At 40.2% G+C, this 60948-nt stretch overlaps 2 protein-coding genes across 6 annotated transcripts; one reads left to right on the top strand and one right to left on the bottom strand.

The window, feature by feature from the left end:
* Positions 1-216: 216 nt before the first annotated feature.
* igsf5a (immunoglobulin superfamily, member 5a) lies at positions 217-44490 on the top strand. Of its 4 annotated transcripts, none has more exons than XM_079649122.1 (9): positions 217-317; positions 873-967; positions 16783-17097; positions 39939-40229; positions 41265-41384; positions 41540-41564; positions 41662-41759; positions 41884-41948; positions 43132-44490. In XM_079649122.1, exons 2-9 carry the CDS (start codon positions 901-903, stop codon positions 43225-43227), a joined length of 1077 nt encoding a protein of 358 aa, XP_079505248.1. In that variant the 5' UTR covers positions 217-317; positions 873-900; the 3' UTR covers positions 43228-44490. The 4 variants fall into 4 exon arrangements, with proteins under 4 accessions (XP_079505248.1, XP_079505249.1, XP_079505247.1 ...); XM_079649123.1 differs by lacking the exon at positions 217-317 and adding an exon at positions 320-361; XM_079649121.1 differs by lacking the exon at positions 217-317 and adding an exon at positions 352-462 and having other exon boundaries at positions 41665-41759.
* On the bottom strand, positions 23727-29275 carry LOC307018730 (zinc finger protein 862-like). Of its 2 annotated transcripts, XM_079649118.1 has the most exons (6): positions 26655-29275; positions 26284-26510; positions 25797-26161; positions 25262-25658; positions 24849-25157; positions 23727-24735 (listed from the first exon to the last, which is right to left on the bottom strand). In XM_079649118.1, exons 1-6 carry the CDS (start codon positions 26816-26818, stop codon positions 24395-24397), a joined length of 1803 nt encoding a protein of 600 aa, XP_079505244.1. In that variant the 5' UTR covers positions 26819-29275; the 3' UTR covers positions 23727-24394. The 2 variants fall into 2 exon arrangements, with proteins under 2 accessions (XP_079505244.1, XP_079505243.1); XM_079649117.1 differs by having other exon boundaries at positions 26284-29275.
* Positions 44491-60948: the final 16458 nt, after the last annotated feature.

Raw genomic sequence — 60948 nt, 5'->3', positions numbered from 1 at the left:
TCAGCCTCACACACACACACACACACACACACACACACACACACACACACACACACACACACACACACACACACACACACACACACACACACACACACACACACACACACACACACACACACACACACACACACACACACACACACACACACACACACACACACACACAGAGCACTGAACTACAGGTGTGGTGAGGTGATAAGGGCTGGACCTTACTCCCTGTGTGAGAGCTTTACAGTTGGGTGGAGTCCTGCTGCTCACCTGCAGTTTCAGGAAATGACGCTTTGATGCAAACACTCACCGGGAGCTCGTCGTCGGTAAGTTGTTTTAACTGAAGATGCTTTTACTTCTGAGAAGGCAGGTAATTCATCTACTGAGACGATTGTTTTAATACCAACACAAGCAAAGTATGGAAGGCTATAAAGGAGTGACGACAATGTTATATGCCGGGTTTTGTATTGAGTAAGTTACAACAACATAGGAAATAAAACTGGCTATTTCTTTATTTAGGGATTCTCATTTTTGCCTGAATGAGGATACTTGTAGATTTCGAACAGTTTTTCAAATAATGTTGAACTTTGAAAGTCATTTTCTCCAAGCTGGTCATTGAGTATATGATTGTAGTTTTCTTGGTGCCTCTGCTCTGATTTAGAGAAATGATGGCTGAGTTTAAGCCATTTATTTTAGGTTATCTTCCCAATATATATTTATTTTGCCACCTATTAATGTAGTTGTAAAATCATCATGTCCTCTGTCACTTTCTCTGGCATTCGCCGCTGAAGTTTTAATTGAATTGCCTTCCAGTTTTCAGTTTAGTTCATTCCAACCAAGATATGTGCATTATTATTTATAGCTTTTTCTCCATTTTATAGGACTCTGGAACTCAGGAACAACAACAACATGAGCGCTTCCTGGAGATCACAGCCCAACGTCCTCCTTGTCTGTTTATTGCTGTCTACAACCGGAGGTCAGAACTCATTTTTCAAGTCTATACAAATCTCCTGAGCTGGACAGAATTGATCACAAAAATAAAATATTCTACTGAAATAAAGCTTATTTTCCACATGGGATTTATGAAAATTCAGTCATTTAATAGCACAATTTACTGGCATTTTAATAGACATGTAAGGTAAACGGTCTTACAGAAGGGCTATATTAATCTGCATTGATCCCTGTGGGGAAATTCAATTGCTTGAATCTCTTGTATCAACTCCTGATGAGAATGAATTAAATGAGTCCGAAAATGTAACTGAACCGTTGATTTGAATTAAATGTATTATGTCAACATATTTCACCTCACTGTATTAGGTTAGTTGAAATCAATACAAATTAGTTGAACCTAATCTTTTTTATTTATAACTTAATATAATTGCTTTCAACTGACCTGGTACAGTTTTGTGAAATCTTTTGCCATAATACATTTTATTCAAGTTAATCTTTCATTTGTGTCAGTGTACTGGTTTTGGATTACATGGCAAACATCTTTATTACCAGAGTAGCACACTCTGAACACCACAGCAGGTCTAACATGTTTGCTGAAGATTTCTAATAGTGATTAATCATTACCCTTAATACTGCCTTGAACAAAGAAAGCTAAAGCAAACCAGACTGTTTGAAATCTAATCAGAAATTCAAAATGTCAACACAGAGAAAATGGCATTCTGCTTACTCACAAATGATTCAAGAAAACATCCGGACACATTATTAAACTCTATGTCAGCATGTGTAATCTGAGCCCACATTAATGATGTGTTTGAGTATCAGTCCACTTACAGAACTTTTCCTTTGTGATATTTATTTACTCTGAGCAAACTTAAGCACAGTTTTGAACAAAGAGTGTTATGTGCCATAGGCCTTTCTTTGTCCTGAAGGACGAGCTCAAACAGAGTTGCTGAACAGATTTAAATCACTTACACTATTACGACATATTTCTTTCTTTTGCTTCTCACATTGCATGAATAACCAATGAATGTGAGCACCTGCAATGTGCTGCACACAAAACCTAGCATACAGAAATTCAACTCGGGCAACTTTTTTTACTTTTTATGGGGAGGGCTCAATCAAATTATTAAATATTTAAGGATAGGGTTATGTAGTGTTCAAAATGTCAGAATACATTTTTGTTGAGAGCCTATTGAAACTGCATATTTTTGGTATAAACAAAAAAAAACAAAAAAAAGCAACTAAAATTAACAATAAGGCAATAATCCTGTCGTTTAAAGGTCCCCTATTATACTGTTTTTCATCAAAGTCTCAGATATATATATATTTAAGCAATAGCTCACGACAGGCCGTGGTATATGCTCATTATATCACAGCTAAGGGGCGTGGTTCAGCCCGACGCGACGCGAAACAAAAAAAGCGGTTTGCTTTTCAAACTGGGACAAGAAAACAGCGGAGAAGTAACGGGGCAGAAAACCTCATTTTTACGCAACGCTCCAGACATAGACATCAGACTGCAAAACATATTCAGTTGCCAGTTACTTTGGCATAGGGCAGGGTGTTAGCAGATTTAGACTTAAACCTTTTGTCTCCTGCAGCAGAAAGGTGAATGATCTCAGCAGTTCAAGCTTAGCCATTCATCACGGCGTTATTTATTATAGGCACACATCTCAAGAGGTTTGAGGACAGAGAGAGAAGGGGCGTGACTTCCAACGGTCTTGTCCCCCAGGTAGTGACATCACAATCATGTGGTACAACGCTAACCAATGAACACAGTTAGTAGTCGCAGCTACTTATATAGACAATAGAGAACCGCAGTGACGCGTCGTAAAACCCGGAAGTAAACTTCTTCCGGTTCCTTCTTGAAAAACCAATGCAAATTCTCCATAGGATTTTGGAAAATAACTCGAAATAAGGTCTGTGGTTGACACACATTTAAGAAAGGGATCACGTTTTGTTCAGCCGGATAATCTCCACATGTCAACCCTACTTTTATAATTTTTGAATCATAAATCTAGTCGCCAAAAGCGAAATGCTAATGTTATGCTATAAACCAGGGGTGGGGAACCTTTTTCCTCTCAAGGTCCATTTCAATTTTTTCAACATCCTCCGAGGGCCGTACAAATTATTGACCTCTGCTTAAAAGAACTAAAATCACAGCCCATTCATTTGGCCTTTCTTTCATGCTGTGCAAAGAAAAAGCAACCTCTTAATCCAGAGATCTTACCATGACTCGTGCATGCATGCACGTGCACGGCTGTGGTATGACCACCAAAACAGAACGATATGGACACAAGATGTGTGCAAATGTATTTAGTTTCCTATCCATGTGGACATGATTTAAGTGGGGGGGGGGGGGGGGGGGGGGACACACACACCTTACCTCCTCTAAGGGGGTCCGGGGGGCATGCTCCCCCGGGAAGATTTGTTTTTAATTTTTTAAGTTAAAAGCATCAATCTGGTGCACTTTGAGAGCAAAATGAAGAGATCTATGGATACATCGCAACATCCATATGAAACAGAACTGTATACAGATTTTCTTTTTCTTTATGGATATTTTACAAATCACTCCCCTTTCAAAGTGTATAACAACTTTGTTTTACTGTCATAGTATTTTATACCTGTTTACTTTATTCTCTTATTTTTTTATAACTATAATGATCATATCAATAATAATAATAATAATACATTACATTTATAAAGCACTTTTCCTGGTGCTCAAAGCGCTTACAAGCAAGTAAAACAAAATAACAACAGATAAATAAAGATACAATAAATAAAGATATCAATAAAGATGATGATAAAGATGTGCCTTTACCTCACTGGTTGGAGAAAAAGCTTCTTATATTCGTTAGCATAGCTAGCTAACCAGATGCTAATAACAACAAAGTTATTGACTGTATGATCAGTATGACAGATGAACAGATCGCCACTGTGTTTACAACTAAAGACACAGCCATGCAAAAACAGCGGCATGTGTACGGCTCCTTATGGGTACTGCAATTTCTGAAGTGCCGGAGCGGCGTTCTGGTGCTCTCCTCAGAACTGCACCCCTGTCAGACAATACATACCACGTGATGAAACGTTAGGCTCGTGTTGTGTTCAAGGACCCTGATCTTGGCCAGGTAAAACAGGCACTCGCTTTTCTTTTTTTTTTTGCGATCTAGATTTCTTCAATTTTTTTCTTTTTTGCGTGTGTTTATAAATTACCTCGAGGGCCGTACCAAATGGTCTCGCGGGCCGTATACGGCCCGGAGGCCGGAGGTTCCCCACCCCTGCTATAAACGAACTACAAGCCAGTACAGCAGCAGGGTCGCACGACTTCAACGTCACGCCAACTTAAGATCGTTTCAACTGACTTGCACTGAAACTGCACTTTGAACAATTTAAATATATTAACATTTTAAACTGTATACCCCGGTTATCTAGGCCCGTTTTGTTTTGTTTAATGTGTACCACGTTTATCTAGGCCCGTTTTGTTTTGTTTCATGTATACCACGTTTATCTAGGCCCTTTTTGTTTTATGTATACATATACACTATGGGAAACGATATTTCGATATTTCTGGATGTATAGCACATGTAGAATTTTTTACAATAAAGCTGAATTTGACTTTCGCGTGCTTGCATATTTTAACAAAGCTTTTCATTTTAGCCACACTGAATTGAACTAGAAGTCATGGCTGTGTCAATTACCAGTCTGATATCGTTTTACAAAGATGACAAGAAGAGTGTAGATAGGAGAGAACCACTACAAGTCAGGACACGTTACAGTGCAGCCTAGATGAAGGTGTGCTTACCGGTGTTGTCAGGGCTAGCATGAGGGACAAGGTTTATAGGTGAGTAGTGATAGCAAGAGTACCGTTAACCTAGAGTTAATTTATTCATATTAATTCCCATCAACAAATCAATTGTATGTGTCACATGAAATCTTTATTAGGCAAGGCAAGGCAAGTTTATTTATATAGCACTTTTCAACACAAGGCAATTCAAAGTGCTTTACAAAAAATGAAAGACATTAAGAAAATGGCATTTAAAATCAGTCATTAAAAAGAAAAGCTAATAAAATAAACATTAAAAGAAAAAATACATGGATAAAAGTTACAGTGCAGTCTAAGATATGAATAGTTCAATTAAAAGCAGCGACAAAAAGAAAAGTATTCAGTCTGGATTTAAAAGTAGTGAGAGTTGCAGCGGACCTGCAGGTTTCTGGGAGTTTGTTCCAGATATTTGGAGCATAATAACTGTACGCTGCTTTACCATGTTTAGTTCTGACTCTGGGGACAGAAAGCTGACCAGTCCCTGAAGACCTGAGAGATCAGGGGCCGTATTCACAAAGGATCTTGGGGCTAAAAGTAGCTCCTAACTGGCGAATTTAGGAGAAACTCCTAAACATAATGGGCGTGTCAGTCTTAAATTTAGGACTCCTAATTTTATTCACTAAGAGCAATTCACAAAGTATTTTAGGCCTAAAAGTAGCACCTAAGTTTAGGAGAGCTTAAAAGTCCTCGAGAGGACTCCTAACTCAGTAAGACCTATTCACAAAGAATCTGAAAATGGCTGCGAGACGAAATGTTTTGGAGACAATGGAAGACTGTGAATTGATCAAGAGATATAGGATAAATCGTGAGGGTATCAAACTTTTTGTGGAATTAGAGCGGGATGCAATAACATCCCCGACTAACAGGAATAACCCTATTAGTCCGGAAATAAAATGTTTGGCAACACTACGATATTTAGCAACAGGGAAAATGCAACTTTGCAATGCCGACGATTTGTGCCATAAACCAAACCATCAGCGCGCTCTCTAGACCACATATCATCCAAAAGTTTATCCGGTTTCCTTTGGACAATGAACAACTACACAGGATCAAAGCCAACTTCATGGCAATTGCAGGTATGCCCGGTGTGGTCGGTGCTATTGACGGGACGCACATAAAAATAATTGCGCCATCAAAACGTGTTCGTCAATAGAAAGAAAGTACATTCCATCAACACGCAGATTGTTTTCATTCATCATGATAGGGGGACTTGAACGGCGGTATGGGTTGTTATTGAAAGTGTTTAAGTGCTGGAAATATGCTCATTGGATAATAGTTTGCAGGGTGCGTTTAATTGCCTCCTTGATTTAATGCAATTTACGTATTTTTATTGTTTGCTCTCTCTCTTTAACGTGCATATACAACGTCATTATCGTGGTCTCCACAAACTTGTCATCATGCGTGTATTCTGCTAACTGCACTGTCCATAACTATTTGATAGGAATACATTTATAGCCTAGGCTATTTTCTTGTTTTTCGGTGATTTAGTGGGCTCGTTTGTGGGATGTTGCGGATGAGTTTCACCGAGACCGCCTGCTCTGAACAACCACTCACCGTACTGACCGCTTCCAAACTCATGCACGAGAATCGACGTAATCCATAGCAACGGCACGTCACTCTTAGTTCACTCTTAGTGATTTATCCTTAGTATGAGTAGGTCTCAGCGGCTTTGTGAATAACTTTTAAGAAAAAACTCCTACGAAAAATGTTTTAGCGCGAGTTAGGAGCACTCCTGGCGGTAAGATAAAATGCTTAGTGAATACGGCCCCTGGATGGTTCATCATTTAGCAGGAGGTCAGAAATGCATTTTGGTCCTAAACCATTCAGTGCTTTATAAACAGCAGCAGTATTTTGAAATCTATTCTTTGACACACAGGAAGCCAGTGTAAAGACTTCAGAACTGGAGCGATGTGATCCTCTTTCTTAGTGTTAGTGAGGACTCGAGCAGCGGTGTTCTGAATCAGCTGCAGCTTTCTAATAGATGTTTTAGTGAGACCTGTGAAGACACCATTGCAGTAGTCCAGTCTACTGAAGATAAAAGCATGGACACGTTTTTCCAAATCCTGCTGTGACTTTAGTCTTTTAATCCTAGATATGTTCTTTAGGTGATAGTAAGCTGATTTAGTAACTGTTTTAATGTGACTGTTGAAACCAATAACTAATTTAACCCGCTGACAAGAGAGCCTACCTCCGAAGATCGTGACTGGCTGAGGGACAGACTCGGGGGCATGTTCTCAGGAATTTCTTGGCTTCTCTCCCCCGAGCCAGAAGAGGAACACTACAGCTTGGAAACACTTACTGTTCCTGAAATTATCAAATCTGTTGGGCATCAGGGACCTGAGGCAATTGTGGCAAGCATGGCATTGTCTGAAGAGCAACAGAGGGCAATTCAGGTGGCTACCACTGGTCAGCAAACCAACCCAAACTGGCATTTGTTCAGGAAAGGAAGGTTGACTGCCAGCAACTTTGGAGCTGTCTTGAGGTCAAAGCCTGTGACTGCTTCCCTTATTGCCAGGGTGCTAGGGCAACAACAGGCCCTTGATGGTGTTTTGTCTGTACAGTGGGGGACTATGCATGAATGTGAGGGCGTCAGGGCATTCACGACAGATGCAGGTCCATGAGTCAGATTTGTGGCTCTCCCTATCAGGATTGTTGGGGGCATCTCCAGATGGTTTGGTAGGGTCTTCCGCTGTGCTGGAGGTAAAGTGTCCCTACAGAGCCAGGGAAATGACAATTAGTGAAGCATTGCAAATCAAGGGCTTCTGTGTCAGTAAGGAAGGAGAAACATTCAGCCTGCGTGAGGAACATCCTTACTGGCACCAATTGCAACGTCAGCTTCACCTCACTGCAAGGAAGAAGAAATAAAAAAATGGTGAATTGTTTTTAATTTACATTTACTCGCCTTTGCAATGTTGTGGTTGTTAGAGTGTTAGGTTTCCTGTCAGCTCGTCTGTTGGGAAGATATAAAATATTAGTTTCATGGAAGTCACACCGTCACATATACTGTAAGAGCATTAAGACATACAATACATAGGCTAAAACAAAACATCTAAAGATATAACCTTGCACTTTGATACGTTTCTTGAACATTTTCACTATTTTGACATTTTTATAGATGAAAATTGAACTAAATAAATAAATGGTAGATTAATCCATATTGAAAATAGGTGTCAGCTGCTACACTAATTATAATAGTTACATTTCTTAATTAATTAAGATAAGATATTACTGTATTGATCCCAATTTGGGAAATGTTTGTGTTGCAGCAGCATAACAAGAACAACTAAATATAAGTTATTATATATACAAAAGTATGTGAGGGATGGAATATTAAATTGAATACAAATGTAAAATGTACATGTGATTTTATGTCCAAGAGAAGCTATGGAGCAGAGAGTTCTCTGCCAGCCAGAGGTGATTTGTTATTAGTTCAATATGTCAAACTGATTTCCCTGACTACAACCTTACTTACATGGTGAAATGTTATGTTACTCAGTAATTCACTAAAAATATTTATATTTTAATGGAGCCTCGTCGGCAGATCAGGATCCCAAAGTGTAGCGGAGGGATCCTGATCTGCATGACGGGTGCTATTTTCCCCATAAGGAACAAGTCGCTGCAAATTATCCCGCTTATTACGTGGCCACATTCTCAACAAAGTAACGACATGACTCCCAGTATTAATTGAAATGCTTTTATGGATTTAGAAAATGTTTTTATTGATTTAAAAAATAGTTGTATTGATTTAAATTGACATGCATCCGCTAAGAAAAATAGTCCGTTGTTACCGTTTTTTAAACAGTCTGAATGAAACGGCAGCTCTCAGCTGTGTATTTACACAACTAATGGCCCATCAACCACAGCTCTCTCCCCCCATCCCCCCCTGATCTTTCTTCTCCAGCAGCTAAATTAACTGTAGGTTACTCTGAGTGACAAGCTTACAATTAGACACAACACTGTCATTGCAAGTGACCCTCAGTTAGTTGACTTTTATGTTCAACTGCTAAATTCGTTACTGATAAAAAATGGCTTCTACTGTACCTAATTACCTTAACACTAGAACCGCCAGAGGTGTTTGTATAGGCCTACCTAAACCCGTCAAATCCCGCGATTAGAATGCAATTTTTAACAACATAGGGTGCTACATAAAACACTTTCAGGAAAAGTCACGGACTGGGAGACTTTAATATTTTATTGAAAAAAAGTTACATTGCAGACACACAAAACACATCACGCAAATTGACCCGATTGGCGGTTCTAGTGTTAAATAAACTCACTCATTAATTAAACCAGTTCAATACGCATTATTCTTATTCTTATCATTCTTTATGAGCGCAGAAATAGTCTTAAAATCAGATCTGTTTTTTAAATGAAATCTGACGGCAGGCAGTTAGCTCTGATCACCTATGATAAATGCACCGCACCTAATCGCTGGCCATTCAGCCACAGACACTGTTCAAAATGGGGGGGAGCCAGGGGGAGCTTTGGAGCCCAAAACAATCGTGCATATTTGTGTCACACAGATTAGAAATGTTGAGTTTCTGTAAATAACAGTTCTTGAAATAAATAATAGTTATTGTTCATTACAGTTTCTGAATATTTGTTTTATATTTGTGAATATGTCTGGGTGTTGCCTCTGTACGTGGCGGCGCTGCATTCTTACTTACGTTGCTATGGTTACAGCGGTGATGCCGGCGCGGTATTTGAAATGTTCATATTGATATTTTGTTAACTCTGGCTTTGTAATAAAAAATATGGCAAAACGAAAACAGCCAAGCGTCACAGCTTTTGGATTCACAAGCAAAGAAGCGAAGGAGTCTAAAAATGAAAACGTGAACGGAAAACAACTTTTAGTTGGCCGGCTGTTAGCGGCGTTAGGGTCGAGCTTGACAGCTCCACACCGAGGGAGAGGCCTGCCGATGCGGAGCAACAACGGCCACAGACGCCGGCGTAGTGACACCGTCTGTAGTAGTAGCAGAGTGATTTTATAGCAATTGATCGAATCCGCGCTGCTGCGATTGAGTAAAGTTAGAACGATATTGGCAGATTCGGATTTCACGGATCAATAACTGATGAACAAAACGTTATTCAGACACAAATGACGTCTCCTAAGTACCGTGGTAAGGTTGACAACGACAATCACATGTTGATAAAAAAAAAGGCAATATGCGCCGTCCTCCGAGCTGGACACATTAAATTGGTCTCTTTCCGCAGCCGGAGAAGAAACGAGTGCTCAGGGACCGTCTGCAAAGTGCAACACCAAAAAAAGAGAATACAATAATATTCAATCACTTCGCTATTATAAAGTATTACTACCAAACTCTACAGCAGAGAGTTTGGAAGAATGTGCTTTTGAGTAATGTTGGGGAATATTTATAGTGTAACATCTTCAATAAATATGGCATCATCTTCAATCACTTCACTATTATACAGTATATTTCTACCAAACTCACTACACACATCAATAGTCTCCTGTTGGTCAGACTACAGCAGAGAGTTTGAAAGAATGTGCTTTTGAATAATTTTGGGGAAGATTTATAATGTAAAATCTTCAATAAACATGGCATCATCTTCAATAACGTTACTATTATACAGTATATTTCTACCTAACTCACTACACACATCAATAGTCTTCTGGTGGTCAGACTACAGCAGAGAGTTTGGAAGAATATGGTTTGGTTTTGATTTCTTATATTGACAAATCCAATGGCTCCATCATATAGATCAAATGTGACCTGAAAAACCAAGGGAATATGTAAACATAAGTGTTATTTTCTATAATATACAGGTGCAAAACAATAATTTCATTCACACAGTATTCATTTGTTATTTTTCTCAACAGGAACAAGAAAAAAAGGGAAGCTTATATTCTAAATGTATTGGTTAAAAACAACACAAATGTCTCCAAAAACTGCATGATTATAATAACGCTGGAAGTTGCCTGTAGACACAGTTCAGTCTCCTTTCTCAAGCCTACAGTACTAAAGGGATGCAAATACTTTGAATAATCAGTTTCACTCACCTTTTTTAGCTCTTGCCTGGCCATCTGCTCTCGTGTGCCGTCTAGGATTACACCCATGATCCAGGAGGTATAGACGGTTATTGAAAATGATGCCATGATTTTACATTATAAATATTCACCAACATTATTCAAAACCATATTCATCCAAACTCTCTGCTGTAGTCTGACCACCAGGAGACTATTGATGTGTGTAGTGAGTTTCGTATAAATATACTGTATAATATTAACGTTATTGAAGATGATGCCATATTTATTGAAGATTTTACATTAGAAATATTCACTAAAATTATTCAAAAGCACATTCTTCCAAACTCTCTAATTTAGTCTGACCAACAGGAGACTATTGATGTGTGTGGTGAGTTTGGTAGTAATAAGCTGTATAATAGTGATTGAATATTATTGTATTCTCTTTTTTCGGAGTTGCACTTTGCAGACGGTCCCTGAGCACTCGTTTCTTCTCCGGCTGCGGATAGAGACCAATGTAATGTTTCCAGTTTGGAGGACAGCACGTATTGGCTATTTTTGATAAAAATGTAGTTCGTTGTCAACCTTACCACGGTACTTAGGAGACGTCATTTGTGTCTGAATAACGTTTTGTTCATGAGTTATTGATCCGTGAAATCTGAATCTGCCAATATCGTTCCAACTTTACTCAACTGCTGCTGCGCCAGTCAACAGAGCGTGCGTGTGATATATTTAGAAGCAGGATGTGCACTGAATAATAGGGCTCCCCCGAAAGTAAATGGGTAATTCGAACACTGGCCACAGAGCTCCCTCTATAGAGAACCGCAGTGACGCGTCGTAAAACCCGGAAGTAAGTTAGCATTTTTAGCACTTCCGGTTCCTTCCTCAAAAAGCAATGCATTTTTTCCATAGGGTTTTGGAAAATAGCTCGAAATAAGGTCTGTGGTTGACACAAATTTAAGAGGTAATTGACGTTTTGTTCTACGACATTAAATACATCAGCAGTGACCCCACTGGGGATTTTTGAAGAGTTTACGTGTCTGAAAAACGATGGTTGTTACCGAATGGCTGAATAAGACTATAGAAATTGTCGAGGCCGTTGTACGTCATTACGCCGAACACGTAAACACTCCCGCTAAGTTTGTTTTCCCCTCTGTTCTGCTTGAAAGCAAGTACCTGCCTATTTTTAGTATCTGTATATCTATATCTGACCATTAGAATCTGCATTTTAGAAATTGTCGTTTTTAACAGCGTAGTTTTACAAATTATAGAATAATTAATTACCAGTGTTTTCCAATTTTACACGGCAGTTCGTTTCGTTGGCTAACGTTAGCTAAAGCTAGCGCTACTAGTTAGCTACGCAATGGTTTGTTGCTTTGCTCCGGGTTGCAGCCACAGGTCTTCGCATGAAACGTGCTTGTTCTATCGTTTCCCGGCCAATGTTTTCCAAAGGAGAGTCTGGATTCGTGCCATGAGGTAAGCTGACGTTACATTTTTGTCCATGTCACGGTGAAATGTAAATAATGGGTAGTGACTGTATCGCCGTTATAGAGATGGCGCTGCTGAAAAGACCACAACATAAGTAAAGATAATGAATACATCTTATTAAAACCTGTGTGGCTTATATGATAAGTCTTATTAGTACAAGCAGCATAACGTTTCACCATGTAACTAAAGATTGTAGTCAGGGAAATCAGTTTGACATATTGAACTAATAACAAATCACCTCTGGCTGGCAGAGAACTCTCTGCTCCATAGCTTCTCTTGGATGTAAAATCACATGTACATTTTACATTTATATTCAATTTAATATTCCATCCCTCACATACTTTTGTATATATAATAACTTATATTTAGTTGTTCTTGTTATGCTGCTGCAACACAAACATTTCCCAAATTGGGATCAATACAGTAATATCTTATCTTAATTAATTAAGAAATATAACTATTATAATTAGTGTAGCAGCTGACACCTATTTTCAATATGGATTAATCTACCATTTATTTCTTTAGTTCAATGTTCATCTATAAAAATGTCAAAATAGTGAAAATGTTCACGAGACTTATCAAAGTGCAAGGTTATATCTTTAGATGTTTTGTTTTAGCCTATGTACTGTATGTCTTAATGCTCTTACAGTATATGTGACGGTGTGACTTCCATGAAACTATATTTTATATCTTCCCAACAGACGAGCTGACAGGAAACCTAACACTCTAACAACCACAACATTGCATAGGCGAGTAAATGTAAATTAAAAACAATTCACAATTTTTGTATTTCTTCTTCCTTGCAGTGAGGTGAAGCTGACGTTGCACTTGGTGCCAGTAAGGATGTTCCTCACGCAGGCTGAATGTTTCTCCTTCCTTACTGACAAAGAAGCCCTTGATTTGCAATGCTTCACTAATTGTTATTTCCCTGGCTCCGTAGGGACACTTTACCTCCAGCACAGCGGAAGACCCTACCAGACCATCTGGAGATGCCCCCAACAATCCTGATAGGGAGAGCCACAAATCTGACTCATGGACCTGCATCTGAGTTGCAGTGGTGAATGCCCTGACGCCCTCCCATTCATTCATAGTCCCCCACTGTACAGACAAAACACCATCAAGGGCCTGTTGTTGCCCTATTACCCTGGCAATAAAGGAAGCAGTCACACGCTTTGACCTCAGGACAGCTCCAAAGTTGCTAGCAGTCAACCTTCCTTTCCTGAACAAATGCCAGTTTGGGTTGGTTCGCTGACCAGTGGTAGCCACCTGAATTGCCCTCTGTTGCTCTTCAGACAATGCCATGCTTGCCACAATTGCCTCAGGTCCCTGATGCCCAACAGATTTGATAATTTCAGTAACAGTAAGTGTTTCCAAGCTGTAGTGTTCCTCTTCTGGGTCGGGGGAGAGAAGCCAAGAAATTCCTGAGAACCTGCCCCCAAGTCTGTCCCTCAGCCAGTCACGATCTTCGGAGGTGGGCTCTCTTGTCAGCGGGTTAAATTAGTTATTGGTTTCAAAAGTCACATTAAAACAGTTACTAAATCAGCTTACTATCACCTAAAGAACATATCTAGGATTAAAAGACTAATGTCACAGCAGGATTTGGAAAAACGTGTCCATGCTTTTATCTTCAGTAGACTGGACTACTGCAATGGTGTCTTCACAGGTCTCACGAAAAAATCTATTAGAAAGCTGCAGCTGATTCAGAACACCGCTGCTCTAGTCCTCACTAACACTAAGAAAGTGGATCACATCACTCCAGTTCTGAAGTCTTTACACTGGCTTCCTGTGTGTCAAAGAATAGATTTCAAAAATACTGCTGCTGTTTATAAAGCACTGAATGGTTTAGGACCAAAATGCATTTCTGACCTCCTGCTAAATGATGAACCATCCAGATGTCTCAGGTCTTCAGGGACTGGTCAGCTTTCTGTCCCCAGAGTCAGAACTAAACATGGTAAAGCAGCGTACAGTTATTATGCTCCAAATATCTGGAACAAACTCCCAGAAACCTGCAGGTCCGCTGCAACTCTGACTACTTTTAAATCCAGGCTGAAAACTTTTCTTTTTGTCGCTGCTCTTAATTGAACTATTCATATCTTAGACTGCACTGTAACTTTTATCCATGTATTTTTTCTTTTAACGTTTATTTTATTAGCTTTTCTTTTTAATGACTGATTTTAAATGCCATTGTCTTAATGTCTTTCATTTTTTGTAAAGCACTTTGAATTGCCTTGTGTTGAAAAGTGCTTTATAAATAAACTTGCCTTGCCTTGCCTAATAAAGATTTCATGTGACACATACAATTGATTTGTTGATGGGAATTAATGTGAATAAATTAACTCGGTCTTAAAAGGTTAACGGTACTCTTGCTATCACTACTCACCGACACTATAAACCTGGTCCCTCATGCTAGCCCTGACAACACCGGTAAGCACACCTTCATCTAGGCTGCACTGTAACGTGTCCTGACTTGTAGTGGTTCTCTCCTCTATCTACACTCTTCTTGTCATCTTTGTAAAACGATATCAGACTGGTAATTGACAGAGCCATGACTTCTAGTTAAATTCAGTGTGGCTAAAATGAAAAGCTTTGTTAAAATATGCAAGCACGCGAAAGTCAAATTCAGCTTTATTGTCAAAAATTCTACATGTGTTATACATCCAGAAATATCGAAATATCGTTTCCCACAGTGTGACATGTATACATAAAACAAAAAGGGCCTAGATAAACGTGGTATACATTAAACAAAACGGGCCTAGATAACCGGGGTATACAGTTTAAAATGTTAATATATTTAAAAGTGTTCAAAGTGCAGTTTCAGTGCAAGTCAGTTGAAACGATCTTAAGTTGGCGTGACGTTGAAGTCGTGCGACCCTGCTGCTGTACTGGCTTGTAGTTCGTTTATAGCATAACGTTAGCATTTCGCTTTTGGCGACTAGATTTATGATTCAAAAATTATAAAAGTAGGGTTGACATGTGGAGATTATCCGGCTGAACAAAACTTGATCCCTCTCTTAAATGTGTTTCAACCACAGACCTTATTTCGAGCTATTTTCCAAAATCCTATGGAGAATTTGCATTGGTTTTTCGCGAAGGAACCGGAAAAAGTTTACTTCCGGGTTTTACGACGCGTCACTGCGGTTCTCTATACAAATCAAACTGTAGACGGTGTGAAAGCACCTATTGTTTTAAATAATGGTCGGAATGTGACCTGTGAGCCTTCTGAATTACCGTGGGACAGCACATTCTAAACTAAAATGTTCAATCAATAAAGTAACATCTTATCTTATCTTAATAATATCTTCATATTAATAATAATAATAAATCATACAGTATGTGTCCGAAAGGGAGCAGGAGGAAGCAAACACAAAAATATAAAAAAATATATACTGCATATGAAAGCAAACGATTGTAAAGGTAAAAGTATGAGCATAACAAATAAAGAAGTGTAATGTAAACATTTACATTATAATTATTTAATATATAAAGACTATATATTATTGTATTACAAGATTAGATATACTTTAGTTGATCTAAAATATCGATGTGTTCAAATGCTCTTCAAAACACAACTGAAAGTCCATGAAACTTGTCTTTCTGTATTTGTGAATGAAGCGCCATCTCCTGGTTAAAACCTGAAATTGAAAATCTGGCAACGCCCTCTCGGAAAATAGTGGGAGGGCTTAACATTCCTCTATACTGGTCTTAGGCAGGTCGTAGGCAGGAAGCTGTAAGCTGGAGTCTGAAATGAAGTGCTACATCTGTAGATACTTTCCAAGGTTTGACATAATGAATTGTTTAAAGCAAGCAACGATGTTTTCAAATCTGTAATCAAAAAGGTCCGCAAAAACGCTATGGAAGCAGTTCCTGCCGTTGCTACGTGGTTCAAACAGTAACAACGGACTATTTGTCTTAGCAGATGCATGTCAATTTAAATCAACAATTTTTTTAATCAATAAAAACATTTTCTGAATCTATAAAAGCATTTCAATTAATAATGGGAGTCATATTGTTATATTATTGAGAATGTGCCCTTGTAATAAGCGGGATAATGTGCAGCGACTTGGTCATTATGGGGAAAAGAACACCCGACAGGCTGTTCAGGAGCCTGGCGCGAAGCGGAGGGATCTTGATCAGAATGCTTGAAGGGTGTTCTTTTCCCCATAATGACCGCCTCGCTGCACATTATCCCTTGCATAACATACATGAAAAAGTGGATTTAGCAGAATAGGTGACCTTTAAATAAACCTTCCAATCTAACCTTGAATTTGTATTCTTACAATTCAATTAATTACACCAATAAAAGGCGGCATAAATAATTTGAGTTAAACTAACATGAATGTATTTATTGTACATAGGATCATCAAATCAATGCAATGCAACAGCAATGGTAGACAGACTTCAGTCATCACAACACACATGACGATGTTCAGTTGAACAATTATGTCCAGTCTTTATAAGATTCCTGCTTCACCCCTGTGCCATAGACTAAAGATACAGTATTTGATCTGTCATAGATTTGACTCAAAGCAATCCTCTCTTTTTTCAGCTGTGTCAGAACAGTTCCAGCTGGAGCCGCTGAATGCCACAGTGCTCCACGGTTCTGCTGTGCGATTCAACGCCACAGTGCAAGGAGCATGGAAGGTCATGACCTGGAGTGTGGGAGGCCTTATGGTAACCACTGTCCCTGACATCGGTGACATCATCTCCTTCTCAGAGCAGTTCTCTGCCAGATTCTGCTCCAGCGGTGACACCAGCTGTGTGGAGTTCACCATCCAGAACGTGACCCGCAGCGAGCGGGGGGCCGTCACCTGCTCTGTGCAGGGGACCTACGGCTCAAAGACGGCACAGCTCTACGTACAAGGTAGGGCCATTAAGATGTCTGGCTGCAGTTATATAAGTTCATTACAGGGTTCCATTGAATACTCTATTCGGACATTCAGCGGTCTGCTCTTTTTCGTTAGCAGATGGCTGCTGAGGAAGCTCTGGTTCATTTCATTTCATTTCAAACCTTTATTTAATCAGATTGGTTCCTTGAGATCATAGATCTCTTTTTCAAGGGAGACCTGCAGCATATAGATTCCACATGAAACATAAAACAATAGAGAACCGCAGTGACGCGTCGTAAAACCCGGAAGTAAACTACTTCCGGTTCCTTCGCGAAAAACCAATGCAAATTCTCCATAGGATTTTGGAAAATAGCTCGAAATAAGGTCTGTGGTTGACACACATTTAAGAGAGGGATCAAGTTTTGTTCAGCCGGATAATCTCCACATGTCAACCCTACTTTTATAATTTTTGAATCATAAATCTAGTCGCCAAAAGCGAAATGCTAACGTTATGCTATAAACGAACTACAAGCCAGTACAGCAGCAGGGTCGCACGACTTCAACGTCACGCCAATTTAAGATCGTTTCAACTGACTTGCACTGAAACTGCACTTTGAACACTTTAAATATATTAACATTTTAAACTGTATACCCCGGTTATCTAGGCCCGTTTTGTTTAATGTATACCACGTTTATCTAGGCCCTTTTTGTTTTATGTATACATGTCACACTGTGGGAAACGATATTTCGATATTTCTGGATGTATAACACATGTAGAATTTTTGACAATAAAGCTGAATTTGACTTTCGCGTGCTTGCATATTTTAACAAAGCTTTTCATTTTAGCCACACTGAATTTAACTAGAAGTCATGGCTGTGTTAATTACCAGTCTGATATCGTTTTACAAAGATGACAAGAAGAGTGTAGATAGAGGAGAGAACCACTACAAGTCAGGACACGTTACAGTGCAGCCTAGATGAAGGTGTGCTTACCGGTGTTGTCAGGGCTAGCATGAGGGACAAGGTTTATAGTGTCGGTGAGTAGTGATAGCAAGAGTACCGTTAACCTTTTAAGACCGAGTTAATTTATTCACATTAATTCCCATCAACAAATCAATTGTATGTGTCACATGAAATCTTTATTAGGCAAGGCAAGTTTATTTATATAGCACTTTTCAACACAAGGCAATTCAAAGTGCTTTACAAAAAATGAAAGACATTAAGAAAATGGCATTTCAAATCAGTCATTAAAAAGAAAAGCTAATAAAAATAAACATTAAAAGAAAAAATACATGGATAAAAGTTACAGTGCAGTCTAAGATATGAATAGTTCAATTAAGAGCAGCGACAAAAAGAAAAGCCTTCAGCCTGGATTTAAATGTAGTAAGAGTTGCAGCGGACCTGCAGGTTTCTGGGAGTTTGTTCCAGATATTTGGAGCATAATAACTAAACGCTGCTTTACCATGTTTAGTTCTGACTCTGGGGACAGAAAGCTGACCAGTCCCTGAAGACCTGAGAGATCTGGATGGTTCATAATTTAGCAGGAGGTCAGAAATGCATTTTGGTCCTAAACCATTCAGTGCTTTATAAACAGCAGCAGTATTTTGAAATCTATTCTTTGACACACAGGAAGCCAGTGTAAAGACTTCAGAACTGGAGCGATGTGATCCAATTTCTTAGTGTCAGTGAGGAACCAGAGTAAAGACTTCAGAACAGGAGTGATGTGATCCTTTTTCTTAGTGTTGGTAAGGACTCGAGCAGCGGTGTTCTGAATCAGCTGCAGCTTTCTAATAGATTTTTTAGTGAGACCTGTGAGGACACCATTGCAGTAGTCCAGTCTACTGAAGATGAAAGCATGGACACGTTTTTCCAAATCCTGCTGTGACATTAGTCTTTTAATCCTAGATATGTTCTTTAGGTGATAGTAAGCTGATTTAGTAACTGTTTTAATGTGACTGTTGAAACCAATAACTAATTTAACCCACTGACAAGAGAGCCTACCTCCGAAGATCGTGACTGGCTGAGGGACAGACTCGGGGGCAGGTTCTCAGGAATTTCTTGGCTTCTCTCCCCCGAGCCAGAAGAGGAACACTACAGCCTGGAAACACTTACTGTTCCTGAAATTATCAAATCTGTTGGGCATCAGGGACCTGAGGCAATTGTGGCAAGCATGGCATTGTCTGAAGAGCAACAGAGGGCAATTCAGGTGGCTACCACTGGTCAGCGAACCAACCCAAACTGGCATTTGTTCAGGAAAGGAAGGTTGACTGCCAACAACTTTGGAGCTATCCTGAGGTCAAAGCGTGTGACTGCTTCCTTTATTGCCAGGGTGCTAGGGCAACAACAGGCCCTTGATGGTGTTTTGTCTGTACAGTGGGGGACTATGAATGAATGGGAGGGCGTCAGGGCATTCACCACTGCAACTCAGATGCAGGTCCATGAGTCAGATTTGTGGCTCTCCCTATCAGGATTGTTGGGGGCATCTCCGGATGGTCTGGTAGGGTCTTCCGCTGTGCTGGAGGTAAAGTGTCCCTACAGAGCCAGGGAAATGACAATTAGTGAAGCATTGCAAATCAAGGGCTTCTTTGTCAGTAAGGAAGGAGAAACATTCAGCCTGCGTGAGGAACATCCTTACTGGCACCAAGTGCAAGGTCAGCTTCACCTCACTGCAAGGAAGAAGAAATACAAAAATTGTGAATTGTTTTTAATTTACATTTACTCGCCTTTGCAATGTTGTGGTTATTAGTGTTAGGTTTCCTGTCAGCTCGTCTGTTGGGAAGATATAAAATATAGTTTCATGGAAGTCACACCGTCACATATACTGTAAGAGCATTAAGACATACAGTACATAGGCTAAAACAAAACATCTAAAGATATAACCTTGCACTTTGATAAGTCTCGTGAACATTTTCACTATTTTGACATTTTTATAGATGAAAATTGAACTAAAGAAATAAATGGTAGATTAATCCATATTGAAAATAGGTGTCAGCTGCTACACTAATTATAATAGTTATATTTCTTAATTAATTAAGATAAGATATTACTGTATTGATCCCAATTTGGGAAATGTTTGTGTTGCAGCAGCATAACAAGAAAAACAAAATATAAGTTATTATATATACAAAAGTATGTGAGGGATGGAATATTAAATTGAATATAAATGTAAAATGTACATGTGATTTTACGTCCAAGAGAAGCTATGGAGCAGAGAGTTCTCTGCCAGCCAGAGGTGATTTGTTATTAGTTAAATATGTCAAACTGATTTCCCTGACTGCAATCTTTAGTTACATGGTGAAACGTTATGCTGCTTGTACTAATAAGACTTATCATATAAGCCACACAGGTTTTAATAGGATGTATTCATTATCTTTACTTATGTTGCGGTCTTTTCAGCAGCGCCATCTCTATAACGGCGATACAGTCACTACCCATTATTTACATTTCACCGTGACATGGACAAAAAATGTAACGTCAGCTTACCTCATGGCACGAATCCAGACTCTCCTTTGGAAAACATTGGCCGGGAAACGATAGAACAAGCACGTTTCATGTGAAGACCTGTGGCTGCAACCCGGAGCAAAGCAACAAACCATTGCGTAGCTAACTAGTAGCGCTAGCTTTAGCTAACGTTAGCCAACGAAACGAACTGCCGAGTAAAATTGGAAAACACTGGTAATTAATTATTCTATAATTTGTAAAACTACGGTGTTAAAAACGACAATTTCAAAAATACAGATTCTAATGGTCAGATATAGATATACAGATACTAAAGATAGGCAGGTACTTGCTTTCAAGCAGAACACAGGGGAAAACAAACTTAGCGGGAGTGTTTACGTGTTCGGCGTAATGACGTACAACGGCCTCGACAATTTCTGTAGTCCTATTCAGCCATTCGGTAACAACCATCGTTTTTCAGACACGTAAACTCTTCAAAAATCCCCAATGGGGTCACTGCTGATGTATTTAATGTCGTAGAACAAAACGTCAATTACCTCTTAAATTTGTGTCAACCACAGACCTTATTTCGAGCTATTTTCCAAAACCCTATGGAAAAAATGCATTGCTTTTTGAGGAAGGAACCGGAAGTGCTAAAAATGCTAACTTACTTCCGGGTTTTACGACGCGTCACTGCGGTTCTCTATAAAGGACATCATACATTATATTTACAGGATACATTTACATAGTTATAGACATTTACAAGTGGCCATAGTATCAACGAGCATTTAATTTAGCCCAGCTTTAAAAACATGCAGAGGAATGAGATTGCTCAGTTTCAATTCTTGCTGAAGATTGTTCCAAGCAAGTGGAGCTGCGCACATAAAAGCTGTCTTACCTAAGACAGTCCTTGCTCTTGGCACATCTAACAATACTACATCATGCGATCTCAGACAATAGCTGCTTGCAACTCTCTGTGTTATCAGAGAGCAGATATAATACGGGAGTTTACCCAACAAATGTTTATAAATATATAAAACGTGTACCAATGACTGAGCCTCTTTACAGTAAGTGATGGCAAACCTGCCTTGGCATACATGGTACAGTGATGAGTAAGTGTTTTACAATTAGTGACAAATCTCAGTGCGCTGTGATAGGCGGCATCTAACTTGTTCAGGCCATGTGCAGGTGCATTCATATACAACAAATCACCATAGTCCAGCACAGGTAAAAAGGTCACAGTGACTAGCCTTTTCCTGGCCTCAAGCGAGAAACAGGACTTGTTTCTGAAACAGAAACCTACTCTAACCCTCAGCTTTTTAAGCAGGTTATTGACATGAAGTTTAAAAGTAAGACAATCATCAAGCCAGATACCAAGGTATTTATAACAGGTAACCACTTCAAGTACTTGTCCTTGCATAGTAACAATATCTAAAACTTATCAACATTTAAAAGAAGCTTAAGCTCAGCGAGCTGAGTCTGAATAATGTTAAAAACAGCCTGTAATTTAACACCAGCCTCCTTAATGGAGGGACCTGCACAGTACATAACGGTGTCGTCCGCATAAAAATGTAAAGTAGCTTCATTCACATTTTCACCTAAACTGTTGATGTATATGGAGAATAAAAGTGGACCTAAAACAGAATCTTGAGGAACACCATTAGCAATGATTAACCACTCAGAAGACAGCCCATCAAAGTGAACACATTGGGACCTTTCAGAGTTCACAAACCATTGGCTGGATATGCCAATACTGAGTAGCCTCTGCTTTAAGATGCAATGATCAACGGTATCAAACGCTTTGGACAGGTCAATAAATAGAGCTGCACAACTCTGCTTATTATATAAAATACTCGTAATGTCATTCACCACTTTCATTGTCGCAGTGATGGTGCTATGTTGCTTTCTGAAGCCTGACTGATGTTTAGACAGGACATTATTTTTACATAAAAACTCCTTTACTTGTTCACTCACTCGGCGTTCGAGCACCTTCGCCAGAACTGACAATTTAGAGATTGGCCTATAGTTATTTAAAATAGTTGCCTCCCCTCCTTTTAGTAAAGGCAAGACATAAGCTGACTTCCATACTTTTGCAATTGCATTTGTGTTGAGGGAGAGGTTAAAAAGAGTAGTGAGGGGAAGAGCAATAAAATCTGCAGCTATCTTTAAAAAGAAAGGTTCTACGTTGTCCGGGCCAGCCGGTTTCTTAGCATCCAACTTGGTTAAGGCTTCATGAACAACATTAACAGTAAAAGGAGTAAAACTGAAAGGGTTTTCCAGACCACATTGTTCAGAGTCACGGATTGGGGTGTTCACAGAAGCAGAGTTAGAAACAGAATCAAACAGAGAACCACAGGACACAAAATGCTTATTAAAGCAATTTAACATGGTGGCCCTGTCCGATATAGTGCCAGATGCTGTGGTAAGGCAAGGAGGTAGCTCATTACGGATCTCACCGGTGGATATCGATTTTATGGCTTTCCAAAATTTCCTAGGATTATTTAGGTTTTCTGTGGTAACTGACAAATAGCACTTCGACTTAGCACTTTTGACATGTGAAGTGAAGCTATTTCTTAGCTGCCTAAAACACAGCCATTCTATCTCTGAGCCTGATTTCCTAGCCTTTGCCCAGGCCTTGTTTCTCTCATGAAAGAGACTAGACAGTTCAGCAGAAAACCAAGGATTGTCTCGTCCCTTTATTCTAAATTTACGCAGGGGTGCATGTCTATCAATGATCTCCATAAAACCAAGATAAAAATAAGACCATGCAGTTTCTACATCAGCACACAGATCGATTTTTCCCCAATCAAACCCAAACAGATCATGAACAAAACCCTGCTCCACAAAATGTTTTATGTCTCTCTTAATAATAATACAAGGTTTAACCTTTTTGATCTTAGTGTCCCTAATTTTGGCTACAGCACAGTGGTCACTCACATCATTCGCAAATACTCCCACAGATGAGTATTTATGGGGAACATTAGTTAAAATTAGATCAATTAGGGAGGATTTATTAGGGGACTTAATGTTAGGGCGAGTAGGACTGTCAAAAATCTGAGTAACATTTAAAGAGATACAAAGGTTTTTAAAATCCTCTGATACTGCAGTTAACAAGTCCAGGGCTTGACATTAACATTTTACTTGTCCGAAGGCTAAACCCACTTGTCCGAAATTTACTTGTGAAAATAAAAGCCTATTAAAAAAAATGAATAAAACCGACAAGAGATTTGGACAATTAATATGATTTAATAACTTAATCAGGCACATTTTATAACATAAACAGTCTGGCATAAAACGCCATTCGATTGCATACCCAAAGTAATTAGCTATTTATAATACTTTATACTTATAGCACATGCATAAGATGGTCTCTTTTGAAAGGTAACATTCTGAAGTTTCTTACACAATAAAGAAAAATCACTTTGGGTGCTAATAAAAAATATCATGCTATGTAATCATGTTAAACATTTATGTTTAAAAATATCACTTTGAGTGCTAATGTAAAAGAGAAACAGGTTTGAACACACTGAAATAAAATAGTTGCTCCTTACTTTTGTGTTCTGAGAGGTAGGAGCTGGAAAACATAACGGTTCCATAGCCTGAAAACTTAATCATACAGGTCCAAAGTCTATAAAAATCCCATGGAAAATTTGTGTATTTTGTAATGTGTGTACCGCAATAATTCCAAAATGGTCTTCCGCTGCCATTCATTCAGAACGATTGAAAGGCGGCAAATTTCGGCTGCCTCCAAATGAGTTTACAAAACGAAATGAAAAATAAACGTTCTTCAAAAATATATTGGTTGCACGGCAAAAAATGCAGTCCGGAGCCGGGCAAAGTGCTCACGCTGCTGCCCTGTGTTGAAAATAAGTATTGTGCCATAATACTGATTGATCACTCCTCCAGCTCATCTTCACTCCCCATCAACACCAGCTCATCCTCCTCATCTCCCCTCTCTCTTGACGACCAGGGGTTAAACCCTGGTCTACGCCTGCGCAGGCTTGATGTCCACCATCGCTGGGCAGCTGAGGCTGCATCAAAGTCTTCCAGAGCGGGACCTTGGATGGAGATGAACATGAGCCTCTGGAGTTGAGCGGTGGTAAGGCTTGACCTCCAGTCGGTCTTGACTCGCTTCATTGTAGAGAAGCCACGTTCGCACACTGCAGTGGAGACCGGGAGAACCATATAGATCTCCATCAGATGACATAAGCAGCGGAACATGGCTCTCCTCTCCTCTGGGAATACAATGAGACAAAAATATATGAATTAATTTCCTTCAAGAAATTCTACTTTCTGCTTTTTTTTTGTAACTTTTAAAATACACACTTAACATTATACTGACACACACCTGATTGCAGGACACTGAGAAAAATGTCCCTCATTGGAACAGCTGACCGCCTGAGAGCGAAGCTCTTATACTGGGCATACTCGGCTATAACCTCCTCTGGTGTAATCCCTGCCTTGGCCAAGAGCTCCTTGTAAAATCCAGATAGGCTCTTCATTTCTTCCTGACCATGCTGAGTGAAGGTCTCTCTTGCCACAGCATCAGTGTGGTCATACTTGGGCCAGCAAGAGGGATCTAGTGCCCTGAACTTAGCTACTATGCTGTCTTGATGCAAGTCCTTCAGACGCTCATCCAAGTGACTGATGACTGCATCTGTATGAGAATAAATGCACAATCACTACACTGACTTTGACACCTTTTAATACACCAGAGACTATATATATATATATTTTTTTTTATTTAAAAAGGTGTCATACCTATCACTGCTGCCCTTTGTGGCTCAAGCGTGGAGGAAGAAGCCCTGTTCAGTTGGACACCCTTGTAGCATCCGGATCCATTGCTCTGCTCCACAAAGGTCTCCATGCACAGCCCCATTCTGGTCTTAAGGGAGGACAGGTTCCAGAAACACCTCTCCTGGCTCTCCACTGCCTCACACACTGTCACACTATCCTTTTGAAAAACTTTGGAAAGGGTGGCAAGGTGGTCAAGGACATCACAGAGGAAGTGGAGGAAGAGGACACTGCCGTAGTCCTTCAAATAGCTGGACACCTTCTTGGCCCTTCCTGTCACAGCAGCCGATGGTTTGGGCCGACGTTCGAGGCTTGCCATGTCCTCAAAGTGTGCCAGGATCACAGGAAAGCTATCACACAATACCTGAAATGGTTAAAAATATATATATATATATATTGTTTTAAAGTTATACTGACAACACGGTTTGTGAAAACAATTAAATAAATAAAATCTATAATATTAAATATGCCACAATACTGCACATGTAACCACTGCATCTACCTTGGCTGCACGGTGAACATAGGGCACCCAGCGGGCCCCATGTAGCGTGGTGGGCTTCAGTACCTTCTCCTCCATGGCCTCCGCAATCATCCGGAGCTCACGAAGTGCTTTTGGAGCATAATGGTACTGCTCATAGATGCTGCATAGGGTCGCCTGAAGCTGTTGCATCTTGGGGTTTTCTTTGATCGCACTGACCACGCCCAACTCCAGACGATGAGCGATGCAATGGATGGGTATGAGATGCGGGACTTGCTCTTTGAGGCGAGTAGCAACACCTGTCCTGCATCCAACATTGACTGCTGCACCATCACTCCCAAAGCCCACCAGACGCTCCCTCCAATCCACCAAGCCAGCCACACTAAAAGCTGAACAAAAGAAAAGACATCAGCATAGAGAACACAGAAGCAATAACTCCCAATACAGAAGCAATAATGAACTTATATGCTACAGTACCGTAAAAAAGATTTGATAAAAAAACATTTCTCACCTGCATAAACAGCTTCCAGCACACCAGCTGCATTTGCATGCTTAACGTCCTCAATTTTCAAATATGAATTGATGGGACCCTCCGTGTCCATGTATCGAACGTACACCAACTCGTTCTCTAGGGTGGCTGTATCGGTGGCTCCATCAATCATAACTGAGAAGTATTTAGCCAATTTCAGCCTCTGCAGTAGTTTCTCCAGCTCCATTTCATAAATAATGACAACAAACCTGATGGGGGAGAGACAGCAATACAAATTGTTATGGTGTTGTTTTGGAAAGTCAGAATCAAAGCAAGACGAAAAACACTGAAATAATGCATCTTTGCTTGTTCTTTTTGACTGCCTATAAATGAACATTTTGTGAATATCATACCGTTCACAAGCCTTGTTGGACGCATAGCAGTTGGGAAGTTGTCCTCCCGTCCTATTTATTAACCCATGTAGGGTTGTGAAGTGGGTGAAGGGCTGTTCTGTTCTGGCTACATAATAAGCAGCATGCATTATGTTGGTCATTTTAACCAACATTGTCTCCTCCATCCTGTGGAGCCCTGTGAGGACAGGTGGCAGTGGAGCATCAGGTCCCCTCTGTCTGGCTCTGTCTGCAGCTTCAGTAAGCTGGTGTCGCTTACTTAGAGCATGAGTTCACAAGGTGTCATATCGGAATGACCCGGTTCCTTTAAACAAGGACGAGGACCTGGATTTGAAAAATGGAAATGAATTAACATAATTGAACACACCCTACTGGACTATAATACGGGGATAATAATACGGGGATCCGTTACAGTCATTATTATCTGAATTTCATTGGCTACACAAAGGGTCAATCATTTCCAGCGTCAGTCGGATTGATGATCTAATGTTTTACACACAACGATAACCATTTTTGCATAGCAGCAGCTTGCTCTAGTACAGTTATTAATGTCTCGAGTCGTGACCGTTAGCTTGTGAGAACGTTAGGAATAGTCTGCCGATACGTTTTACACTATAGTCAAATCAAATCACGGAAGACTTGATATCTGATCATCAACATAACCACTCCTTCCTCTGTCCACTCCAATAACACAACAAACGACCACCTAATAATAACGTCGACATCAATAATATCATAGAACACATTAAATAGCTTACGTTAGCTAAATAACGTTATATAGCATTTTACACAACGTTTGTCAACTGTGAACGTCAGTCAGGATAACTAGCTAGACTACACAGTTCAGTTTATTTCGAATCTCATCATCTTCACACATCAGATAAATAGTCAATTATCTAACGTTAGCAAAAATAAAAGTTGTCACTTACGTGTCTGCAATGTCGGGCAAACTGCGGCAGGTTGAGCAGTACATCATATGCTCTTCTCCTGCTTCTTCGGTGTACCGGAGCCAAGGAAACTTCTCGGTCCATGATGGAAGGAAGTTTCTTTTGCGTTTTGTTTCATAATCTAATTTGGAGGCAGCCGATTTTTCAGGATCTCGCCTAGGTCTCTTTCCTGGGGCTTGGTTCGCTTTTGGCGCCTGCAGCCAGGACATCTTGAACTCATTACTCACTGACTGGATATCGAGGATAGATGAGTCGCGAGCGTGACAGCGCATACACACCAGCCGCGCAAGCAGGCACTCGCGGGTTCGTGTTCACACCAATTTCCCGCGGGTCAAATATTTCTACCAATCACTGCAGTCATAATATTGACGTACAGGTACGGAGATTGCGACACTGCGAGACAGGCACTTCAGATGGAATAACGTTACTATTTCGTTTGGGTGATTTCCCCCCCCCCGAAAAATGCACTTGTCCGTTCGGACAAGTTAAACTGTATTATGCTTGTCCGACCATTTTTTTTTACTTGTCCCGGACAATCGGACAAGCCTTAATGTCAAGCCCTGAAGTCCCAGTTAAAATCTCCAAGTAGCACTATTTCCTTGTAGTCTAGCTGCGATAAAAGATTTGCTAGCGAAGACAAGGAGTGCTTGACAGCTGAGGGCGGTCTGTAACAGCCCACCACCATGACCTGTTGACCCTTTGCCACTTCTATATTTAAGGCTAAAAATCAGAATTGCTTACTGATAGATTTGGAAGCTAATGTGGATACACTGAACTTATTCTTAACATAAATGCCAACGCCACCACCTTTATTAGGCCGGTCGGAACGATACACATTATAACCATTTAAGGTAATGTCAGAGGCCAAAATAGATTTATTTAGCCATGTTTCTGATAAAACAATGACGTCAGCGTCAGTCGAGCTTGTCCAAATGCGGACAAAATCTAGTTTACCCAACAGACTGCGCACATTCAAATGGATGAAATCCAACCCAGACCTAGCTTTAAACTCAGCAGGAGTAGCGATCTGACTACTACTACTGGGCGGACCAGTTAGGTTGTAAATTTCCTGACAGTAATAGCAACAAAAAAAACAGGCATCTTTTCCTCTTAATCGACACACATACATTGTCATCTACTTTAGAAACACCGGAAAAGTCTGCGAGACTGTGATTAGAGCTTAAGAAGCAGTCCTGAAAAACCATCATCGCAGGAAAACAAAAAAGACAAACATATTTTGTCGAGCAGATTGTCTGTGACAAGGCAACCGGTAATTGTTTGTGCAACACATCCGAACCTTTGCAGGGGATGCCCACTGCGGGTGGCAGAACAGACCTGAATCCAGTAGACTTCTCAGAATGACTAGAGATCTTCTCATAGTCCAAAACAGTTAACAGGCACAGCAGAATCCCGATATGGGCCATTTTCCCAGACCAGCACACAGTATCCGCGATGTTCCTGGAGCAAATCAGCACAGCAGCAAAGGACAGGCGAAAGCAGCAGCGTGGAAGCGCTCCGGTCCCTCCGTGGTATCCCCGGGCTGAAAGCAGGCCTCTGCAACAGCAGAACCAGGACAGGTGGAAAGCAGGCCCCAGCCGTGGTAAAATCCTCCTCCGCACAGCAGCACACGCCCGAAGCGTGTATCCACTCAGTCTCTCCGCGACGACTCCGGGGTAAAAATCTACCGGTGGGAGCAGGCCTCCGTAGATCGCAGATCGCAGGCAGCAACAGGTGGAGCCGCTCCGTCTCTTCGCGGCGAGCAGGCCTCCGTAGATCGCAGATCGCAGGCAGTAACAGGTGGAGCCGCTCCGTCTCTTCGCGACGACTCCAGGGGAAAAACACCTCAGCACAGCCGTACTCGACAGGTGGGAGTAGGCCTCCGCAGATCGCAGACAACTAAAACTACTACTTGTTTAAGCAGGGATGGCTAAATGTTTGTAAGCAGGAGAGCTAGATGCTAACTGATGCCAGATGCTAACAGATAGTGGGAGCCTGTCAAAATTGTGACTGCCTCACGAGAGTGCCTACAATCCTGCCTGGTGAAGGGATTTCATCACTGAAGATGTGCAGTCATATCAGTCCGCAGAAAGAAGTCTATATATGACATCAGCTGTGGCTAAATAAAACACATTTGTATACCCTTTCTCCATCAGAAAAAAGCATTGGAATGCTTTTTGAATATTCATGCATTACAATTATTTATCATTCACCATACTTTGAAAAACGTCCCCATCCGCCACCATTGTGGGGGTAAGTCGGTTGGAAAAGACCCATATCAACCTGTTACAGTATAAGCTGTTTATTAGCTTTTTTTGACGGAGTATCAGGTGTAATAAATAAACAAACAAGTTGTCATATAAGACTATCAGGAGCTAAATCATCTTGAAAAATACACTACATTACATTACATTGCATTTAGCTGACGCTTTTATCCAAAGCGACTTACAATTCGACCAAGAAGATACAAACTTGAAGAAAACAGAATCATATAAGTACATCAGGTTTCATAGAGCTAAAACATTTCCAGTGCTACTCCACTGGCTTTAGATAAGCCAGTCCTTTATTAGTATACAAGTGCTTTGTTAGTAATTCTATCGCTCGAAGTGGAGTCGAAAGAGATTAGTTTTCAGTCTGCGCCGGAAGATGTGCAAGCTTTCTGCTGTCCTGATGTCAATGGGGAGCTCATTCCACCATTTTGGAGCCAGGATAGCAAACCCACGTGTTTTTGCTGATGGGAACTTGGGTCTCCCTCGCAGTGCGGGTGCAGCGAGCTGTTTGGCTGATGCAGAGCGGAGTGCACGTGCTGGGGTGTACAGTTTAACCATGTCCTGGATGTAGGAAGGGCCAGATCCTTTCGCAGCATGGAACGCAAGTACCAGTGTCTTGAAGTGGATTCTAGCATTTACCAGAAGCCAGTGAAGTGAGCGGAGGAGCGCCGTGTTGTGGGAACATTTTGGAAGGTTGAAGACCAGACGAGCAGCTGCATTCTGGATGAGCTGCAGAGGTCGGATGGCACATGCAGGTAGACCAGCCAGCCAGGAGGGAGTTGCATCCAGAAGGATGATGACAGAGGAGAGGGATGGTGCTTTAGCAGTGTGCAGTTCATCAGAGACAGCAAGGAGAGCAGTTTCTGTTGAGTGACCTGCCTTGAAACCAGACTGGTGCGGATCCAAAAGGTTGTTCTGATGGAGATAACAGGAGAGTTGTTTAAAGACAGCGCGTTCAAGTGTTTTTGACAGGAACGGGAGGAGAGAGACAGGCCTGTAGTTTATAACATCAGACGGGTTGAGAGTGGGTTTCTTTAGGAGAGGGTTTACTCTTGCCTCCTTGAGACTGTTTGGAAAGTGACCAGAAGTTAGAGAAGTAATGATGAAATGGGTGAGAAATGGTAGAATATCAGGAGCGATAGTCTGAAGGAGGTTTGAGGGGATAGGGTCCAGAGGACAGGTGGTAGGACGGGCAGAGGTAATGAGGGTCTCCTCACTTGGAGAGAGAGGGGAAAAGGAGGTTAGTGTCTGGGTGAAGGGAGGGTCTGGTGACCCAGCGGTGAGTAAAGGTGAGTCAGAAAAAGAAGAGCGAATATCATCAACCTTTTTCTAAAAGTGGTTAACAAAGTCACTTTGACAGAAGGGAGGAGGGGGAAGGGGCTTTGGGGTGGTCTAAGAGGGTGGAGAAGATGGAAAATAGTTTTTTGCTCGAGCGATCGAAGCAGAGAAAGAGGAGAGCCTGAGGGCTGAGAGCACCGATGAGGCAAAGGTAAAGGGGGAGAGGGAACGAAGGTTGCGGCGGACAGGTATAGAATTAGAAGAGATTATTTTGTTATGTTTGGAAAGGGGTACAGAGAATGAAATGAAAAAGTGATCGGATGTGTGAAGCGGGTTTACAGAGAGGTGAGAAGTAGTGCAGTTCCTTGAGAATATGTGATGTATTTTTTATATACAAAAAACATTAATTTCAGCAAAGAGAAGAGATGCAATATGCCAGATTATAGCTAATAGCTAAATCTGTGGTCCTCTGACAGGTTCATAACAATCAATAAACAAATAATAACATTGCATGATCTCTATTAGTCAAACAATTTTAAAACCTGATTTAAGTACAGCTCACTAAATTAATACATAGTACACTTGAAATACACTTACATGATCTCGGTCACTCAAATAATTATAAAGCCTGATTTAGGTTGCCTTCACACCAGCCTTTTATAGTCCGGTTGAATTGGACCCTGGTGCATTTAGCTGCTTGGTGCGGTTCATTTGGGTCGGTGTGAACACAGTCCGAGACCTCTGAAGTGAACTAAACAACCGCTGGTCCGCTAAAATAGGTGGTCTCGGAACGCTTGCTTGCGAACTTTGGAGCGGTTCATTGCTGGTGTGAACGCAGTCCGCACCAAAACATAGGAAGAGTAGTATTTACGAGTCACAAGAACGCGGATGTCTTCAAAGATCTTTAGCGAAAGAGTCTTTCAAGACATCCGTGGTTGTTTAGTTAAAGAGTGAAGCAGAATGAAGTGTTGAACAGCAGTGTTGGGACTAACGCGTTACAAAGTAAAGCCGTTATTTTTGGCAGTAACTAGTACTCTAACGCATTATTTTTTAAATTCAGTAACTCAGTTACCGTTACTGGTGCGTTACTCCGTTATTTTATTTATATAGTCTCGGCTCCCAGACGTTGGTAAGCGGCGCCAACAGCGAGGCGAACAGAGATGAGAACTGTAGGACCAAACCTATATAAGGCATATTTATACTTTTTATTTTTCAAAATACCAAACAGATCATGCATTTTAGCCATTCCTCATTTCACTCAATTTAACACTGTCTTTTCATGGGCTGATTCTGTGAGAACAGCACCATCTACAGGCCTAACATATGTACTACAGCGTCTCCAGCGCTTTTGGACTGCAATGTCCGTGGCTGTCTCCTCCTGATTGGTGGAGTTGGCCCAATAGCCGTAGCGCCACTTCTGTGACGTCAAAGAAGTGTTCAAATCTGGATCAGTCTGTATCAGATCCGTTGCAGCCCCTTTTTAAGAGATTTGGGTATGGAGGAAAATAGAGTGGGTTGTGTTTGCTGACACTTGGTGAGTTCCCTGGAACACCGGGGACACAAATTCATGTATAAAAGACGTACACAAGTGCATTTTGCATGATAGGTCACCTTTAAGTACAGTACTTGAGTAAATGTACTTAGATACTTCCTGTGTCACATGCGGAGACGCGCTGTGGGTGTGTTTGTGTTTACTAACAAGACTATCATGGCGGCGGCGGAGCTCAAGTCGAGTTTCTCCGCCTGGAGATATTCTCACTATTTCACTTTTGTCGAGCACAAAGAAAAGAACGTTTTAGTTAAATGTAAGTTGTGTCTTGGCTGGTCAAAGATCCTATCTACTGCCCAAAACAGCAATTCAAATCTGTTGAAACATCTGCAGAAACAACATTCTGGGATGAAGCTAGTAGCTAAGACCACAGACGCAGACTCATCCGACGCCACAAAGCAACAGCGGCTGGATTTGAACCGAGGGACTGCTAGCCAGGGAAAAGTTGATAAAGCCATTGCACGGTATGTTGTAGAACACATGCAGGCTATTTCTACTATTTCTATTGCTATTTCTTGATCAACAGATTGTATTATTCTCCAATGCAATAACAGTACTGAAATTAAGGCTATAAGGGCATTAATGGGAGCCCTTTTTTTAAGTAACTAATGCGTTAATTACTAAAACTGTTCACAGTAACGCATTACGTTTTGGTGTAAGTAATCAGTAAAGTAACTGAGTTACTTTTGAAATGAAGTAACTAGTAATGGTAACTACTGGTTTTCAGTAACTATCACAACACTGTTGAAGAGTGTAGTGTAAAGTAAAAATGATCCGTCAGCTATATAAAAGTAAGAACACCTGTCGTCGGTGAAACGCCCCTCCTTACTGCAGAACGTCTCTCATTATATGTTTTATAATCAAGCAATAGCTCACGACAGGCCGTGGTTTATGCTCATTATATCACAGCTAAGGGGCGTGGTTCGGCCCGACGCAAAGCCCGATGGTTACCAAGTGTGGCAATATGAAAGAAAAATACACACTCCAATTTAAATAGTTTTTATTAGTAAATAATGATGTTCAAAATAAAATAGTCCCTCCGTTGCACGAAACATGCGAAGTGGTTGCTATACAACAACACTAACAGCTAGCGAACATATTAGACAGAGCGTTGATCAATTATTTGGCTATTTATTTACATTAATTTGTATGTTGCTGTTTATTGTGCACCCACTGAAAAACTGTCCAGCATCAGTAGAATGCTTACGTGGTCACTTGTATAGGTTGAGGTTGTTCTAGGCTGTTGCTTGGCGTGGCGAGAATATTGCTCCACTTTCTCCTGTCCCCGAGATTCGGCGCGAGTGAGGGAAAGGAAGAGTCGAGGAGGGGTATTGGGATGAGGCTACAGCCTTCCTCAGGCAGTGTGTTTGTACCGGGGACAGGAGACACCCCCTCCATGAGAAACTGTAAGAAATTATCGGGGAATCCCTCCGGAGTGGAGTCATGACGACTGGATCTGAATTATTTGTTTGTATTTGGTAGTTTGTGTTGCAGCTTTCGATCAGCAATATAACCATAATCCACCCGTTAAAGGAAATACAACTAATGTGTTGTGTTATATTAGATGTACAATTGACCACATATGGTGTTCTTCGTTTCCATACCTCCTGTGTTTTACGAGCGACTTATCAAGTCTTGACAAACGGCATAAAACAAGATTAAACGTGATAGTAGGCCTATATAAAGCCATGCTCGTATCTACAACCTATAGAAATGCAAAACGGCGTCAGTTTAGACGTAATTCTGTCCTCCTGCTTACCGTATCATTTATGAGAAAACATTTCATAACATTAACACAACATATTCGAGGTGGTTTTAAATAACATATCCGTATTTATTTATTTCTCCAAGTTATGTTTTTGTGTGCACTAAGGAGTCTCAAACAGGCGTTTGTTTAATCATTTTAAGATTGGCTTTAATCAATGTTTGAAAATTAATTCTTCATATATGATAAATGAGACGTAACATTTTGTTTATGGTATTATTTCAACATATTTCTCTCCATTCTTCCTTCTGCCAACGGTGTCGCAGTTTCTCGTCTCTCCTGTTTTTGTGCTTAGTGCGTACGCATGGGTTAGAGTTTGCGTGGAGGACTGCACATTTTCCCGTCAAGTTAGTATTTTATAAATCGCAAGCATTGCGTAGAAACTGGCGTACGCCATTTTTTGAGCGTATATCCCTTTATGAATTAGGCCCCTGGAGTTTCGGCAACTCTGCTCACGGCGAAACTGAAAAAAGCCCCTCAACGGTGGTGTAGAATTATGAATGATTTTGAATACCAATCAAACTCGGGAAAGTAGAACAAGACTATCAAAACTGAAAAGTTTGTATTTGGACAGTATATTGCAACTAGAGAATGCAATTCCTGAAGAAATTGCTAGTGGGAATGCTTTATGCAGAAAATGTGATGCTAAACTGCTATGCTGAAATGTAATGTTTAACAAGAAAGTGAAGAATTTAGATTAAAATGATACATGAACAGTGGGGGCTTGAATGTGTGATGAGAGAAGAAAATAAAGTAAAAAGGCTTGGAAAAGCCGCAGAATATTTGAACTGCAAACTTGTGAACTAACTTGATGGCGAATGATCTGTCGCCATGGCAACGGCACTTGACGACACCCCTTAATACGCTTAGATGCGTTGATGGCTGCATCGTTACCAAACCTGTGAAGTTTTGGGCTGTTTGGATTATTTTCACTGAAGTTTTTTGAAAACCGTGTTTCAAGGCGAGCATTGTGTTGCCATGGCAACAGCATTTGAAGAAATCTCAAAACTGTCCTGTAGATGTCTTCACGGTTGGACTGTTAGTACACATGTGAAGTTTGAGCACCTTTTGAACATTTTCATAGTTATAGCGACATCATGTTTTATGGCGAGGGATGCGTTTCCATGGAAACGGCATATGGTGAGATCTCAGATTTGACGTAGAGCTGTTGAAGCATGGACCGGTGATATACAAGTGAAGATTGGGGGACGATTGGACCGTGTCGATTGGACTTACAGCGACATCGTTTTTCATGGCGAGTGGTCTGTTGCCATGGCAACGGCATTTGAAGAAATCTGAAAACGGTCCCGTAGATGTCTTCACGGCTGGACTGTTAGCACACATGTGAAGTTATAGCACTATTTCAATTTTCATACGCGTTAAAGGGACATCGTGTTTCATGGCGAGTGGGTTGTCGCCATGGCAACGACATTTGATGACACCCCATACTACGCTTAGATGCGTTGATGGCTGCATCGTTACCAAACTTGTGAAGTTCTGGGCTGTTTGGAGTATTTTCACTGAAGTTATGAGAAAACCGTGTTTCAAGGCGAGCATTGTGTTGCCATGGCAACGGCATTTGAAGAAATCTCAAAACTGTCCCGTAGATGTCTTCACGGCTGGACTGTTTGCACACTGCTATCTGAAGTCTGCTGCTCTGAGCATGTCAGTTGGAGTGATGACATCATCGTGTTCCATTGCATAGGTGTTTATAGTTGAGCTAACGAGGTGCCTAGACTTCAGAGGCTTCATTGTTCTGAATGAGAGATGAACCTCTTACATGTGAACGTTTTGTGGAAGAACCATAACAGATATCTGTGAAATTTCAAAACGTGAAGCATGTCAAGGAAGTTGAGTATCTGAAGTGTAATTTTTGTGTAGTTTCGGGTTAATAATGTGGCCTTTTTGGCAGTTTAACTAAAGGTGTGCGGCTGCTACCGTGAGGAAATATCTGCCTGAAATTAAAATGGGGTTTTAATGGAGGAATGTTGAACGTTTTTGTCACTTCGGGCCCTCAAAAAGCATTTTGTTTAATTATTTTTGCTTAATTATTTGTCATTTTTCAAGCTACGAGATGTTTTCCTACGTTTGTCATGATAAATTATGTCTCAGGAATGTAGGGTTTGGGAATTATGGCAATTTAAAAAAAAAATATGAATGCGAATTTCAAGCTGTCCTCCACTCTAGCTGTGACACCACGCACTCTAATTAATGTTAAAATGTGAAGAAAACCTCTAAAACAAGGTCTGAACAATGTTTAATATCTCTAAGAGTAAGAATCAGATTTAAATGTTGTTTTACACGAATAATGTCAGAAAGATGTGTAACATTTTAAAGTTGGAATGAGGTTTCTGAGTGAAAGTATGAATGAACAGTTAGCAGTTGAAGTCGCATGAAGATTTGTTGAAGTTGAAGATTTCCTCCATTGACTTCAATGTTAAAAATTTGATGTATTATGGGATGTATCTCTGGAATTATGAAAGTTATGAATGAGAAAAGTAATAGCAATCGATTCCCGACCGAGCTGAACGTTTTGATGTTTGAACTGAGTTTCTGCGATGTTCAATGCGGGAGGAGAAGAGGGCCAAAATAACCCGGTGGAATAATAATAAAAATGTTGTCTGTAGAAGAACAGTTAGTTGGAATGCTGTTAACAGCATTCCCACTAAATGATGGTGTTTTAATGACTTTCTATCCATAACTTTTAAGGCTTGTCTATAAAGAACCTCAAGTGGTCTCATAGCAGTCTTAGTTGCTTGGGACCAGCAGGTTATACAGTAGTGAAAATGTGATAGTATCATGGCATGCAAAAAGGTTTTCGATGCTTATATGGTTAATGAGTTCCTAATATGTTTACATTTGAAAATGTTATATGTCAGCTTTCTAGTCATGCTTCTAATATGGCTTTCAAAAGTGAAATTGGCATCCAAGATCACTCAAGTATTTGACCTCATTGACGTTTTCAATAATTTTACCATTCACATGAAGCTGTGGATGCGTGGTTGTTTTTTTCTTATTCGTGAAATACATTGTCACTGTTTTGTTAGTTTTTAAAGTAAGACACAAGTCATTTAACCATTGAGCACTTTGTGCAGCATCGACGAGAGCTTAGAGGCAACCTGTTCAGCATCTTTCCCATGAGTGTAAACCACCGTGTCGTCAGCATACATCTGGACGTCCACATCCTCACAAACAGATGCGAGATCATTAATATATATGCTGAACAACGGCGGTCCAAGAATTGAGCCTTGTGGCACTCCGATTGAGCATGGCTTAGTTTCTGACAGTTTATCATTTATACGGACACATTGAGAACGACCAGCTAAATAAGACCTGACCCATTGTATTGTGCTAACTGACAGGTTGAAATTGTTGAGTTTTGATAAAAGTTTGGTATGGTTTACTGTGTCATATGCTTTTCGCAGGTCAAGGAACATCAAGGACATTGCCAGCTTTGTGAGTTGGTGGGGATGGAGACAGTGAGAAAGCAAAGGCGGTTAAAAGAGATGTTAGTTCAGATATCTTCCCTGTCTGGAGGTTGAAGTCTCCGAGAAGTAGAGCGGGAGGGCCAGTTTCAGGGATGTGTGAGAGGAGATTATCTAAGTCCTCCAAGAAGTTCCCCAAGGCGCCTGGTGGACGGTAGAGAACAACAATGGTTAATTGTATAGGATGGCTTACTGTGACGGCATGGAATTCAAAGGTGGAAGGAGTGAAGTTAGGTAGTTTGAAGAGGGAAAAGCTCCAGTTGGGAGAGAGCAGGAGACCAGTGCCACCTCCTCTGCCAGTGGGTCTGGGTGTATGGGAGAAGGAATATGCTGTGGAGAGAGCTGCTGGGGTGGATGTGTTGGATGGTGTAATCCAGGGGTCCTTCTCAGGTCGATTAAATGGAATCCTTGTGTCTCTCACTTGCGTAGTTTCCCTGAGTTTAGTCTCTCCCACCAGGGAAGCATGGAGAGACGCAAGGAAACCACGAGAAGCAGGGAAATTAGTTTTAAGAGCAATGGGACGTCCTTTCTTCCGGAGCGTCACGTGAAGCGACGTCCGTTTGTGATGACGCCGCACAGCTGTTCGTCTGACAGCAGCCAGCTCTGTCCCCGTTATTTTCACAGACACCTCCGCCTCTGTTAGTGCACATTTACTGACACAAACATTTGTATCATCTGTTGTAGACCCAAATACATTAAATAAAATAAGAACTCATTCTCAAAAAAGATAAACGCCATTCTTAAAATGTATTAACGAAAAAAGCGATCATGAAAATGTTTCCAATAAATGAATAAAATAATTGTTGACCACTTTGTTGTTCAGACATATCACATATTTGTAACTAAATGATACATTAATTGAAACAAAACACAGTATAGACTGAGGAGTTACTCTCATGAGTTTGATGTATTTTCTTCACTCCGCTGGGAAACTGCTCTCATGTCAAGAAGCATCAGATCAGTGCATGCCCTGCATCGTCCAATCAGTGAGCGATACACAGTAAGGGGGCGGAGCAAGTATTTGTGGATTTCATCGGAGGATGGTCTGGTGATTCCTCCATTATCGCTCCTCGCTCCTCGCTCCTCGCTCCTCCGGCAGAAATAAGCGCCATGGGACGGTACTCAAGATGGCGCAGACAAATCAACTTCCGGTGATACAGAGGACCGAGGAGCAAGGAAATGAAAATAATCAACCTGAGACGGCTTGCTTGAAATGTAGCAACAAGACATCACAATGTTGCTCTTTTTGGACTCTGATTGGTGGAAAAGCAAACTGGAACGAGGTGTTTCGCAAATTGAACCAACTGCGAACCAACACCAACCCCAGCATGAAACAAGAAAGGAGCTTATTTGAGTGAAAAAGGGGTAATCCCATAGACTGTACAGGGGTAATACACAGCAGTCTACTACTGTAATATTTGATTCACTATTGTGGTGACTCCAGCTAAATGCGGCTGAACTTGTTCATACTGGAACTAAATTGTATGAGTACATGCTCTTAGATCTTTGCCTTGGCTCTGAGTTAAAACAAGGATTGATCTTAAAATTCTACCACTTGTATACGAGGCTCAAAATCTCTTTGCACCTCTAGTTCATAAAAACATCCTAATAAGATAGAGACCAGCAAGAACTCTGAGGTCCAAAGTCAGAGGTACTCCATCGATCTTGCTCCAGCTGCAATTTGTCCATTAGTCTATAAAGGATAAGTAAATGCTAAATGCAGGGTGGCTTAGCGCTAAACTTCTTTTAGCCAGCCATCTTTCTCAGTAGAAGGGACACATATTTTTCATACCAACATAAACGATTACACAATTTAAAAACATTTAATGCATAACTGGCTGAAACAAAACCAAACATGCATACATACACCATGCCAATGCAAACATGTCACGTGTGTGAGAAAACGTGTGTGTGTAAGTAAGTGTTGTATATTCTACACTTTTTTATTATAACATTTAATTTCCATGTACATTTATTAATTACATGTATTTCTCAGAGGGTGGTACCGTGAACATCATGGGAGGAAATGTGACGGTGGCACAGGACGAGCAGGTGGAGTTCCAGTGTGTATCGTCCAAATGGTTCCCCATACCTACTGTCAGCTGGACCTGGAACTCTGAGGCTGTGAACAGCAGCCTGTACAACACCACCAGCATGGCTGACGGGGATTTCTTCAACTGCACCAGTGTCCTGAAGTTCCAGGCAGTCAGAGACACCCAGATAGAGTGCCGGGCGACTGTGGAGACACTAGCCAGCCCACAATCCAGCTCCGTCTACTTGGTGGTTGGTAAGATCCGCCACACTCTCAATGTGTCTTGCAAAAAAGCCTCCTCTCAGCTGTTCTGAAGTTGGACAAGTCCAATAGTTGTGTTGCTTAGTTAGTTTTCCTCAAAACAAGAGTCTGGAATTAAAAGGTAGTTTTTTGGTTGCCTAGTGGTAGTATCAATAAAACCAAGTATAATTTTACACTATAGAGTGGAGCTTTGGCGACTTTTTAGGCCTAACCTGTCTCCTCCTTTCAACACTGTCGTCTCCAATAAAGGCTAATCCGGCCCAAATATATAAATAATTGCTAACTACAACAGAGTACAGGTGAGGCTGACGGGAATATCATTAGTTTTGATGGTATTCTAAAGACGAATTACAGTATATATTTTACCTAAAGATGATGGTTGATATAAGGATTAGTTGATGTCTTTATTACCTCTCAGTTGCAATAATGTACACTTCTTAATCCATGATTTAGGAATGTTTGAGAACCTGCAAAAAGACCATCTCTACTCCTGAACCTATGTAATTGAAGAATAATCTGATAAAACCAGATCTTAATTGAATAAAAAAAAATACATGATAGAATTACACTAAAAGCAACATCCATTAGTGTACAGCTTCCAACATGGATAACATGCTGTCCACGATGGAAGAGCAGCACAAGTATAGGGTATGCATCCATTTCCATTAAGCCCATTTGGAAGAGATTTTTACAGTGTGGTGGATTAGGGAGACGCCTCAGTGTCTGACTGCAAGGTGCAAACCTGCATACTGCCCATTTGAGATATGTTAGACTTAATTCTCACATCAGCCTATAAATTCAGGCTCTAAATACTGTATGATGTAATAATCCTTCACCACAATTCTCCCATCCAAACAAAAGGTATTGGAGAAAATGGAAACAATGTCCACAATTAGTCTGTGCTTTCAGTGTGTGTGTCCTCATAAAGGGAATGTTTTGCCTCTCATTTTGGATGTGTTCAGTATTATCAATTTGACACATTAATTTGACAATTAAATGTCTTAAGTCTTTGAGTGTCTTCTCTAACAGTTCCAAAGCCTACGGACTGGACCGTGCTGATAGCTGTGGTCGTGTCCATTGGATCCTTTGCTCTGCTGGTTTTGCTCATCATTGGAATCATCTTCTGCTACAAAAGGAGGAAAGAAAAAAGTAAGGCATCATTATATTTGTAACAAATTATATTGGTACTGTATAAAGCTCCACAATACAGTATGTCCGAAATCACTAAAGAAGTCAAACCTATAGTCTTCAGCAAACATTATCACATTAACTTTAAGTAATTTGTTGTTGACAATCCTCTGCAGAAACCAAATACGAAGATGAAATGAGGTAAGATGGATATTTTGTCACTACTCTTAACAACAGCATGTTATTGTTGTATCACAGCATCTACATGTGTCCTCTGTTATCAATCATGTATGTGCAGCAGAAGAGTGAGGAGTCAGAGCCAGATCAGTACTGTCCATGGAGCGGGACAGAATCAGGGCCAGGAGAACACAGGATATGTGCCAGAGGGTCAAACAAGTAAGACTCAAACTTGCATGCACACACACAAGCTTGATACCTATTTGATACCTGCCTCACCAAGCTACAGTATAATCTACCCGTGAGAAATTAAGTGTATCCTGTCCCTCTTCTCCGTTCACAGGTGTCGCTCCCAGTGAACTCACTGACAGCGGCTTTTTCCCGGCAAATGGCTCCACTTTTTCTGAGGTAAGGTTTTTGAGATATTGTTCAGAGGTACACAGTGATAAGCATTAGGAGCAGCTTAATGTTGGCATGTGGTGGTTAGGTCATGGGGACAAGAATAATAAGACACCCCTTATAAACTTTTCCCACTGAACTGAGTTCCGTTTTGAGTTCCGTGCTTGGGCTAGTGTTGGTTAGTAGTTGGTTTAACTTGCAACCTTTGTGAGAATCACCGACAAGAGCTCAATACACTGAAACAACTGAAATGTTGATTTTAATTAAATATAATGTCAAAATAATTTACACAACTGTATTACTTGAAAGCAAGTTTAAATAAAAAATATTAGGTTCAACTTAATAATGTTGCTTTCAACTAACCTAATACAGTTATGGGAAATGTGTTGACTTAATACATTTAATTAAAGTCAACGGTTCAGATTTTTCAGTGTAGGTGCAGTTCAAGATGTCATAGTTAACGTTGCTGCCATTCCCAGCAACCCAAGCCCAAATTGTTTCTCGCAATAGAAACAATGGCAAACTGCATCAGATCCTATACAAACAAAGCCGGCAAGAACGTATTTTTTAATTCCTGTGCAGATCGTCGTGGCTAATGGACGATAGCTGGGGGGGTTTGGGCTTGTGTTTCACCATGCACCATACAGTATAATGTGTCCTAGTGGCAGCTGCTGCTTAAAGTAATGTTTGCTATTGCATATTACCCCATAAATTATGTTTTTCTCAGTTTTAATTGACAATGTTTGGTAAAATATCATCAAAGGATTGAACAATAAAATATCTCTGTTTGTTGTATTACATGGAGGATGTTAGCCAGTCTGACGAATCAGTAAAATACATTTACAGTTATTTTTGGCTAAGTTTAGAAGAAGAATGCGGTCACACATTGTTTAAAACAGTAAAAACTTGTTGCCATCATTGTGTGATAGCCATTTATATATATATATATATATATATATATATATATAGATAGATACACACATATATACAGTACATACTATATACATTTTTGGGGCTGGCAAGCGCTGCTGGCTATCAGACGACGGCTTTAAACCTGGGCCCGGATCTGCCTCGGAGGAATATGCCTATCATACAGATATTATGTTTAAGAGAAAGAGAGTTATAGCTTGAAATCTTTGCTATCTTTAAGAAGAAAATTACTTTAATAACTAATCTTGCTTTTTGTTTTTAGATGCCTGATGTTGTGAACAGTACCCACACAGGAAATGCTTACATCACTGTGGATAAACCCGCTTTCAGGAAGCACAGACATGTCACCATTGTGTGAGGACAGGAAGACGACGAGGAGGTCAGCAATTTTAAAGGTCCCCTATCATGCAAAAATACACTTTTCAGAAATAAAACCCTTTCTCTTTTCCTCCGTGCGCAAATCTCTAAAAACGGGGGGTCAACGGAGCTGATCCAGATTTGCTGCCGATATGACGTAATATCGTAAATGTGGACTGGCTTATCAGAAACGCCCTATCAGAAACAATGCACAACGTTTTGGAAGTAATATGGTCTTTATTTACATTAGCAAGCATCGCTAACACTCAGAGCTAACCTGTTCTGGAGAGAGTATGTGTAAAGAAGCAGGATATAAAAAGGGACTCACCTTGTGGTAAACCTGAGAGAGAAAAAGCATTTGAGCTCCATACTGTTTCAGACATAATCCTTGAAGTAGTTTGGAACATGATATGGCGTTTAAACACCGCAGCATTTAGCTGAGTATCTGCCGGTAGAATTCTCTCGCACGAGCAGGCATAAGCTCCGCCCTCTCTCTTTTTTCTTTTTTTTAACCTTTATACCCAGAATCAGCACTTTAGTAACAGGGCTGAAATAGAGGGATATGAGGCATGGCTAGAATGGATGATCTGTTTGGTATTTTTGAGTAAAAAACTTCATAGACATGTTTTTGTATAGATTTGTATATATCTGAGACCTATAATATATGCCTAAAAATAGCATGATAGGAGACCTTTATGCAGTTCTGGAACACACTGTTGCAAAAAGGAGTAAGGAAGGACCGGCTCCTTCTGAGTGTGTGCTGGAGTAAAGACCATCACATCAACACCTGGAGCAGGGATCGAGGCTGGACCAACACTACCTGTTATGGTTGTTCTCATTTGGTTAACTATGTTTATTCTAGTTTATACTGAGCAATATGTTTTATTGATGTGTTATTATTCAAACAGAATGAGCCGTACATGTCTTAAAATGCAATACTCCTTATATGTTATACTCTTCTGATCTGTTTTAAAGATTGATGAACTAATTAAACAAGCAATAAACCCTTTTACATACAGAAGTTGAGGAGTGTGAGATAATTGATAATAAATACATCTAAAGGTAGTCTTCCGGTCTTAACTGATGAAGATTATTTTGTGTAATATTATATATTTATTTAATTCATAGTTCAATTTTCTTCAGCCACATTTGGGTTTCGATACCCAGCTACATTTGCGAGAAATTCATGTGATTTATAAATACTGTATATTCAAAATGCTTGTGTTTGTGTTTCTGGAATAAAGACTATTTTTCTATTCATAAAGACTGATTTGTATCCTTTATTACTGTCTTTGCAGTTTCCCAATGTGGGGATTCATTTGACGAATCAGTTATGTCCTTAAAGAAGAGCTAGTCTTTCCTGAAACCTGTGAAATGCTGGGTCTTTAAGCAGCAAGACTAGAAGCGCCATCTGGAGGGCATTTGATGCAGTTGAAATGGAAAGGATTGAAATATCTGTAATATCTATTTCAGGAGAATGAATTATGTAGTTCTGAGGAATATGTTTATTATAACATTATTTCTATTTGATTTAATTTTGCGGCCTGTCCTAAATGTATTCCATTTGCCACCCCTTGTGGAGGTGCATCCTGTTCTGTGAGCATGTGAGTTAGACTGGGGAGAATGAAAATCTCATATTTATCTGACCGAGATGCAAGGGGTTGGTTGAACAGAAGAGTCTGTGTTGTTAGGAGCATGGGCTTTAGGAGCAGGAAAGATAGAGGGTGTGTGTGTCATAAAATTGCAACACTTGCACGAACTTCTATTTAAAGAGACGTAATAGACCAACCCTGTGACTAATTCAGTTAGTAAGGAGAATGGAAAACAGCTGTGATGGCCGAGTGGTTAAGGCGTTGGACTCGAAATCCAATGGGATATTCCCGCGTAGGTTCAAATCCTGCTCACAGCGGTTGAAGTTTAATAATTAACACATTGCTGGAATTTGCTTTGATAAAACTGCATATTTATGAGAGAAAGGGTGCAAGGTTGCCATCTGTCCTTGAGCGAGGCTTCTCTCTTTACGCTGTATAGCCGCCCACGGATGTTAATACTAGAGAAGTTTAGAGTCTAGATATCTCGGTGTTTGTAATCAGTGACAATTGATTCTACGGATGGCTGTGGCTCATGGTGGTAAAGTGCTGGTCTGCAAATCAGGGGAAAAACTTTCATACCATCTCCTGCAGTCAACAAATCAAGCCATCTACTGTAGATAACCCCACATTTCTCCCCTCGGCATGTCTACACTGTTTAGGCTTATGTAAGTTAGTTTGGATATAAACGTCTGCTAAATAACATGTAATTTGATCTATTGCAAAAATCAATGATTGTGATAGCAATGAAATATTACAATATTCATCCCCCCACCTTTTGAGGTGCTCAACCTTGTGGATCTTGCACTACTAACAAGACTCCTCTATACACTGATGTAACTGCAAACAAGTCATGAAAACCTAAATAAAGTAAAATAGGAGATTTTTCTATCAAAATAAAGCCTGGATATTTATGAGCCAGTAAACAAGGCAAGTCGACAAGCTTGACATTGAAAACACCTGGACAAGGATGAAATTGTATACCACAAAGCCTTTCAGTTTCTTAATGTGTACATTTTTGGACGTAGTCAAACCTTTTTTTGAGTCTGCATTGATGTCCATTCATCTAAAAAGACTTCATTAGCTAAGGTTGCCAAGTGGACCACTGCTAACCGGAGGTGGCGTATCTACATATCTACAACTGCACTGGAACACTGTATGTGCTCTGGCTGTGTTTAAAGACTGCTTAATGACAAAGAAAATGTGAACAGTAACAGGACAGAAACCCTCGATCAGTGCTGCTGTCATTTCAAATTAAATTGCTATTGCCGCAGGTCAAGCTGTTTCTACTAGAACGGAAAATCTTTCTTAATGGAAAATCAATCATTTAGAAATCACCCTGTTTTGTCAAATGACAAGTTATAAGCAGGCTTCAGCATCGGGGACATGATCACTCTGTCAGGGTTCATTTCACTGCACAATAAGAAACATAAAGCATAACAAATTATATTATGTATATGTATATTTTCCGAACTATAAGTCACGATTTTTTTACCTGTCTGGCTGGTCCTGCGACTCATACTCCGAAGCGACTTATATATTGAATTCTCTCTGACTGCGTTCAAACTCCGGCCAATAGATGGTATTGTATACAATCCTGACAACTGAAAACTGCTGTACCACCGAAGAAGAAAGAAGTCACGGCAACTGGGAGGATGCGTTACGTAACTTTCCAGGATGTTGTGGGATGGATCGACACCATCCTGTCGGGATTCAGAAAGGTCTAATCGGAGCTGGTTCTGATGGAGAGTCCGAGGACAGCCCGGAGCAGGACACGCTGCTTCATCGACACCTCTGTGTCGCTGTTAAACACTTCCACCGGAGTTGGCGGAAGTGTTTAACAGCGACACAGAGGATGAAGACTTCAGTGGATAAATGCGACTTATACACCAAAGCGACTTATATTCAGGTGCGCCTTATAGTCAATATATATATGGTCATTTTAGTTTTTTTTTTCTTTTGGGTCAATCTCTGCATCAGGAACATGCATTAATCTGCTGAAGATCAGCTGAATATTTATCAGCGTGTTTCTTTTAACATATTCACTTTATCATTTACTATTTAAAATATTTAGTTATGTTTATTATTTCTTAACATATCACATTTTAAATCAAATTGTGTAATTGTAAATAAAGCAAGTTATCTGTCCTAAGTTTCCCTATCTATAACAAATATTTAGTTGCCACTAAAATCCTAGAGCCCTACCAAGTGGTCAATTTTTTCTGATAAATGTCTTGTTTTCAATTTGGGATTGTTTCATTATTTTACTTGCATTTTCATGATTCCTCATACCCTGACAACACAAACTGAAGACAAGCCAAACAAGTAGCAGGTGGTTGAAAATATGTTGGCTGGTGCCGGTGGGCCTCATTTTAGAGCTGGAGAAAAGGATATTAGGGTGTGATTAGAGGAGAGCGAGCGGCCCACTATAAAAGCAGGAGCAGAGAGAGAGGACTGCAGCTCAGTCTCACTTCACCGAGAGCCAGACACACAGCGCAGCCATGAGCGAGGTAGGTGCTCTTCTTCTTCATCATGATATTCCTCTGTCTCCGAACTGTCCAACTGAATCTGAAGACATGTGTGAAACTGCTGGATGAATTAGCTTTTAAATGTTGTGCTTTGTCATAACAATCTGAGCTTTCTGCATGAAAGGCATGCTGGTTTAGCCCTGAGTGTAATATTGCATGACCAGTGATTGGAGTAGTAGTTTCTTTGATATTTGTTGTGCAAATGGACAGTGAATTCAAATCATTCTGTGAGTCATTACAACTTGTATGTGGATCTCAGAGAGGGCAGTTAGATTCTCATCATGTCAGAGAGAGAAATTACAAAGGATCGCAGCACAAATCTTTTCACTGGAAGCACATCATGTCAGTGAATTTTTCAAAGCTTGCTGCTCGACTTACTCACAGTGTGCACGGAGTGCGCTGCCTCCAATAAAAACTGTAACCATCACACTCAAAGATCCTTTGAATCAACTACTGTAAGAAAGAAAGTGTTTACTTATTTCTTCTCCAAATAGATTTCGATATGTCATAGGAGAGAGACAGTTTCTTCGTATATTGCGTAACAAAAAGTGACCCATGGTAGACATTCTATCCATCTAAAAACTGGTGTTGATGTGTAAAATGGACTGCATTTTTATTGTGCCTTTTTAGTCTTTGAGCATTCAAAGCACTTTTAAACTACATGTTTACATTCACCCAATCACACATAGTGTATCACACATTCACTAATCCTAACCCTAATCCATACAAAGTGCTCATCTTCTAATCAATGATTATTATGTGTGTCCACTGCACTGTTTCTTAATGCTCTTAATGTCTTTTATTTTTGTAAAGCACTTTGAATTGCCTTGTGTTGAAAGGTGCTATTTAAATGAATGTGCCTTGCCTTGCCTAATGCACACTCAGCGATGTCATTTCGGCATAAATTCTTGATACTTTTTCAAAAAGTCGGAAACATAAAACAAAGACATTATATAAGTTCGGACACATTGATAAAGTGTAATGTTTGAATAAATCATTGTGTACCGGAAAAAGTAATGCTCCAGGGTCTGCAGGGACCCAGTTAGTAGGATAATCTGCAACAGCCCTCAGTTACATATGATTCACAAGTGAAATATATTTGTAAGTAAGTTCTTTCTCTGTGTGTACTGTAAACTGCTATGAACACCAGCTGCTATTTAAAACCCTATGAATCTCTGTCGCACACATGATACAGTCATGATGTTGACTACCCTCCAGCATTCTACCGTCAGAGAAGTATGCGAGAGAAGGGTCATGAATAAGAAATGACATGTAGAAAAAATTAAGGAACTTCAGTCACACTCCTGTCTGCCACAGAACCGTGTAAAGGGCCAAGGCCGAGGAGAGTATGTTGTTCTGGATGAATAATTAAATGGAAATCAATGGCAACCTCCCTGTACTTTTAAATTCCACTGCTCAGACTCACACAATGGTACCTTAGTACTCATCAGCACGAGGAGTCTGCATTTCTATTCAATCAATCTGTTGAGTTTGGAGAATTTTCTAGATAAAAGATTCATCTTTCCTTATTACCACAACCTGCCTTCAAAGCCTGAGCAATGATTTAGTGTCTGTGTCATATGATATAACCAACCCGGTATCACGGCAAGACGTGAACATGTGACGATTTACCATGCTGGGAGACGTGAAGATGTCACGATTTCGTCCCTTCAAACGTGACAGTTAGACGGTATTGTTAACATGGCCCAACCAGTGGAGATACAGTGGGGCAAAAAAGTATTTAGTCAGCCACCAATTGTGCAAGTTCTCCCACTTAAAAAAATGAGAGAGGCTGTTGGGGCAGAACCTCTGCTCCGCGCCGTTCCTATATGAGCGGGTTCTCAAAAGAAGGAAAAATTCAAAGCAGCCAGGATAAGGGTTAAACAATAATCTGTTTTAATGGTAAAACATACAATACATCACCTAATCACCTAATCACGAAGCACTCTGCAGAGTACTCAGGGCTCAGGTTCTATCACCGTGTGATATACGTACCACGACAGCCAGTCAGAAACAAGAGCGCCGATCTTCAAAATAATCACAACATTTATACACAGGTGGGGAGGAGTTTTGCCGCTTGCTCTTCCCTAGCTATTTGTTATTGGCGAGTTCACTTCTGAGCGAGCTAGCCAGTGAGTTGGCAGTGTTCCATTGGTCGGTTTCACTTCTGGGCGTGTGTGTGTGTGTGTGTGTGTGTGTGTGTGTGTGTGTGTGTGTGTGTGTGTGTGTGTGTGTGTGTGTGTGTGTGTGTGTGTGTGTGTGTGTGTTTGTCCCTCTGCCCTCAGGCAGTCCCCAAATCAATGATTTGGAGTCATGACAGAGGACTCTTTGACATGACACATACTCATTCCCCCTAAACATCTTCAACACACACACACATCCTATCATGTATCTTATCACACAACAGTCACCTGTTTTTCTTTATGAAAGCCATATTTGTAAATATCCAAACGTCATCGTCTCATGACATCTTTAGGATTAGGTAAAAAACAAAGCTTAATTGTTCCCATGGACTAAGGCCTTCCCTGAACTTCCCTTCACCCCAAAGTCAGCTTACTTTAGTGTGACCCAATCATCTCCTGATCTGAGTCTTGCAGGAAACGCACGTACATTTCAACACACCAACATGCTTATAGTTTCTTAACTAATGCATGCTGGACATGAATAACTAATTAACAGGACTTTAACTGCATTATATTTGAGGAAAACCCCCTTTGGCTTAATCAATAATAGTTTTAGCAATTAACAGAGGAAGCCAGAGACTCAGGGCTTCTTCAGAGGTCTGGGAACTGCAAAGCAGATGTCAAAGGTCATTTGTATTATCCTCAACCACAGATAGCCAAAAAACCACCCTTTTGATTACACATAAAAGTGGAAGAAAAGACTATTGCGCTATATTTAAAAGAGGAAAAATGTACTTTGTCCCTTCAAATTTAACACACACAAATATATGAGGTGATATTAAAATAAATATATCACAAGGCCTGTAGTTTTCATCCAACCTCAACTATGAGAGACAAAATGAGAAAAAAAAATCCAGAAAATCACATTGTCTGATTTTTAAAGACTTTATTTGCAAATTATGGTGTAAAATAAGTATTGCCCGGCCCGCCCGCTGTGGCCTTCGCCCCTTTGTAAACTCTGCCTTGCCCCCGGGTCGTCCGCCTGAGACCCCCACCGCGAACTCTGCCTTGCCCCCGGGCCGTCCACCCGAGATCCCTTCGGGGTCCTCCGCTGTGCTCCTGGGCTGTCAGTCCAAACCGTCCTCCAGACCCCCTCCACCCACCCTTTTGGCCCTAGTTTTGTTATCAACCTTTTTCTTACTCAATATTAAGCCACACTTATTGTTTTTACTTCTTTATTTTAATTTAATAATGTAGGACTTTTGTTGCCGTCAGTTATGGGGAGAGTAGGGACAAAGAATACTGAAATCTGTATTGTTTCATCATTTTTCCTTCTAATTTTGTATTATTTTCTAAACCACACGCTGTTATTTACTCAACAATAACACATAATTATCCTTTTGTTTATTTATTTGTTTGATTAATAAACACAAGTTGGAGTCCGTCAGGACCGAGGGTCGGAGCAGCTAGTTGCTTTAGAGAATTTTACACCCGGAAGTAAGTATTTTCTCCGCTTTGCTTGACAAACCCCGTGATAGTCCTCAAGCTCTGTGATTGGATGTTTGAGTGTGTGCCGAGGGTTACGTCGAGCGTCGAACAACACTTTGAAATGGGATGGAACCACGGCAGACTGTCCAAAACTGGATTTGAACGGGTCCACCCCGTCTGAAGAAAACAGAATCATATAAGTACATCAGGTTTCATAGAGCTAAAACATTTCAAGTGCTACTCAACTGGCTTTAGATAAGCCAGTCCTTTATTAGTATATAAGTGCTTTGTTAGTAATTATATCGCTCAAAGTGGAGTCGAAAGAGATAAGATATACTTTATTATTATATACTATAAGTTGGAAATATTTGTGTTACATCAGCATGTGTAACAGTTGTAAATATGCAGTGGTGCTTATTTATAAATCATTTAGTATAATCACACACATTCTGTGTTTTATATTTCAGAATTCTGTGTTCTTTATTTATTGATTGTTCAATCCCTAAAAAGGTCGGAGATGAAAAACCTGGGTCGCAGGTTCCTCAACAGTGCATTACAAGACATCTATCAATATGTGTGTATACCTCCACCATTAAACTGTCATATTCTGCACATTTCTTATACTATCTACATACATCTTATAAGAGTATAATTGTTTGTTTGTTTGGAGCCTAATTTAACCAGGTGAAAGCCCCTTGAGATCAAAAGATCTCTTTTTCAAGGGTGACCTGCAGGAAATTAGTTACACATGTAACATAAAAACCACAGAACAACAATAAGGATGACATACATTATAATACATATTTATAATATCAGTTAAAATAAGTGCTTAACATACAGTAGTTAACATTGCAGGAAAGCAATATACAGGGTTCCCGCGGGGTCTTAAAAAGTCTTACATTTGATAATCTGAATTTAAGGCCTTAAAAAGGTCTTAAATATGACCAAAAAAATAAGAAAGGCCTTAAATATAATTTTAGAAGGTCTTAAAAATGATCGGATTTGAACGGTACTTCTGTGTTGCGATCGCGTCTAAATATGTTTTGGGGGAAATGTCCGGGCTGCAAAGTAACCAGTACGGTAAGAGCCTTTCAGTTCCCCCCAACAATTTGTATTGAATTAAATCAACATGGAACCAGTAATCACTAACTTTGTTTCCCCCGGCCCCTTATTGGAGAACACCCAGCTAGTAACCTAGCAACCAAGCTTCAGCTAGCGGCAGTCAGAAACTGATGTATCTTTGAATCTACTTACAAATTAATATGGGGAAGTATTTGGTTGGAAAACATCTGATTTAGTGCTTGGTTGAAACAGTGGAGGGGAACGTGTTTGAAGCCCGCCGCACCTTTTGCAAAAGAAATTAGCGTTTGTTTAGCTAATGGAGCGTTAGCTAGTGCAGCGTTAGCTAGTGCAGCAGCTCCCGCAACAACACCGGGGACCTCCGGGCGACGTTTGGGTGTACGTCAACCCTAAAAGCGGAGGTGCTGTAGACGGCAAATACCGTAGCTAAACACCAATCATACAACAGCAACGATGAAAGATTGTAGCCAAGGCAGCAGAGCTCTGAATATAGCTCTTGTCACTCTCTCTCTCTCTCACACACACACACACACACACACACACACACACACACACACACACACACACACACACACACACACACACACACACACACACACACACACACACACACACACTAGGGCTGCTCGATTATGGCAATAATCCCGATTATATTGGTCAACAGTGGCGGATTTAGGATTGTAGGAGATCCGGGGCTTAGCCCAGGAGTTGTTTGGGTGGAGGGTGCAGGGGTAAAGTGCTATTTTTTTACAAGTGGGGGGTGGACTGAACCCTCTAGGGGGGTCCGGGGGCATGCTCCCCCGGGAAGATTTTTTTTTTTTTTTTAATATTGAAGTTAAAAGCATCAATCTGGTGCACTTTGAGAACAACATTAACCCTACCTTAATAATACCTTAAAGCGGACACAAGGCACTGTAGAATTGTGCAGGCCAAAATCGTAATTGCAATTTAAAATACGATTAATTGCACAGCACTACCACACCCACACCCACACCCACACACACACACACACACACACACACACACACACACAAACACACACACACACACACACACACACACACACACACACACACACACTAGGGCTGCTCGATTATGGCAATAATCCCGATTATATTGGTCAACAGTGGCGGATTTAGGATTGTAGGAGATCCGGGGCTTAGCCCAGGAGTTGTTTGGGGGGAGGGTGCAGGGGTAAAGTGCTATTTTTTTACAAGTGGGGGGTGGACTGCTGAACCCTCTAGGGGGGTCCGGGGGCATGCTCCCCCGGGAAGATTTTTTTTTTTTAATATTGAAGTTAAAAGCATCAATCTGGTGCACTTTGAGAACAACATTAACCCTACCTTAATAATACCTTAAAGCGGACAAAAGGCACTGTAGAATTGTGCAGGCCAAAATCGTAATTGCAATTTAAAATACGATTAATTGCACAGCACTAACACACACACACACACACACACACACACACCCCCACACACACACACACACACACACACACACACACACACACACACACACACACACACACACACACACACACACACACACACACACACACTTTTTGTCTAAAACGCCAACACAGTTCTGTGTACTGTTATGCTGTTATATTCAGTCATTGTTCTTATGTTGAACATGAATACATTTACTTTGTAAGTAATTATGGGACATATTTCTTCTTTCATAGCAATTTTCCTTCATACTTTCTTGCCGTGAAATAGGTCTTAAATTCTATTCAAAGTGGTCTTAAAAAGTCTTAGATTTGAGTTGGCGAAACCTGCACGAACCCTGAATATATTAGTAGGCCTACTTTGTCAGGCTTAATATGTATACCCCCAAAGCTTTTTTCTTATTCAAAATAAGACCTTAACCTAAATTATTCTTTAATGTTTAAATAAAGCCATATTAGTTTGTCTGTCTGTGTCTCTTATTAATATCTAATAATAAAAATTATATGTTTCAATAATGTGCTTTAACCACCAGGTGTCCCTTTCTATCAGCTGTGCACCGTTATGGTGTACATCAGGGGTGGGGAACCTCCGGCCTTCGGGTCGTATACGGCCCGCGAGACCATTCGGTACGGCCCTCGAGGTAATTTATAAACACACGCAAAAAAGAAAAAAATTAAAGAAATCTAGACCGCAAAAAAAATTAAACAAGCAAGTGCCTGTTTTTCCTGGCCAAGGTCAGGGTCCTTGAACACAACACGAGCCTAACGTGTCATCACGTGGTATATGTCTCGTCTGACAGGGGTGCAGTTCTGACACTTCACAAATTGCAGTAGGCCTACCCATAAGGAGCCGTACACATGCCGCAGTATTTTCGTGGCTGTGTCTTTAGTTGAAAGCCCAGAGGCGATCTGTTCATGTCATACTGATCATACAGTCAATAACTTTGTTGTTATTAGCATCTGGTTAGCTAGCTATGCTAACAAATATAAGAAGCTTTTTCTCCAACCAGTGAGATAAAGGCACATCTTTATATGGTCCTTATAGTTATAACAAAATAAGAGAATAAAGTAAACAGGTATAAAATACTATATGACAGTAAAAAAAGTTGTTATTAATAAACAAGAATCCAGTTTGAAAGGGGAGTGATTTGTAAAATATCCATAAAGAAAAATAAATCTGCTTACAGTTCTGTTTCATATGGGTGTTGAGAGATGTATCCATAGATCTCTTCATGTTGCTCTCAAAGTGCACCAGATTGATGCTTTTAACTTCAACATTTAAAAAAAAATTTTTTCCCGGGGAAGGATGGACCCCCCCTAGAGGAGGTTAGGTTCCCCCCTCCACTTAAATCATGTTCACATGGATGGGATACTAAATACATTTGCACACATCTTGTGGCCATATCTTTCTGTTTTGGTGGTCATGCCACAACCGTGCACGTGCATGCATGCACGAGTCATGGTGAGATATCTGGATTCAGAGGTTGCTGTTTCTTTGCACAGCATGAAAGAAAGGCGAAATGAATGGGCTGTGATTTTAGTATTTTTAAGCAGAGGTCAATAATTTGTAGGGCCCTCGGAGGATGTTGAAAAATTGAAATGGCCCTTGAGAGGAAAAAGGTTCCCCACCCCTGGTGTACATATACAGATATACCGGTTGGATCAAATATAAAAGTCAGCCGAATTAGTGTTGATACTGCAAGGAGACGTATTGTGTGAAGATTTTTTTTTATTGCTGATATATTTATGATCCACGTCACATATTCAGTTTCGGCGGCAGTTGTTCCTGTTTGTCTAGAAGTCTTCTCATCAGGGCTCTATAAATAGTGAACTAAGGCAGATATATAATATCTAATGCAGCCGAACCGTGTTTTACAATGCCGTTATGTGATGACCTTCAAAGAGAAAAGCAAGCACACTCGGAATAAAGTATTATTTTATTTTTAGATTTTTTTTTTCGGATTTTACATTGCATAAACGCCATTTCCCAACGTGCATTGCGGCTAAACCATCGAATCACCGAGCTGAGGGCCTTGCCTACGTCTGTTTCCGGTATTTTTATGACGGATGTATTTTGTTATACACACATTCCTTCACATTTAAATTTTAATTGACATTAAAGTATTTTGTGAGGCCTTCTAAAATGTTTTTAAAAATAACTACGGTTCTAGTTGAAGAGTTTGTAAATTAACATGAACCGAAGCTGTTGTCTGGCAACGCAATCGCACAACGTCACGTCCATTGATTCCACATCCACACCACATGGATTAACATCGATTTAATACATTAATTTAGCCTTTGTTTCTGCTAAAAGAGGTGTCGACAAGCTGGGGCAACAAGAAAATCGGCGAAATCGAGTGTGACTATTACAAAATAAATGATTATATTAATATTGACAATAACAACCGACCGTCGGGGTAGCATTTGCTTGGCATTATACCTCCACTGGTTGGGCCATGTTAACAATACCGTATAACTGTCACGTTTGAAGGGACGAAATCGTGACATCTTCACGTCTCCCAGAATGGTAAATCGTCACATGTTCATGTTTTGCCGTGATACCGGGTTGGATATAACATGTAATATCATATACATTTAGCAGCTTTTACTCTGTACAGACACTTTAACATCAATCGTCTCTGGCCAGTGCTGTCTGTATATTATTTAAAATCCCTTCAACAAAAGCCCACAGTTGCACTGTAACTGTATTAAACAACCCACTCAATCCAAACGGATCCAGCCAGACATCACATTTAGAGTTGCTATTTTACAAATCAATATTATTGCCAAATAAGTGGTCAAATTGTGCTAGATGTGAGGAAAACAAGGCCAAAATCGAGTCCATAAACATCAAGCAGTTTGATTCCTGTGGTGAAAGTAACTTGACTGGGTAGTCTGTCGCCATAGTGAAGAACAATCATTTCAGCTTCTCTCTCTAGCAACTGATGGAGACTGAAATTCTCTTTTTGAAGTTGTGTGCTCAGTTTGAGCGCAGTCTCATACAGGCTGCAGTCCAGTCATTTCACTCACACATTCCCGTCTCATATGATTTACAGAAACATATTATGTTATCATTCATAATCATGTACTCTTATCAAAAGTAATCCATAAAGCCTGGATTTTAGATAATTGACCTAGAGCAGGAAGAAATATAAAAACAAATTCCCTCTTATTCTTGTTTGTTTCCATGATTCCTTCTCGTTCTTTTGGTACCTGTTCTGATTCCTTCTGACATGCACAGATTATTGTGCATTGAAATGTTCTCAGAGTAACATGAAGTGAGATGTCTCACCAGACGGCCCTTCTTGCTAAGGCAAAGCGAGAAGAGGTGCTTATTTTGAATGACGCTGCGACGTAGCGCAAGCTACTTAAAGGGTGGGTGGATTCCCTGACGTAGACGTCAAGATCACCAGCCAATCAGGATTGGCGTAATGAGATTGATGCTTCTGTTTGCATATGCGTTGAGGCGCATCCCATAGTGAGACATCGCACTTCATGTTACTCTGAGAACTGGGGTTACGTAAGTAACCTATAGTTATTGAAACCATCAGAAAAACAATTTTCATGTGTACCTGGGTTTAGAGTCCTATTTAGGGTTACATTTCCTTCACCCTCTTAGTCTTCTGAATAAAATCACTTTATAAAAGTGCATATTGAGGATACCCATCCTTCAATCAGAGTGGGTTCTTGCTGTGTTCACCTGAAGCACTTTAATTACTGTGAGAGTGGGGGCTCTGTTTGGCAAACAAACTTGTTTCATCACCCAAAGTGGAGTAGAGGCTTTTTTATTAAATTAACGAGATAGAAGTTGCTGATCAATGTAAAACGGACAAATGCTGAGCGGGGGGAAAGTGTTCAGGGATGGATTTCCTTAAAGCCCTCTTTTGCTGACTGCGACTCGACCAATGTGATGAATAGATAGAAAACGTCTCTTAATTTGAAAATTGGTCTTTAAGACTAGAGAGAAAGAAGATGCTTTTGTGGTGCCAATACTCACTGTAGCTGCTTACCCTGGCTTCTGTTGCAAATGTGTCACCATGGAAAGTACCCAAATCTTTTACTTATGTGAAGGTAATAATACCACTCTGTAGCAATACTTCAAAATGTAACCTAAGTAAAAGTACAACAGTATAAGCTTTATCATATTTTCAATGTACCAAAAATAAAGTTATCATTATGCAGAATACCGTTTTCAGAATAACATGATATCACTGTTTCTAATTAATGATCCTTTATTGTCAAACCAATGACAATATTGCAGCTGATGGAGGTGGAGATACAGTATGTTTTAATGACTTTTTGTACTTTAAGGTAACTTTGTACTTACACAATTTATTTTCCAAAGTGCAATATTGTCCTCCAAATTGTAGTGGAGTAGGACCAGGAAGTAGCATTATATAGAAATAATGAAGTACAGTACCTCAAAAATGTCCTTTTAGGATCTTATAAACCATAAGAGTTGGGTTGGCGGTGGTCAGTGTCAGGGAAATTGTTCAGCGTCTGTTATATTATTGACTGAATTCAGATCACTGGTAAACACTTACACAGGGTATATACAGTACAGTATGTAGGGTTTTAACTGTGAAAGGTTACAAGAAAGGAATCAATAAGGTTAAAAGGATTAATGAAGTATGCCATGTTTTGTTCGGCCGACGGACCTTTATTGTTGTATGCAATCCTTGTCCACACTGTTATCAATATGTCCGTACGGCACAACATGATTGTTTGGTGCTTTTTTTTTTCTGGGATAGTTTCAATGTGGACAGACAATTTATACAACATACTAATGTAAAACAGGTAAAATGGTTGTAGCAACAACTGCTTAAAGAAATTTGTATATTTAAAATGCCGGAACTAGTGTAATAGGTTATTTGTTGACAAATTGCCTACAATCCAATGCCAGTGATGAGTAGATGCCCTTCACAGTCCCACTATAAAGCATTTCATTTCTCTTGACATAATACATTTAAATAAAGTAAACTTTTACGTTTTTTCAGTGTGTGAAAACAAGCTATATAATCGTTTCCTCTGTGTTATGCCTTTTGATTCCTGTTCATACCAAGCCTCGTTGTGTATTTCTATGTGTGTTCATGCTGCACACCTTATAGTGTGTATGATGTATTTTGTTCCATGTTTACTCATAGTTCCGACGGTGTGACTAAGGCATATAAGAAGCAAATAAATAAGACATGTCCAAACAGCAAACGCCCTGTTTAAAGAACAGACCTGTGTTGTTGAGAAAGGAGCTACACTTGACAAAGTCATCTTGCATGTTGGCCAACTGCTGTCATGGCTGATGTCACTTTGCATTGCATCAAAAGTTGAGCCTGGTTAAAAATTCAAATGTATGAGGGCTGCCTTTTTCAGTCCGGAATTTGCCTTTATGTTTGACCTAGGGTTTTGTTTAAACAAATGTTTAAGATCAGCTACAACGCTACATCAGTTTCTGTTCAACTCCAAAACAGGCTTGGGGAGTAACGGATTACATGTAACATGATTACCGTAATTTTCGGACTATAAGGCGCACCTGAATATAAGCCGCAGCAGCTAAATGTAATGATGTGTACATATATAAGCCGCACTGGACTATAAGCCGCAGGTGTTTTAATGTTTAATTACCATATGTAAGGGTTCGTGCACAGAGGGGATTGTCGGGAAAGAGATGGCTGTTTGAGGAAGCTCCCATTTATTAACATTTCAACAAACAAGTTGCATATTTGCATAACGTATTCAAGTGTTACCATTTAGTGCAATAGTAGCTACAGAACATGTACTGTGCTGTGTAAAATGTACTGTATCACATAGCGTTTCAGACATACAAACTTTTCAACTTTCAAACTTAAACGGTGCGCTCCCAGCGCACGTACCGGCAGTGATCTACAGGAGTGGTTTTCAAACTGTCTTGCTCTCGTAATGTCTTTCTGTCTTGCTCTCGTTCTGTCTCTCGTACCACTCTCGGTTCCACTTTTACTTTTGCGCGCTACCTGTCTCACTCTTTTCCGGCCTCCAGCTTTTCCTGCTGGAGCCCGCCGCTTAAAGGTGGGGGGCGCGGATCGGCCATAGAGCCCATAGAGTTAAAGGTGGTGGATTGTAACCTGTAAAATCCATAGATTTAGGAGGTCCCCTAGTGGCCGTTAGCTGTAAAAATCCATAGATTAGCCGCACCGTTATATAAGCCACAGCGTCGAAAAATGGGAAAAAAGGCGCGGCTTATAGTCCGAAAATTACGGTACATAATCAGGAGGGGAGAAAAAAAAGTAACTGTATTCCCTTACAGTTAAATTAAGATAGACGTATTCAGATTAATGTTACATTTAAAAAAATTGGGATCACTTGCAGGATTACGATGTATCAATACATATCAATATATGGGTGTACTGCTTGAATTTTCTTTTTGGTTTTCATTTAGACTACTTTCATTCTTCTTTATTTAAATATATGCTTTAATGCAGTAGGTGGACACCTGATTTATTAAAACAAAAATACTGTTTGCTTTTAATTCATATATTAAACAAAAATACTTTTTGTAACCTCTAATATTCTGTAGGTCTAGCCTAAATTTGGATTCTAAATATGTTGGTTTCTTCTTTCCTAAGTTTACATTGTCTGTCATCTTATTGATATTTGTTTTCTCTTTTATTTCTTTGCTTTATTTTGGTATTCAGGTAATCCAAAAGGCTTAGGGTTAGTACATTACTTTTATATTGTGATATTTAGATGTTATTTTCTTTTACAGGTAACTAGTAATTGTAACATATTCCATTGTTTTAGTAACCCTCCCAACCCTGCTCCAAGAGCTGTTGAAGGACTGTTTCTAGTTTAACTTGGGTGTTTTAACAGAAAAGTCAGTTTAGGCCCAGTATAGTCCTCCATCGTGTCTTCATGTTGTTCAACTTATCTTTGCTCAGCTCACTCTTCCTCCTCCATGTTGTCTTCGTGTTTCCAGTCTGCTGTGGGAAGCTGGCAGAAGATGCTGAGGGTTATCTGTGACCTAGTTTTCCTCACTAAATTGTTAATAGATCCTGAGTGCCGCATGGAGGCTCTCTGTGGAGCCCGAGCTGCCATAAGAACCAAAAATAGCACACACACACTGGGAAGGTCATTTATTTATTCCAACAATTCCCTCCCTGTCCACACAAACCCTGTTTCAAAAACATACATGGGCACCAATACAACTTGAGTCTGACAGCTGCTGAATGATTTGTATGAATGCATTCTGCACCAAAAGCAACCCCAGTATCACTGTTTCTGTTCTTATTTACATTCTTAAATAAGTAAACAGCATTTTTATTTTTTATTTAATTAATTTAACCCCAAAAGCATTTCCTCTAATTGTATTTATTTTAATTTAAAAAATCACTGAGATGTGGAATGTATTGCGTCAGGTTTTAGTGTGTTATTAAGTAGTGTTATAGTGACACATATAGTCTTTAGGACAGATACTGATATGTTGGACAAGGCTACAAC

Source organism: Notothenia rossii, assembly GCF_949606895.1.
Source record: "Notothenia rossii genome assembly, chromosome: 9".
Lineage (NCBI taxonomy): Eukaryota > Metazoa > Chordata > Actinopteri > Perciformes > Nototheniidae > Notothenia > Notothenia rossii.
The sequence above is the reverse complement of the archived record's forward strand: the minus strand, read 5'-3'. Positions and strand labels throughout refer to the sequence as shown.

What these genes read in the sequence shown, in the direction of transcription:
- igsf5a (XM_079649120.1), top strand. Translation starts at nt 410, where the DNA reads ATGGAAGGCTATAAAGGAGTGACGACAATGTTATATGCCGGGTTTTGT. An exon ending in CAAAAGGAGGAAAGAAAAAA is followed by an intron (nt 41,385 to 41,539) that starts GTAAGGCATCAT and finishes AATCCTCTGCAG; the next exon opens with AAACCAAATACGAAGATGAA. An exon ending in AAATACGAAGATGAAATGAG is followed by an intron (nt 41,565 to 41,661) that starts GTAAGATGGATA and finishes ATGTATGTGCAG; the next exon opens with CAGAAGAGTGAGGAGTCAGA.
- LOC307018730 (XM_079649117.1), bottom strand. Translation starts at nt 26,818, where the DNA reads ATGGAGGAGACAATGTTGGTTAAAATGACCAACATAATGCATGCTGCT. An exon ending in GCTGGAAGCTGTTTATGCAG is followed by an intron (nt 26,162 to 26,283) that starts GTGAGAAATGTT and finishes TCTTTTGTTCAG; the next exon opens with CTTTTAGTGTGGCTGGCTTG. An exon ending in TCTCAGTGTCCTGCAATCAG is followed by an intron (nt 24,736 to 24,848) that starts GTGTGTGTCAGT and finishes TTGTATTCCCAG; the next exon opens with AGGAGAGGAGAGCCATGTTC.